Here is a 54,906-nt window from a genome sequence, read left to right as displayed (position 1 = left end):
AGATTTCAAACGCGGGCGAGGACGACTCGTCAAACAACGAATTAGAGGTGGAACTACTCAAGATAATTCTAGAACAATACTTTTGGTATATATATGTAACGATACTGTTCTGAAGCTATTTTCTTGTGACATTTTAAATTAATTACTATTTAAATGCGAATAAGCTACAATTAAAGGTTAAAATACGTTTATTGACGTTTCAATTTCCACTTCGGAAATCGTTCTCAAAATAAAAACATTAGTATTTATATAACATATAACGATTTGCGAAGTGGAAATTGAAACGTCAATAAACGTATTTTAACCTTTAATTGTGGCTTATTCCCATTTAAATAGTAATTAATTATATGTAACGATGTTAGGAGTAGAAGTTAGTTGTAAAGATACCATCGAACTGTAAACTTATAAATAAATATATGTATTTATATAAATTCGAACCGCTCGTTTTATTTAATCTCGCTACAATATGATATTAAATAACTGGAAAACATGTAGTTTATTTTAAAATCTATAAAGTGATTATGAAGCATATTAATGTTTTTTCAAGCACTTTGTTTTAAAAAGATTTGCGCTAAAATGGCTTGAAGATGGTGCTAAACCATGCTAAACGCACGCGAATGCAATTTTTAAACAATCATATCTCGTTTAATTTTTAGTCTATAGAAATAAAAAATTAATCAAAATCTTAGCGGAGTAAGTTTGTTACTTTCTGCGTCACAAAAAATAAAAGCGGATTTTATTTTAGTTATAACTTACCGTAATTTCCATGCAAATCACTTTTCCAGTGGTCATTTAAGAGGTTTTTTAAGATCTTTAAAATTTTGTCTAAAAGTTTTCCAAGAAAATTTTACCATTTTTCGGGTATTCAACATTATATGTTTGGATTTTTGTATTCGCCGAATAAAAGTCTACTTTTCGAATAACTATTTTAATATTAAGTTTACGGTAATAATAAAAAACAAATCTCTTTGTTTTATAAGCTTTATTTTATATCCAAACAGTTTTTCCGATAAAATTTAAATTTTTGGAATTATTCGCGAAAAACCGTTTAAAAATATGCTTTTTGTCCAATAACTCCGAAAATATTGATTTTTCGAAAAAACTCAAGAGAAAATTTTGTCCTAAAATTCACTATTCTAGTTACTACCATGATTTTTTTTATATCCTTATCCTACCTCGGAGTTGGGGTTGTAACCACCACCCAGAGGAAAACCATTATTATAAACCAAATTACCATATTGCAGATTTTGATCTTTGAGCTATTTTTAACTACTGTCAAAATTTCAAGCAAATCGATGCATATAAAAAAATTTAAAGGTTTTTCACTATATTTGCCGTCTTATCCTGGACTAATAAATAAGTAAAGTCCACGAGTGGTGAAATATATACCTGTCTTTGGAAACTCAGTTAATATTGAAGTTTTAAATGGAATGTGTTAATTCTAAGGAAATATATGTGACACATAAGTTTAACACCCACTTTTTGTAGTCTATTTCTAGCATAGCATGAAGGATTGTTTGAGATACATTGGATAATATTAATCATTCAGTAGGAGTAATCTTCTTCCTTGACTCGATTGATTATTCACTATGATTTTTTCTTGATGGTTTTTAATAATTTTGTCTCCTTTAAACAAATAAATACATATCTGATTATTAGCAATTCGCGAATAGAATAATATATCTGTTGAAAGGATACTTGGTCCAAGAGATATAAGATAATCGTCTAATTTGACATTTTCTAATACAATCGCAATGCTTCCTGGATGTAAAACTAAAAGTACTGATAACTATTGAGTATATTTTATTTAAGTGTAAGTTGGTTAAGTGTAAGATTGCAAAAAAGAAAAGAGTTGTTAACTACAATAAAAACAGCCAAAATTGAATACCTCGGTCACATCATGAGGAACAGCGAAAGATATGGGTTGCTGCAATTAATTCTTCAAGGAAAAGTAGAAGGAAAACGAGGACAAGGAAGGCGAAGAATTTCCTGGCTAAAAAATTTACGTCCGTGGTTTCAACACAACAACCACAAACTTTTTAAGGGCCGCAGTTTGCAAAATACAGATTGCCATGTGAATTAAATAAATTTGGAAAACAAGCATTTCTACTGAGTGCAGTCCACAACTATAAAAAGCCAATTAAGCCGGTAATAGTTGAGATAGATGGAAAGACTTATTATTCAAGGAAATGTAGAAGGACGAAGATTACGAGGAAGATCCCAACAAAATCGATCGACCAAATTACAGGAATATGCAAAAGAACTTTTGTATAAGTTAAAAGAAATGACCAGAAACAGAGATCTATGGAGAACGGCCAATACACGACATCACGATGACCACTACACTCCTTCAGGGGAGTCAGGACTGAAGAGAGTTAATCTGGTTTTTAGTAAATATAAAAGCAGGTTATAAGAAGTATAACACGCAATAGGTTAGATTAAACGCGTCGATATGTACACACGAAAGTTATTTCGACTGAACTGAAATTCTGAGTTGCTTGCACCGGTTGCGCGGTCGGTACTTATTAGCAAACGTTAAATCCGGTCCTGATAAATTTGGGAACGCCTTATTGTTTTGGATTTCTTCTCGTTGGATATACTTTACCTAAAAATGCACTTAAGAGTACATGTTTTCCCTCTTTATTATTTAACTGCCAAGTCAGTATTCTTTTTATACCAAATCTATTTCGCATTGGTGTATTGTTTTATTTTAATCAAAAAAGTTATCTTCATCGTGTCGATTTTCTTATTTTGATCAGATTCTATATCGGAACTGGTGTCAGGATCGTACTCTTGAATCTTCTTCTTCCTCTTGATAAGTACTTCTCCTTGACATTGCTGGATTGATAACTCTATGGAAGGTTGTCACTCCATCTTTTGTGTGGTCGCCTGATACTTCTACCGATTGGTGATTTATCTCCTGCTATTTTCACCACGCGGGTCTCCCTCATTCTGCTTATTCCATTATTTTTTCTGTTTAGTGTCCATTCGCTTATACACTGTACGTTACATTTGCTTCTAATGTATTCACTACTCTTTCGATCTCTCAGCGTATTTCATGTAATTCTTCCCAGTAATTTCATCTCAGCGGTTTCCAATAGTCTTGCGGCTGTGTCTGGTCTTGTTTCTGATGTCTATGTCATTATTGGTCTTAGATTGGCTTAAGCTCTTGACTTCATCTCAGTATTAATATGTCGGTTTAGCCATTTAGGTTATTAAGGCATCCTGCCAGTCTAGTCTCCATAGCTGGACAGTGTAATTTCAAGGTATTTTATTTTCATTACTTGTTTAACACTGATGCTATCGATTTCTATTTTACATCTGATTGGTTCTTTGATGATTACTATCGTTTTAGTTTTCCGAGTCCGTCTATTCCGCCTGAATATGTTTGACTGAATTATCGCTGTCTGAAAAGAAGCCAAAATGATCTATTTCGGGAAAAAAGCTCTTATAATATTTTACCCCCCTCTTGTATAGTTTACCTTTTCTTTTCAGTGAAAATGTTAATAACATTTAAGAATGGTATACAATGATAGTACACAGGAGTAACGCACCGAATATAATCTCAAAAATAATCATCAAAACTTTATTTCTATTTCTCTTGTATTCTAGACCGAAAAGATGAGACCATACTACCAGGATACAAAAGTTTCGAGTTCTAACATAACCGAATGAGTGTAAATTACTATTGCCCACATGAAAATGTGAGCGAGATTTTGTGACAGAAAAAAACAATATAAAAGAAACGAAGATATATTTCAACAAAAAAAAAGTAAACAAAAAGTAACAAACATATTATGTCACATGTTTTATTACAATATTTGCAGTAAAGTATTTGATTGTTTATTGGATTTCTTGAATACACATTACCTAAAAACAGTAACATATTGGTAACCAGTATAAATCTTCCTTTATCCCATTTTTAACACAATAAAAACAAACCATCTATAGTATATCTACATTAAATTACATTCTGAGTTAGCCTGACCCGGATTGGGGAAATTCATAGGATTTCCTTGGGGATCAAAACTAAATGGGGCTTCTAAATCTCCTACTAATTCAGAAGGAGGTTGTCCATAATCTTGAAGCTGTAATATAATTAAACTTATATTAAATCGACATTTTATAGAACCGATTATTAAAGAAAATCTTTTGGTCTATACTCCAAATATATGCTATGATTTTTACATTTATCGAAACACTATAACGGTGAGGACGACGTTTACTTTATATAATTTCATTATCATGGAAGCATCATCGCCACAAGATCCCATCAAAGGTGGATCTTGTGGCGACAAAGCTAAAACAACGTCTATGTGGTTATACTTCTTGGCATAAGTTACAATTTTAATTATACGGCTCTTAATATTCGAAATGATACTATATGAATCTACAACTAGGAAGAAAATTTTTACGATTTCGATAATGACACATAATGACACTTTTTAGATTGACTTAGATTTCAAAATACCACAAAATTCGTAGTGATATATTTTGGGAATAGATCACAAAATTTATAATTAAATTCTTGTTTTAAGGTTGCAAGTTAAATTAAAAAGTGCTTCAGATAAAGAATTCAAAACAAATTATTTTATTATTTTGGTATATTCCCATTCATGGTGCTTTTGAATTAAACATAGATACCTAAAGAAATAGCTTCAAAATAATGTTTCGAGTCATTTTTAAGCCGGTATTTGCCTATATTTCTGATAAATATGCTGACTATCTTGCTCTTCATTTAAAGAATTAACAAATATGAGCGGTACAGGCAAAAAAACGTAACCAAATAAAAATTAAGACATACTCGTACGCACGCTTTCTTCTCAAGTATTAGTGGTTTTAAATGCAAACATATTGACAAATGAGAAAAAATTCGATAGCTGAGTTTTTATACAGATTTATTATTTTGCACATATTTGGCTTCTTAATGTACCATACCCAATTTCGGGCGTAGACAGCTCGTCTGCATATTATATCTATGTGGTACCCTTAAGTGTACACCAAAGCTGAAACATACATATTTATGGAAGTTATGTACGGAACCTACAGTTTAACCTCGACTACGAACGACTAAGTGTAGAGAAGCTGTAGATGCGAAGCGGCGAACTATGCAATGTTTTTGATTTTGTAGTGGGAGTTTTATTTATGTTTAATAATTAAATATAAATAATATTCGGGGCAATATAATAAGCAAGCGGTAGGATGCTTGAATCGCATGCCGGTGGTCCGGAGTTCGAATCCTACCGCCGGCAAGAACAACTAGACATTTTTAAAAAAATGTCTATAGGCCTCAGGTCGACTCAGCCCGAATAAAATGAGTACCTTAGGTAAAACCAGGGGTAATAATGGGCGGTTGAAGCGTAGCACTGGCCATGTTACCTTCCTTGTATACCGTAGGCCCTAGATATAGCAGACTACCCTGCTATACTCCCAAAGCCGCGAAGCGGTATAAAACGGGAGACTATTATTATTAAATATTATTTTATTTATGTTTAATATTTTGCTAATAAACAACCAAATTTCGACTATAGTTTTTATAGCATAAGCTTAAGGTGTCGTCGCAGCAAGAGTGGACCTATGAAATTATCCATTTTGCTGTACGCTCTATTTGGGGCTTCATGTATAATGTACGAAGTACCCCTAAGCATTTATCCATATTAACTTTTGGATATTGTGGATTTTTTTTCCAAGTCTTGATAAAGACTCCTTAGATGAGTAATTAGGTAAACCATCGTTGGAAATAAAACAACTTCTGATGTGTAAAGAAGACTATCTACAGAGTCTTAAGGTTTTTGCGGTAGCAAAGGGAGCAGAGCCCCGACCGGCGACCTCCTAGAGCGTACGTGCTCTAGGTAAGGCCGTGGCCTATCGACTGATCCGAGAGCTGAAAAATGTCGCATATTTATACACTTATTTGTATTTATATGGCATTTTCAGATCTCTCGACCAATAGAAATATAAAAGGATGTTTAAAGGCGGGGCGATGTGCATCAGGGTGCGTTTTAGTCCACGACTCAGGCACCAGGATGACAAAGGTTTCAAATGTCAAATAATTTAAAGTGAACTTAATAAAATGAATAGTGCACTTTCCAATAGAATTATTAAATAAGTATGATGAAGAAGTTTGGTAGGGACTGAAGAAAAAATTTCTACTTTAAGAAATTAATACATCAATATAATAAAGCATCATTTATCAACATTATCATTTTGATAATGTTTTGTTTATCTTTTCATTTCAAATGGCGCATTTTTCGGAAAGAAAAAATATTGTGTGCCACTCATACTGAGTAATCTTAAAAAAAAACTATAAAAACTAGATGTAGCTAACTACCAACCAAAAAGAAAGCATAGTACAGAAAATGAATTTAATGGAAATCTGCCTAATCCAAAATACGAATTTAATGAAAATCCAAATGTTTCTGCCATGTCTGGAACTAAACAACACACATTTTGCTAAGTATTGAGTTACGCAAATAGGAAATACAATCTAGTAAATACTTGCAGAAAGCTTGATTAAATCTTCAAATAACATTAAAGTTGAAGTTATACTTGGAAAATGTGCCAACTTTAACTTTGAAAATTATTATTAAATATTATTAAAACTCTTCGGAAAGATAAAAGATTGTAACTTTAAGGGAAAGGGCAAAATAAGTGGAATGTATAAAATTAATTTTTGAACAGACCGCCGAAAAATAATATAAACAAATATCTTTCTAAAAAAGCTAAGCTGAGAAGCGTTAAACATGACTTAAGTGGAAACAAAAACAAAACAAATATCTTTCTAAAAAAGCTAAGCTGAGAAGCGTTAAACATTACTTAAATGGAAACAAAAACAAAAAAGATAGGTTATAACTATTTTTAATACTCACAGACATTAACTTACCTTTTGCATAAGACCCAAAACTTTAGTAAATCTCTCTGACTTAATCTGAGTACTATCTTCTTCTGTTTCTTTATTCAACTCTACTATTACTTCCTCCATGAGTTTCTTTTGGTTCTCATATCGCTCGATATCTTTTTTATCTAGAGTATCTTTATTTTTTTCGATATATTCTGGTAATCTCTGCACAAAATCTTCTAGGCTCGGACCTAATACTTCTTTGGACAATAGGCCTTGCATCATACCTAAAAAACAAATGATAAATATTTGGAGTTAATAATACCTAATATTGTGCGGCATATACTATATTTATTAAAAAAAAATCCAGATTTTAATCTGTGCTCTAGACTAACTGCAGTCATGGGAAGACATAAATTTATCTTCCTTCTTAATTGGAGTTACAACATTTTAAAAGTCACCGGTTAAAAAAAATTATTGACACTCAAGAAATTTGTTAAAAACTGTTTTATCTATAGTTTTTACATGGTTGGAAATATTACATGCTTATAAGGTTTGACATGTGAGAAAAACGTTTAGTGCAATAAAATTGATAAGTAAAAATCCTTAATGCAGAAATATGTGTATAATTCAATAAAACTCTAATAAATACTTGGAACGGTTTCCATTCTGGTCTAAGCAAATATTGCTTCTTTTCAAATTGTGATAAGATACGATTATTTAATAGCTCAGCATTTCACATATTGATAGAATAGTTATGAAAGAGTTAAATTGGGTCTTTTACAAAAGAATGTGATAATGTGGAAGAAAAAATGTTGAATTATCAAATGAGTTTTGAGGTTATGTGCAAATAAATGAGTAAAAAAACGGTTTTTTTTATTTTTCGATGCTTTCCGCTCAGAAATTTAAAATTCTGCCTTAGCCATTTAAAAGAACGAAAAAAAAAAATACATAAAAAATTGCTATTTAAAAGTTAGCCAAAAATTATTAACATAACCTAAGAAATTATTGAAAATTTCAATGATTTTTCCTGAGCTCAATTTTCAATATAAAAATTTGAAAAAAATCAGAATTTGAAAGAAATCAAAAATCTATTTTATATTCAAAAGATACATCTTCATGAATTTTCTCAGATTTTTTAAAGCAAAATTGCGTCCAGAAAAAAATAAAGTCGAAAAAAGCTTCTTTTTTGGATTTAAAAGGTTCTATGGGCTCTGGGAAGCTAAAAATTTGCATGAAGTCATGTACCATGTATATGCTTTATTGAAAGCACAAGTCGCGGTGCTGATCGGTGCGGGGGCACTTTTGACCATCTTATCCCGCTATAGCCTTTAATTTAACAACATTTAACGGATTTTTACCTAAGTATTTAGCTCAAAACATGTACATCCAGATAGCACTGATGATGAAATATTAATTCCGAAAACGTTCTCTGATGTACCCCGATAGGGTGTTTTAATATATACCTTTTATAAAGGAACTTTTTATAAATTTTTTTGTGATACATGGTATAGAAACAGCTACAGGAATTTAGTTTCCTTGTGGACATCATATTTATCTTGTTGAATTGGCACGTCCCTGAGTAGCCCACTGCTAAAAATCCAAAAATTGCCACGGTAACAATGGGACATCGTAAAATTCCAGTAAATATAGTTGTATCATACACTATTGTAACAAAGCAAGTACACTTGTTTCTACAATTAGAGCACTTCAAAAAGTGATTGTGAAATAAATTAGGCCTAAATGATTTCAATTTAAGTTTGCTCTGCATCCTTCGTAGGATTAATTTTGTTATTGTATATATATATATATATATATATATATATATATATATATATATATATATATATATATATATACTACACAATAGATATCTTGTTCTTCTTCATGTATCATGTCCTTTCAGAACGTTGGTTAAAATCAAAGCTCTTAATTGTATTCACTGCCACCCTAAATAGCATGCTTGTATTAATACCATACCAATTTTTAAGTTCTTCAGCTATGAAATCTTTCTTCGTCCTGGACTGAGTTTGCCTGCTATTTTCCCTTGCATACTTTGTAGCAATCGATGATTGCTACACATACACGTTTGGATTGGCTTGGACAGAGCACATGACCAACAACGAGGTGCTGAGAAGAATGGGGACTGAGAGAGAACTCCTAAATATTGTAAAAACCAGAAAAACGAGTTATCTAGGACATATTTACAGAGGAGAAAAATACAAGTTCCTACGACTGATAATGGAAGGGAAAGTGGAAGAAAGAAGAGGTCCTGGAAGAAGATGTTCCTGGCTGAAAAGTGTAAGAGAGTGGACAGGCATGGACACACATTCGATACTAATAACAGCTCAAGATAGCAATTTGCTGCAGTTATACCCAACCTTCAGTAATGGAGAGGGCAGCTTAAGAAGAAGCAATCAATATTTGAGACTTCCCATTACATGTCCGAAGTACCCGAACCTTTCTCTTCTTGATGCTTTTTATAATTTCGGTAGTCTTGCTGAGACGTTGTAGTATTGGGGAGTTTCGAATCTTCTCCACCCAAGAAACTTTTAAAATTCCTCTATAGCACCACATTTCAAAAGCCTGGAAGCGATTTAGATCAATTTTATTCACACTCGACACCATAAAGTAAGAACGAGAACACGTAGCAGCCAAGTAGGCGGATCCACAATAACAATTTTACGTCTCTGCTACATAATACATTGGACATCCTTCTAGAAGCGGCTCTGGCCTACTTAATTCTGGATCTAATTTCCCCGTGACTCTCTGCATTAGAGTTTAACTGATATCCAAGGTAAACAATTTGATCAAGTTTGATACTATTTAAGTACATATACAGACACTTTTATATTCTGTTGTTGCCTTATTACAAGTATTTTGGTTTTATGTTCAGATTAAGACTGTAAGCTGCTTCCTTACAGCTCTCAACTACAATGTCAAGTAATGTTTGCAGATCTTCTTGAGTAGATGCTAGGAGCTGTGTCGTCTGCATATCGCCGACGATATGCAGACGATCTGACTTCACCGTTCAAAATTATTCCTTCTTGGTTTTCAGAGAGTGCATTTCTAAAAATTGTTTCGGAGTAAACGTTAAAAAGCAGGGGCGACAAGAGGCATTCCTTACTCATCTTTTAATATTAAGAGCCTGTGATTCCAAACCGTCTACTAAAACTGATGTTTGATTTCAATACAAATTTGCAATTATGCGAATGTCTCTGCCATCCAAACATTGGAACTTCTATCAATATAGAGTGCTTAATACGATCAAATGCCTTTTGGAGGTCAATAAAATAACAGTACACGTCTACATATATATTCACGACATCTTTGAGCAAGTACATTCATCCCAAACAATGTCTGCCTCGTTCCAAATCCGTTACGGAAACCAAATTGTGTGTCACTTTATTATTTATTTATTATAGGTATTTTTCGCATTTATTATAGAAACGGCCATGTATTACCTTTAGAAAAATTTTCAGTAAATGGCTTTTAAAAAACTGATGGTTCGGTAATCAGCACAGGTTTTGCTGTTGTCTTCTTAAGTAGAGCTATGAACAATGAATTGGACCAACCATTAGGTAGGTGTCCGCTGGTATAAATTGTATTAAGAAACGAAGTTATGCCTCTAAAACATTGTTATTATTTATAAGCTTGTATATTTCATTTTGAATTTCATCAGGACCTGCCACTTTGCCATTTTTTGATGATTGTATGGCTTGTGTTAGCTCAGAGTGTGTTATTAGGAGTCCGTCGAAGTTAGTAATATCCGGAGGTGAACTAATTCTATCGCCTTCGAATAGGTACGTAATGTAATTATCTCATTCTTTACGTGTGTCCTCTACTTCAAATATTAATTTACCATGTAGCAGTGCAGTTTGTCTCATATTGAAGATACCAGCCGCTTCTTTCACTTTTTTTATACATGTTAAACGTATCGTATATATTTTCGAGTTCTTCAATTTCATGACAATGTTTGGCTAGATGTTGACTCTTTGATTCTCGTATTTTACGTCGAATTTCTTTTTGTATACTTTTATAATAAAGTTTTTCGTTGGTTTTTTGTATTCGCAGTTGTCCCATTAAATCCAGTATGTTTTCTGTCATCCAAGCCATCTTTTTTATCTTTGAGCTGCATTTTAAACTCCGTTCACAGATTTCCTCAAATGTCGTTATAATTTTATTCAATTCGTCATCGACATTCTCACCAATATTTTTCCAAACTAAATTTTCGTTCAGTTATCTTTGAACCGTTTCCTCAACTTTCTCGTCTTGTATTTGGCTTATATCAATATTATTGCGAGACTTCTTTTAAACCACCTTTTTTAATTTTAATTGGGTTACAGCTACTATGGGATTGTGATCAGACCCAATGTCAGCACCTGGATAAATTTTAGCTGATTTACTGCAGTTTCTAAATCAATTTTTTTATTAGAATGAACTCAATTTGGTTCCTAATAATTTTATTCTCTGATTCGGCATTTGACTTCCAGGTATAGAGTCTTCTCCGTGGTAATTTGAAGTGAGTATTCGATATAATGAAATTATGTTCTTGTACAATTTCTTTCTTTAATCCAGAATTTACTAGATTACTAATGAGAAACTCAACATTAAAATATTTCCTATCAAACACAATATTAAAAAAAACTTTAGGCCCATTATTGTTACATTACAACATATTAAGTCTTTTTAAAAAAGGAAAACTTTTATGTCTACAATATTTTTATCATTAATAACATTATTACCCTATTATTTTTAACGTTACATTATAAGTGGAATAACAGGATTAAAAAATAGCCTTATACTTTTACAAGTTTGGAACTGATGGAATTAGTCAACACCAATTTGGCTTTACAACCCTGTGTGGGCCTCCCCAAGAATTTTTTTCCATTCGTCCCTATTCATCGCCTTCCTCCGCCAATCACGTATTTCCATATTTCTCATATCTTGATCTATGTTATCTAGGAATCTTGTTCTGGGTCTTCCTCTTCTCCTTTGGCCAATAGGTCTATCAAGGAGAGTTTTTCTAGCTGGGTCGGTTTGCTCCATCCACATTACATGGCCTACCCACCTCAGACGTCATATCTTAATGTGTTTTGCGGTATCTGGTTCCTGGTATATTCTATAGAGTTCGAAGTTGTATCGTCTTCTCCAGACACCAGTTTCATTTACCGCTCCATAGATTCGCCTTAGTATTTTTCTTTCAAAAATCCTAAAATGTTTTCATTGCTTTTTGTTAAAGTCCAGGTTTCTGAACCATATGTTAGGACTGGGCGTATTATTGTTTTGTAGAGTTTTACTTTTGTATTTCTTGATATAACTGTGGATTTAAAAAGGAGATTAAGCCCAAAATAGAATCTATTAGCCGTGCAAATTCTGCGGTTTATCTCTGCGGTAGTGTCATTTTCGAATAATTGAACTGAATAATAAATGAACTGCTTCGAATAATTATGCAAGGGAAAATAGCAGGAAAAAGGTCCATAGGAAGAAGACGAAACTCCTGGCTAAAGACTCTACGGGAATGGTATAGCTGTAGCAGCAACGAATTGTTTCGGTCAGCAGTTTCGAAAATACGTATAGCCCTGATGATCGCCAACCTTCGGAACGAAGATGGCACTTGAAGAAGAAGTGTCATTTTCAGTATTGACGAGCGTTCTCAGGTATACAAATTCGTAAACTGCTTCGATGACGTCGTTTTCTATAACAAGTGGCCGTAGTATTTGTGGTTGCGTACCTATTTTCATGTATTTCGATGGAATTAGTACTGAGAGAATATTGATTTCATTTTTTTTTTATTTTTAGAAGAAAACTATTTATGGTAGATTAGGCTGAAGATCTGAAAGCTGAAGATAACACTGGCGATCTTTTGCATGCCGCAAAAGACAGACGTCTGGCCTTAAGATAATTCGCCAACGCACTATAGGTGCACAGCACTATAAGAAGAAGAAGGCTGAAGATTATTGACTGGTAAGAAATTTGAATTCAAATTATTTAATAGTTTCTATTCACATGATAGTTTCTATTTTAGCAATTTATTTTTATTGCCTAATATATTACAAAATATCTCAAAGATCAGGAATCATAAAACTTTATCCTCATGAGTGATATTTACAATTTTTATTTCAATATACAATATTGTTGGATGACGCTAAATTCTAAAACTACTTAATAAAATTGTAAACTGAGTATGGTAATAGTCAAAAAATCCCAAAAGTCAAAATTTACAATTAAACAGATTGTTAGTAACCTTGGAAAAATATTAGTCTAGGTTATTTTAAATAAATATACAACTGCCTATCCCGTCCATTATTAATTATATATTGATATATAAATTTCACCTTTTGGCAACATTGAAGATTAAGTGATTAATGGTCAGAATAACAGGTACAGTAGAAATTTTTTCTACCAAATTGTTTTTGAGAATTTATGCAAGAATACTTATAAAGGTATTTCTATTTTAATTAAGGGAATTATTACATCAACCGAAATCGGCAACAGTGGACTAAGCAGATAAAAGTAAATTTGTTTCTCTCTTACTAAAACCCCAAATATCGCGATAAGTAGTGAAAAATAATTTACGGTTTGTTTACATATGTGAATTTAAAAAGGCTTCGTAATAGCGCAGTGAAATATTTCTGAAAAAAAAACTCCAGTAGCAGTAGTAGTCCAGTACTCCACTTCCAGTAAAAACTAGTGTTTAAAGTGATGAGAGTAAGGTTAATTACAATTTGAAACCAGAGATATGGAAGTTCGAAACCCAAGCAAAAGAAAACCAAGGGAAGAAAATTCAAAGGATGAGAGACGACGTTATGAGTATGTTCAAGAATATGATGGGAGAACTGAAAGAAATCAAGAATAAAAATAAGGAATATAGAGAAGAGATGATAGTGCTGAAAAACGAAAAGTAAAGCAAGAATTAGAAGAAACAAAAAACAAATTAACCCAGGTTGAAAACGAAGTAGAAAGAATTGAAAAAGAGAAAATAAATAACATAGTAATTACGGGTCTACCAATAGTCGCAACAGATGGAACGTTCTTAAAAAATAACGTAAAAGATTTTATACAAAAACACCTAAAAGAAGATGTCGAAATCAAATCTGAAATGAAGCTAAGAAACAATATATGTAAAAAAAAACTAACTGTGGATGGCATGAAATGGGAATAGGCCGGAAATGATACCTTCAAACGACAAAATTCTAGAAATATGAACTCAAAAAACGGCATATACTAGAGGAAAAAAAAAGACGACTTATTATGAGGACGGAGGAACAGGAAAATAAGTTTGAACATAAATAGCGAAACAAAAAATAAGAATACCTACCCAAATATTGCGACATGGAATGTACGAGGAGGGAGCATTAATTAACCTGATAAAAGAACTTGAGAAATATAAAATACACATCATAGCAATACAAGAAAGACATTTGACTGGAAACAACATTGAAAAAATTAGTCCATACACGTTTTATACAAATGAAGGCGATAATAGGAATTTTGGAGTGGGTTTTCTGGTACATGAAGACGTGGAGCAGGTAAAACGATTTGTAACAAAATCGTTGTAATAAAACTAAAGGAAACGAGAACATGATATCGCTGATAAATATACACGCTCCAACGGAAGAAAAAGGAGAACAAGTGAAAGATAAATTTTGATGAAATCTAAAATGAAGAATTAGAGTCATTGTCTGAAGAAACGTCCAGACAAGATATTAAAATTATTATAGGCGACACCAATGCAAAGCTTGTTGGAATAGAAGATACATATATATATATATATATATATATATATATATATATATATATATAACTTAACAGGAGGCGAAAGTAAACATATGCATACAAATGATAATTGCCAAAGATTGATTACATCCGAAATCGAAAACAGGAAAATAATAAATGATATATTAATTGATATGTATAATAATAAAAATGAAAATATAATGAGTACGCATGTACGCAGGAGAAAAAATATATATAAAGAAACGTTTAACATTCCGAGATAAAATGAAACTAATCAAATAGACCACATCTTAATACAGTTTTAATAACAAATGTGAAAACGTGCAGAGGGGCTGACGTGACTTTTATCATTTTGGTTATAATTAATATGAGATTCAATTCTATACAGGAAGCAACGTCGAAGAACATACTAAGAACAAAAAGATTTACAAAAAACCACTGGTTCTATGACGAATGTAGAACAGAGTTAAAAAAAGATCGATTTGAGATTAAAAAGTTTGCGATCGCAAAAACGAGACTGCCTAGAAAGGTATACCGAACAACGAAAAAAAAAAGTAAAGAAAATCCTAAGGGCGCGGGAAAGAACGTATATGGATGATAAAGTAAAGCGCTTTGAAGAAAATTACAAGAAAAACGAAATAAAAAATTTCTAAAAAGAGGTAAAATACATTAAAACTGGGTACCAGGAAAGAACGATGAATGTAAAAGACAAGCAAGTAAACCTGATAGTGGACGAAGACCAAATATGTGAAAGATGGAAAGAATATTTCGAAGAGCTGCTAAATAACGGAGTGACTACTAAAGAAAATTATAAATCAAAATCCCTGGGGAGAGCAGCATTGTGACAGAGAACTTAAAATATGGAGAGGCATTAAGAAACTAACTTCGTGAAGGTAGTAGTAGAAGTGAGGGATGTAGAAAAAATGCCCCAAGAATGGAACAAGTCCATTATAGTTCCTATACACAAAATGGGAGATAAAACTAAATGCGCAAACTATAGAGGAATATCCTTGTTAGTAGAGGGAGGATTAACCAATTGTATACTAACCATACAATAACAAAAGTAGTGAAAAAATGTAGACTCGAATAGCTGGGACATCTAGAAAGAATGCAAGGTAATAGACAAGTCAAGAATATTGGTTAGACAGTACTTAAGGACAAAAAAAGGAAGACCAAGAAAGAAATGGAAAGATGTGATGGAAGGTGTCAGGGAGATGAGAAGCTGACAGCTAAGAACGGAAAACGATGGAAATTATTCATCCAGCAATGGACCTAAAAGGCCTGTTAACGCTATAAATACATACAATACATCAACCAGGTAAGATAACAATCATATTGTGTTTGTATTGTTATGATAGATATTTGAGGTGATATTCCCATTAAAATAGAAATACATTTATACACAATCTTAGATTATCTAAAATAATTTGGTATCTGCTGTAGTACCTAATATTGACCTAGAAAAATACAGAGTAACATAAATAATATGGATTAATAGTCTTAAAAATTATAAGTAGAATTAACAAATGAGCATATAGTAACAAAATATTTTAATTGTAACTATTTCAGATATAATACATTTTTCGTACCTTGCATAAAAGGTAGAAGATCATTTTCTTGACCAGTTTTATCCCCAGTAAACATCTTCATTAGTTCTTCCTCATTCAAAGGAGCCTGAAGTCCTTCAGCTCCAGCATTTAAAGACTGTATGGCTTGGGTTATAGATGATGCAAAATCCACGGAATTATCAGCTGCCTGAGTAGGGTTTTCAAGAACTTGTTGAGCTGCATCTGAAATAAATATTATTTGCATCATACTGCACTGTCTAAAAATATGCAAAAAAATTTCATTTTTTAAAATATTTTTAGGTAGCTGCATTGTAACCAATAAAATTGCTGCAGGTAGATAAATTGCTAGTCAGTGTCCTTCTAAATCAATGTGATTAAGAATATGGATCCATATTTTCAAAATACAAAACTACTGTTCTGAAGCTGTTTTTTCATCCCATTGTCATTGTCAACAAATACAAGACTTAATGAATGGAGAAACAAAGGCATGCTCATAATCTTAAAGAAGGATATATTGTAATGCATAATATATATGCATCTAGAACATGTGTTCAATGAGTCAGCGACAGTCGATATGTTTCTATAAATTGGTAGAAGTTTGTCGTATGTTTTATGTGCGTCTAAGCAGTATTTTATAGAACCTAATAACGCAATTGTACAGTAGTAAATGGAACCGTAAATTGAATTCCTGTTATAGTCGATTCACTGAGATTGGAATATTTTGACAGTAAGTGTTGGAAAAATTCAACATAACAATTCATATCACTCCTTATTAATAGCTGAAATAAACTTACTGTTGCATGCTGCTTTAATTGCCTAAAAGGAGCGTGGTCATGATTAATGATAAATGTATATTCATTAATTTTGATTAAAAACTTTATTTCTGTATACATATATATATATATATATATATATATATATATATATATATATATATATATATATATATATATATGTATATATATATATATATATATATATACATACATATATGTATATGTATGTATATATATTAGGAGAATATAACATAGAGGGGGTAAAAAACTTTATATACTTGGGATCCCTAGTCACGTCTGATAATAAAGTTACGGAGGAAGTGAAGAGGCGAATATTTATTGCAAATAAATGTTACCATGGCTTAATTAGACACCTAAGATCAGATAACGTCGCAAGAAAGACAAAATGCCAAATATATAAAACCCTAATAAGACCGGTACTCACATATGGCTCTGGAAACGTTGTTAGCCACCTTCGAAAGAAAAATCTTGCGACACATATATAAGGGCACAAAAGAAAACGGAATATGGCGAAGACGATACAACTCTGAACTATACAAAATATACCAGTATCCGGATATTATAACATTCATTAAAATAGGACGGCTGCGTTGGATAGGACATGTAGAAAGAATGGAAGAAGGCGAAATGCCAAACAAAATATTCAAACAGATGCCAGTAGGAAAAAGAACAAGAGGAAGACCGAAACTGAGATACTTAGAACAAATAGAAAATGATATAACAACCTTAAAAATAAAAAACTGAAGAAAAAAAGCACGAAACAGATCAGAATGGAGAAGAATCCTGGAACAGGCCAAGACCCAAAAAGGGTTGTCGTGCCAGTGATGATGATGATGTATATATATTAGATTAGATTAAGAGAGGTGGCCTTTCGGCCTATTCACTGCGACCTTTTCAGATCTATTGTGGTCCTCTAGTCCTAGATAACATTCTCTAGCCTGATCCTTTTTATAAAGTCTAGTAGCTTCGAGACTGTACCTTCCATGTAGCTATTTGCCGGTGGATTTTCTTCTCCTAATGCAAAGAACCGCACATTTGGCAGACTGTCACACTGACATAAAATGTGCTCTGCTGTTTCTTCTTCGAGGTGACAGAATCTGCACAGGTCATCATCTGATAATCCCATCAGCTTCAAGTGCCTATTCAGCTTACAGTGCCCTGTTAGAAGACCTACTATGACCTTGACTGTTTTCCTGTCTCTGCTTATTAGGTCTGCCGTAAATTTTGGCGAATGTTCTATAATGAACTGTTTCGCCTGTCTTTGTCCTGGTGAATTCCTCCACCATTCCAGAGATTTGCGAGCTACCCACTTCCTTGTAGCCGTTCTTGTTACTGATTTAGCAACTCCGCAAAAGGGTTCCGGTCCAATGAATGGCAATGATGAGCCTTGTTTGGCCATTTCATCTGCTTTTTCATTGCCCTTATGACCCTCGTGCCCCGGTACCCAGGCTACCGTAACCTTGCTACGGTCTCCTAGTTTATTTAGGGCACACACGCAATCCCATACTAGCTTAGAATTGACCTCTACAGAATTGAGTGCCTTAAGCGCTGCCTGACTATCTGTGAAGATGGCAACTGAACAGAACGTTCTTTCCTGCCTTTCTATTTCTTCCATGCAGTGATGAATTGCAGTTATTTCCGCCTGGAAAACTGTCACATCCTTAGATAGACTTACCGGGAAATCTATCCCTTGATTTGTCCCTACTATGCCGGCTCCCACACCCTCCGATGTTTTTGAGCCATCCGTGTACCAGGTAGCAGCAGCTTGTATGGGTACACCTTTATTCCAGTCTTCCCTGCCTGGTATCTTAATTGTGAACTTATTGTTAAAGCTATATCTCGTAACTGTTGCATCGATAGGTTTCCCCATCACAATATCGGCTTTTAGCTCCTCGATTAGCTTTCTGTTGTCAGTACCATGCATCTGGCTTATATGTCGCTGACTATGGATTAATCTGTGCATCACGGATCTGGCTTCGCCCTGTATAAAGATATGAAGTGGTGGTAGATTCAACAGGACTTCTAGCGATGCAGTAGAAGTTGTTTTTAAGGCCCCCGTAATACACAAGCATGCTAACCTTTGTGTATTACCTAGCAGCCTTATTGATCCCACTTGCTGCGTCTTTGTCCACCACGTCACCGAGCCATAGGTTATCATGGGTCTAATAACCCTTGTATATAACCATAGAGTCATTTTGGGGTTAAGTCCCCAATTCTTACCGCATATTCTTCAACATCTGCCCAAGGACATAGTAGCTTTCTGTGTGGTTTTTAGAATGTAAGTATTCCATGTAAGCCTATGATCAAAATATACCCCAAGGTATTTTGTTTCTTTGGCAAATGAAATCTCTGTTCTTCCCAGCACCGGTGGTTTTAGGCCTTGTAGTGCTGTTTTTTTGGTGAAGTTGACAATTTGTGTTTTCTGAGCATTGACTATCAGTCTCTCTTGTTTACACCAGTCGTCAACTATATTTAGGGCTGCTTGCATTCTCTCAGACACTACCTGAGCAAACCTGCCCCTGACAACGATTGCTATATCGTCAGCATATCCTAGACAATAAAAGCCTTCTGTGGACAGATTTCTGAGGAGATCATCTACCAAGGTTGCCCAAAGTAGAGGGGACAGAACTCCTCCTTGTGGACATCCTCCACCTACTTTTGCTTTGATGGTTGCTTTACCCAGAGTGGACATTACTGTCCTATTCTCCAGGGATGCCCTTATCCATCTGCATATTACCGCAGGTGCGCCTCGTCTACTCATAGCCCCTATCAAAGAGCTGGTGGTAACATTATTAAATGCCCCTTCTATATCTAAAAAAGCGGCCATTGCTATCTCTTTGTCTTCCATTGACTTTGAGATAAGCCTATTTAGATCATCCAACGCAGAGTCCGTAGATTTACCAGGTTGGTATGCATATTGACGATGTATATATATATATATATATATATATATATATATATATATATATATATATATATATATATATATATACCTATGTATACAGGGTGGTCCTTAAGTAATTGTACAAACAGAAACCGTAGATTCTACACTTTAAAATATTACGATCTAAGCCAACTTGTTTTAATAAAATGTTGATATTAAGAAAGATACAGGGTGTTAAACGGGAAATTAAAAATTTTATTTTTCACTATAACTTTTACGTTTGTAAATATTTTTGGACAAAAATTTACAGTTGGATGCTTTTGAGTAGGATAAATTATAATTTTATACATACTTTAATGTAACTAATACGAGGGCGCCACATATGCCACATGTGTGGCATAAATTTGCGCTTAACTTTTTTGCTCTTTAAGTTAGCTCTATTTGTGTTAAAATATATTAAAGATACATTATTTTTACAAAGAAAAGGTATTCTTGTTAGTAACCAGCAAATTCAGCCGTTTTCAAGATAATCGCATTTTATAAGTCAGCTGCATAATAATTCTTAGTTTGATATTTGTGCGGTAAATCACTGAATACCTGTAGATAAGCATAATTCATAGTTTCTTCTTATTAAAACAACTCAAAGATGATAATGTAACATTACAAAATGCTTTGTTATTGGTGCTAAATGTCTTATTGGTGAAAAGATTCTTCATCTTCTTCTTTAGGTGCCGTGTCCATATTCAGACGTTGGCCGTCATCATGTTTACAATTTTCCTTTTCTATCGCTTCTTAAGTTTCTATAATAGCGTTGTATTACTTTTTCTCTATTGTAAAATCCTGAAAACCCAAAATATGTGGTATGTGCAAGATGGTACACCACCACATTCTAGAGAGAAGGCAGTTAGAACATACTTAAATATAACTTTTCTTAACGTTCGATTGGTCGTGGTAGTTATATTCCTTGGCAGGGTGGTGAGATATTGATATAATTATTTATTTCATAAAAAAATCAAAAAGAATACTTATTATTCATTACGTAAATTGTTTACCCATTTTTATTAGGACAAATAGAAACTAGAGCACAGGTATTGAATAAAACTTATGTGTCTTGTTTCATAATACTTTTGCTACAAATCTAACCTTAAAGTCTCAGCATTTTTACAAATACATCATCATTGGCCTAATAACCGATATTGTTATAAATATAGTAAACACACAAGCAATTTAGTTCAGCATAATATTAGTTCGTTAGTAAATCATAATAGTCCATTTGTTCGAGATGTAATTATAGTTACTCGTAAGCTGTAACGTAATCATATAAATAAGTATTGTCATCGATAGGTTATTCCGTGTGTATATAAGTAACCAATGGACGAGATACATCACAGTTTAATACCTTATTTAACCTCTGCGACAAATAAGATGTAGTTCCATAATATACCATAAGATTTGGATATGTATCCAAAAGAATATATTCATACATTATAGCCACCATGTAGCCCAAAATTTAATCCGCTTGATTTTGGTGTATGGGGAGCATTAAAACAACGTGTCTACAAGAATCCCATAAACATTCGCAACCAACAATGGGAAGAAATAAATACTGCAGTAGTTTCTTTAGAACTAATGATGTTATTTAATATGAGACGATCTTTTATGAAATATATTGACAAATAAATTAAAGAAAATGGTGGACATATCGAACACTTACTTTGACAAAAAGTTATGTTATTTAGTTTAACTATTTCTTAATTTGGTTTGTAAATAAAATGTTTTAATTATGACTTTAATTTAACATAAAACGTAAACTGTTTGATGTAAAATCATATTATTATATTATTTTGTCAAATCCTATTATTAATTATCCTGCTGATATATTTATTTTATTTAATATTTCGTTAACTATTAACTTTAGTTAAAGGTATTATATCAAAATTCAGAAGTATTAATGTTTTTGTCTATTTTTTCTTCGTAATTGGAGTAATTGCCTTAAATCAGAATTATGCAGCCGATTTTTAAAATGCGATTATCTCGAAAACTGTTGAGTTTTGAAGTTATTAACAGGTATATCTTTTTTTTTGTTAAAATAATGTATCTTTAATATTTTTTGTCCCAATTACAGATAACTAAAGAGCAAAAAAGTTAGGTGCAAATTTATACCACATATGTGGCATATGTGGCGCCCTCTATCAGTTACATCAAAGTTTGCATCAAATTATAAATTCTCGTATTTAAAAGTACCCAGTTGTAAATTTTTGTACATAAATGTTTACAACCATGAAAGTTATAGCGAAAAATAAAATTCTAAATTTGCACTTTTAACACCCTGTATCTTTCTTAGTATCAACATTTTATTAAAGCAATTTGGCTTAAATCGTAATATTTTAAAGTGTAGAATCTACAGTTTCTTTTTGTACAATTACTTAAGGACCACCCTGTATATGTATGTATATACACACAACCAAACTTCATGGAATCGCCATTTATTTTAAACCAATATTTATTTTTTTTTGAAAAAACTTATTATTGTTGTGAAGAATAAAGGTTTTTATTAAAAATTAACAAACCAATAAAACAGTCAGATAACACAGCTCGGTACATTACAGATTATTTGCTTTAGTAAAGTGTAAATTAAACGAAAACGATATCCAGGCAGTTCGAGACTAATCGCCTAAAAATTCGCAATTTTTAGATGAAACCAGGATTTGCGAAAAATCAGATGACCAACGAATTCTTGTACTTAATGGGCGAGGAAGAAAGACAAGCAAAAACGGAAATTGCCAGATCTGTTCACGGATATTAAGGAGGAAGTGTCGTGTCCTGAGGAGGCATTATGATCTGTAAAAAAACTCCTTTAATTTCCATCCAACCAACTTCAACAGCTCGTAGGTATGTTGATTTCGTTCTAGAACTTGTAGTTAGGCACTCTAGAGGTGCTATGGGAGAAAATTTAATTTTCATGCATGATAATGCGTCTCCACATACCAGCAGAGTGATTGAAGACTTCCTTGAAGCACAAGATATCAGTGTTATCACAAGTGGCCTGCTTGCTCAACCTGACCTTAACCCTATAGAGTAGTTGTGGGATATGCTTAAAAGAAGAATTAGAACTCACAGGGAGAATCCACAAAACATTGCACAGCTATGACAAGCTGCTCTTAAAGAATGGAACAACCTACCACAACAAAATATTGACAATTTGGTTAGGAGCATGACCACGCGAATTGAAGTTTGCATAAGGGATAGGGGTGGTTACACTGACTACTAAAAAAAAACAAATAAATAAAAACAATTTAAACATTAGTGATTTTACAATGAAAATTTTTATGTTATTGACTTTAAAACAAGTGGTTTCATTTTATTATTATTTTAAGAGTTTACCGTGTTCTTTAATTTTTATGTATTGGTAATTAAACTGTGTTAAAATAAATATTCTTCGACATCGCATGATGTTTTTTTTTTTTAAATTTGCGTGAAAAAATAAGAAATATCAGATGGTTCCATATAAGTTTGGTTGTATATATACTCAGTGACATTAGAAGTGTTACACCCAGACGGAATAATTTCTTGAACTTATTTTTTTGGCAACATGGTAGATTTACATCAAGAATAAAACGATAACGTTGTCAAAAATTATTATTAAGAATTAATAAAAGAAAATTAATGTGTTTGGCGACCCTGTAGCTAAATACACTCCTGTATACGTCTAGGCATTGACAAAATGAGATGATCGATGTCTGCTTGTGGCACCTCGTTCCAAGTAACTTGAACTTCATGTATTAACTGTGGCAGAGTCTGTGGAGGATGGTGCAAACTGGACAGTTTCCTTCCCATCATATCCTATACATGTTCGATAGGATTTAAATACCGAGCATGGGGCGGCCACGGCAAAACATTAACGTCAGCTTCTTGGAGGAAGTCCATAGTTTGACGAGCATTATGGGGACGCGCGTCGTCTTGCGGAAAAAGATTGTTCGACGGCCGTCGAGATAAGGCGGTAAAGTGGTTTGTAAGATGTCATCAACATAACGCGCAGCTGTCATATTGCCTCGAATAAACACAAACGGTGATCGGCTACCATAGGCAATAGCCCCCCAAACCATTACACCAACTGTCCTGTGATCATGCCCCTCAACAGCAAACCCGATATCTCTTCGCTCTCCACGAAGGCGTCCTACCATCCTACGATCATCATGCATTCCTAAACAGAATCGTGATTCATCGCTGAACGCTACATTAAGCCATTCTGCCACCCAATGCTGCCGTTCTCTGCACCAATTCAAACGTTGATGACAGTGGTCCGCAGTCAAAGGAAGCACTAGTCGTGGAAGGAATGAAACCAGTCCATAGGCTCGAATGTGACGGTATAGTGTACGCATACTAACATGTCTACCTACTACTCTAAACCATTGGTCAGCAATTTGACGCGTGGTAAAAAACGGTCTCGCAGAGCCAATAATCTAAAGCGCCTATCTTGACGCTTTGTGGTACGACTCGATTGATCAGTTGGTCTTCTTCGTGTTTCTCTATCTTTCGTTTGTCCACACACGACAAACACGCATAACCGTCATTGCCGTACAATGAACACGGCAGCCAATTTCGCGATATGACAAACCCATATATCTGTATATGCAATAATCCTACCCGTGTCAAAATCGCTAACATGGTGGTAATTTTGATGTCTTCGAACTCGAGACATTTTCGTACACTGAATACAATTAGACTGAGGAATAATAACTAAAAATTTCTATACGAACCGGTTTTCACAAATCGGTCTCTTCACAAAAAAATTTGAAGATAAAACTTTATTTTTATAAAAAATAGAAAAGATAAAACATTGGTATTGTTATCATAGCGTGTTTTAAATATAGTCACTCCGTTGCCAAAAAATTTCAAGTTCAAGAAATTATTCCTTCTGGGTGTAACACTTCTAATGTCACTGGATATATATATATATATATATATATATATATATATATATATATATATATATATATATATATATATATATATATATATATATATATATATCGAGAAAAGGAGTACGACCGTCAATCCAATATAAATTAAGGAACACTCGAAGAGGTGTGGGTTTTTCGGTCAAAGTGGAGAAATAAAAGACAAAGAAGGTGACTACTACATCTATTTATTGAAGACGTTTCGCTTTCTAATCAGAAAGCATCATCAGTTCATCTAAAAAGAACAATACAGTTCACTGTTGAACTTGAGGACTCCACCACAAATAGTATTCCCTTCTTAGACATGTGTGTCATTAGAACGGGAGATAACACCTTAACCACAAGTTGGTATAGGAAACCAATGGCCTCTAATAGGTTTCCCAACTACCATTCTTGTCATCCTTTCAAATATAAATTAAACCTAATTAAAGCTTTAAGCTGTAGGTTAAATAGACTGACACATCCGGTTAATCGAAGGAAATCCCTTCAATTACTTAGAAATATTCTAATTGATAATTCCTATCCATCCTCCCTCATTAATAAATACCTTTATTTATAAAGGTATGGTTCCTCTTTAAATGACATACCCAACGGTGACCAACTTAGAATAATATCAAATAATTCCATTAATAACACTGTTCTGCCTAATACTATACTTGGGACTCAAACCACCCATTACTCATCTCTACCTTATTTTCCTCAAGTTACTGAAAAACTTACTAAACTGTACAAACAGAATAACATACCGGATAAAATTGCGGTTAAGAATGCTAAGACTGTCAGGAATTTGTTTTCTAAAACAAAAACACCCTTGTCCCTTCTGGAACAAGTAAATGTCATCTATCACATACCTCGTGCTGAGTGCGACTCATGCTACATCAGGCAGACAGGGAGATCACTAAGAGTGCGTCTTACGACACTCCACAGTAATATTAACTTATCTAAGCATACTTGTGCTCTTGCTTAGCATGCTATTAACACTAACCACAAAGTGGACTTTAATGAAGTTAAGATTCTTGGCAATGAACGTAATCTCGTTAAAAGGCAGTTTTTGGAAATGTGTTCAATACTTAACACCCTAACGCTCTTAATAAGAGAACGGACATTAGTAACTTGAGCCAAATTTATCATGCATTAATATTGCAGAATTAGGCTTAATATGTTGTTTACTTTAAAAAATTGTCCCCTAAGGTGTATGTTCTATCATATTTTCATATTAAATAATTTCAAATTAAAATTAAAATATTTTCTTACTTTAAGTATTTAACTTAGATTTATTCAACTTACATTTTATTGATTTTCTATAATTATTATTTTCATAAGAATCTTTATTAGTCTCAGTTCCAAATGTTATGAACCTTGGACTGTTAGAAGTTGAATCAATGTTCACCTGTTGGCTGACTTTTCTGCCACAACGTAGACTATTTAAATATGCCTTGCTGTTCTGTCACATTTTGACCTCATGGTCACTGTCTTTTCTCGTAGTTGACGTGGTTCCTACCTGCTGGTCGCATTTCACTGACAGAAACTGAGAAGCTTAAGAATGGTAACTTCATTATATATTTTTTAAATATCACTATAATTCAATTTTAATAATGTTACCTAAAGTTAAAATTAAATTTAACTAATAATATACTGTTGGAAGTGCATCTGATGATCTTTTTGGTTCTCTGTAAATTAATGTTGTTTACTTAAGTTTTTTACATATTTTTATATATATGTACAATTACCACATGTCTTTCGATGTGCTAAGTTTGAGTTAATTTGTAAACTGTATTCAGTTCCAATTAATTGTTTATACAACATAATCTTATAATGTCCATTGTCATAAGCTTCTTTACACATTTAATATCATTGACTGCTACATATCTTTTTGAGGTAACACACTTATAATAACTTTTCTATGAATGTTTGGTTTTTCTATTGTTCTTTTTAGATGAAATGATGATGCTTTCTGATTAGAAAGCGAAACATCTTCAATAAATAGATGAAGTAGCCACCTTCTTTGTCTTTTATTTCTCCACTTTGACAGAAAAACCCACCACTCTCCGAGTGTTATAATATATATATATATATATATATATATATATATATATATATATATATATATATATATATATAAAGGCGTAATTGGTCTAAATAGCAGATTCACTTGGAATTTTTAACTACTACATTAGCCTTTTTGTTTTTCTGGTCAGGGCCTGAACCATCGTCTGCTAAACCTTTCAAATTGAAGTAAATGCGATTCGACCGCCTATCCTGTTTGGCAATCTGAATGACTCCATTTGTAGATACTGATCAATAAGCGATTATACAATTTCAAAATAAACATTTAAACATTTGTTTTAATTATTTTCAACCTTAAAATTAATATTGGCTATGAGCACATGCTTGGTTGTATGGTAATTTCTAACCACTTTGAATTAAAATCAAAATTTGACCAACATACAACAACATTAATTACTAAATTTACTAGACAGTTGGAACTAAGATCAGTGAATAGAGTATAGAATATCTTGGAAGTAAAGAAGAAACTTACGGTATAAGAAGCAGCACATATATAAAAATATTATTTCTGGTTTTCACTAAATAAAATTTATTTTATGTCATACTAGTTTATTATTGTGTTTTTATTGCTTAGTTACCAACTACGTAATAGTGTACTTTACGACCGTGCGGGCATACAGTGTACTTTATGGCCCGCACGGGCATAAAGATACAAACAAAAAGATAATAAGATTTCCGTAGCATACCAACATAACACAGATGATAGAATGTCTACTAGTAAATATATTGTCAAAATGAAATCGAATGTTCGGATTTTTTAGAACATATTTATTTGTAGATGCAAGAACGAACTAGTATGACATATAAGTTTGTATGCACCGCGGATATTAATAGATGTATATGCCCTTGGGTGACTTACAAACTCTCAGGCCGGAGGCCCTCGGGTTTGTAACATTGTCGCCCTCTGGGCATAAACATCTATTTAATACCCTTGGTATAGTCGCCTCGTATTTCGGTGAGACTGTGTAAAAATATATTTATCTGTAATAAAAGCAGGCAATAAAAATTAAAATAAAAGTACTCTACCAGGAGTAGTTATTAACTGCAAAATTATCAATGACTGAGATGTATAATAATACAAAGTTTTAATATTCTCATCGATATTTACATTTAGATGAGCCTGGTAAAATATGTACAGTCGCTCAGATAAAGTTATCATCGATGCATTCTTTGCGTAAGATAACAATTTTTACCTGAGCAACCGAAACCATAAAGTAGTTTATCCCAATAAATTTCGTTTCGACCGTCCAGTGGTTTACAATTGGGTAGGTAGGTATAATATTTTATATTATTTTAAACTTTATTTTTAAACGAAGGCCCAACACCGAAAGGTACAAATGGGTCTACTGATTAAGTAAAGTAAAGTTTAAACGAAATATTGTTTATTTGGATGAAACCTGGTATGGTATTCATGACACCGTGAAAAAAGTTGAACGAATAATAACAAAAAGTGTTCTAATTCATTACCACCCAATAAAGGTGTAATCAAACATGTAATCGCAGTGGAAAATGACTATGTTAAATATATACCAGCATTAACCAAATGAACTATAAATATAGAAGATACAACTGATACTAGTGATAACAGTGATTATGAGTAGATTAGTAAGTTCTTATTTCCAACTAGGTGTTAGTTGAAACCTTTATTTTTATTGTAATTGTACAAATTCTCGTTTTGCTTATATATCTTTGAAAATAGAGTACAAATACACTTTATGATAGAACAAAAACATACAACATAATTTAATTTAAAATAATCAAAGTACAGGTTAGGTTATTATAAAATACCTGCTAGATATATAAAAACGATGTTCATAAAAGTTTTAGACCTATTACCCATTTTTAAATTATTGAGATACTAAGTCTTCTCTCACACGGTGTCAAACCGAAGTTGTTAATAGAATACGCTGTATACAATTTAAAAAATGAATTCTCTATTTTTTTTATTACAATAACTAAGTTATCAGGGATAAAATGTGATCATAAGTTTTAAAACTTATGAGCAGTTGTGTTATTAAAACGTTTGTATACTAAAATACTTGTACATAAAAAATTTATTTAATTGTATGTGATAATTACTTTTATTAACAATTTTTTATAGGTATTGTTATTTTACAATAAGTTCTATTTAGCCGAGTCGATTAGTGTTATCACTTCCTAGATATGTCACACCAATATTTTTTATTTAAACTTTATAGAAAACGAAACTTTTTCTTAAATAAAATTAAATAAAAATAAAAACTTTTATTTAATTAAAAATTAGATATCTACGCTACTGTTCAATAAAGTAGTGGTAAGTCTAACAGTGTTGCCATTTTAGTAGTATTTTACTCCTCTGATTCCTATAAATTTTCTCACGAAATTACGTGTCGACTATACATAAATAACTTTATGTCATACTAGTTCATTATTGTGTTTTTATTGATTAGTCACCAACTATACAATAGTATACTTTGTGCGAACATAAAGTGAATTTTATGTGAATGAGTAAGTTTTAAGAAAATATTCAACAAAAGGTTAGCCTAAAGAGAATTTGGCAAAAGTATTGTCATTCAGTCCATAAAAATAGTTATTGAGCCAAAGAAAAAACCATATAAATATTAAAGAAGCGAAAATCTTTATCAGTGCAAAAAATCACTTTTCTGTGAAAATTTTTATTTTGCAAGCAAAGTTGTGGATTGAAATCAAAACAATTGTTTGTTGCAAGGTAAGGCTTTCACCTTACAGAAAAAGGCGAGAAAAAGTTAGCCATGCAAAAATATGTTTTTAAGACATATTTTTGCATGCTGATCACAAATCTGTTGTCAAAATAAGTGTATCTATCGTCATTTAGAAACGGATTTAATAAAGTGATTTTAAACAGATATAATAAATAAAATGCACAACACGCAAGCTAGAAGAAATGTATACCACCTTGTCACACGCCTCAAAAAATATGGGCCTGCAAGTAAATGAAAATAAAACTAAGATCATGGCATCAACACCCAACAATAGAGCCAGAAACATCGGCCACCAATTCACGGTTGATAATTCTACCTTTGAAGTGGTGGACAAATTCACATACTTAGGCTCCCTGATCACCAAGGAGAATGTCATGACGGAAGAAATCAAGTGAAGAATAATCCTAGCAAACAAATGCTATTTTGGACCGAGTAGACATATGAGAAGCAGAAACTTAAGCCAAAAAACAAAAATAACCATATGTTGCGTTCTGCACATACGATGACCTCAATATAACAATTGGGGTCATCCTGAAGGGGGAGAGAAGATATTTTGTTCAATCTAGAACTCGCTGGTTTCCCCCTTTCGGATTGGGTATGTATATTCAAATAAAGAAAAGAAATGAAACCAGTGGACTGTATAAAACTCTATTTTTAAAAAGAGGTGAAATAAACCATAAATATACATAACCCAATATACCTACAATTATAAATAAAGAAGAATATAAACTTAAAAGAAGAAGAATATATGTAGTACAAACTTACACACAAAAAGAGAACCATAAACAAAACAAAACTGTCGATTGTATATATACCACGTTATAGATAGAAATAATATACAAAAAATAAAAAATATGAATATATATGTCATATAAAAACAAATTATTAAACTCAATGCAAAAGTATACTCATAATACACATTATGAGTTAATATTAGGTAATAAAATACACAACACTGTGATATATATACAAAAAGAATAGTGAAATTATTATAATATGAAAAATATACAAATCTACATAAAGGTAATGAAATGTTCTCAATCAAGTTCAATCGCGATCGCGGCACAACAGATAAAAAGTTCGAAGCAAATATGACATCTATATACCAAGTAAACGTACTTGATATATGCAGCAACAAAATTATGGTGTATTGTAGCTTACCCCATAAATCACAGCACCAACCGCTGTCCAACGACGTCTTCATCGACGTACACCAGAAACCACAAAATTTCTAATTTCAACTTTTCTGCATCAAACCGACTTCCTCGGTCAAAGGACCGCTGGCAAGTGTCAAGGTACTCTTCTTAACCCAAACGCACACACATGTGTGTGGTTTGAGAGATAAAACTCGACTCTGATTGTGTAGATGCATCGCTTATCTCCAATACACATCTGTGTCATTTTGCAGATTGTCCGTCTCGTAGCATGTAGTTTTTAACCCAGATGCACCCTTATACATGAAATCTTGATATACGGGGAGAATCAAAACTACCATAAAGTCTTAATATTTAATAAATGTTTATTAACAGTTGCGAAACTGCAACATTCTCCCCGCGTTGGCATACGTGCCAATAAAACATAACTGTACTTTGTACTCCCGACGCACTGTACAAATTAGGAAACCGTAAACACTTCTTCGGTTACGAAACGAACGCCACACTTACAATCCTACAAAGCTATACATTTACAAAAGAGCACAAAGAACAATAACTTATACATACAACAATAAACTTATACAACAAACGATAATAGGTTACAAATACATAACTACATACTAAATATACATCACTACAATTATACAATTCTCAGTACTATACATAACACGGATTTCCTCTCTTATAGGAAGTGCATTCCTCTATTATCCTAAGATACAATACATGAACTTGACGCCATCGAGATGTGACTATTCAAGCGAATCCTCAGGATATCATGGACGGACCAGTTAACCAACGGGACCGTATGAAAAAGAACGAGGAAAGAAAGAAAAGTGATGTATATCGTTAGAAGGCAACAATCAGGATGTCTCGGACACCTATGAGAGACGGCACTCAATATAAATACTACAAATAACCTTCTAATAGTTTCCGAATACCAAAGAATTGGGAGAAGACAAATATCCTGGTTAACAAACCCAAGGAAATGGTTCTCCGCAACAACAACTAAGTTAAGGACAAATAAACAAAATAATTGTAGCCCGAATGGCCACTACTATATTCGAAACGAATAAGCAGCAAAGGCAAAAGAAATATCGTATGAATTATAACACTATCCCTAGATATTAGCGATCTACCTGGACAGACATAATCATGACGAAAATGTAAAATGAAGAAACTCTATTCTTCCATAAGCTTTATCCATAAAAGATAATTATGATAATTTGAAAAACAATTAGCAAATTATATCTCAGGTTGAGTAGAGTGGAGTAGTAGACTTAGTCAATTAGAATAAATCAAAATTGCGATAAAGAAATAAAGAGAATAGATAAAATACGAACATTTATGCTATTCAATAAACATGCTTTTTTTACATAAAAAGGCAATTTTGAAACGAACGAAAAACAAAAGTGGTGCGACTTCTAAGAATTCTTTGTACTTTAAAGAATTCGTACAATGTCAAAAGAAAATGTCTTAACTCTCCAAACATTAAAACCGTTATTTTTATAACGTGGCGCAATATATAATCAGATAAAGCTATGTAAGCTTTAAGCAAAAAATATATTCCATAATCTATGGCAATAAAAAGAAATCTCGAACAGGTAACACAATGATAGATGGGACTCTCAACATTATAAAATGTGCAACAACTAAGTCCGAAATGATGTCTACAATTGGACGTACCTTGGGGCCTTACTTGTCCCAACCATACGTGTGTTTCGAACATCTTTAAAACAACTAGATTGTTCGAAGAAAGAAGAAAATGATGCTTTTGAGCATAAGGAATGGTAGCATTCCTCAACATACCGCTAACTTTTGTAAGGTGAATAATTTTCTCTGGAAATAAATTCGGAATATCAAACTGATTATCCGGATTGGCAATACCGGATGGCAACGATTCCAATATACGAGGAAACGAGAGACTTTTGAAGTCTTGAACAATAAGCAATTCGGCTTGCTTTTTACGAACGTTTCTAATATAACAAAACACAAATGCCTTTACTCGGCGTAAACGAGAAAGATAGGAGTACATTTTAAACATATGTACCCCGAATGCTAAATCTAGAGATGGGTGTAGTACCACTCTAGGAACTTTTGACCCAATTATGGTCGCAATATCTAAGTTATTAGATTCTTTAAAATTGTCTCTGTCACGAGACGTTAAGAATTTTGGCTCACAATGCCAAGATTTCGATCGAGCAAGTGTATCGGGGTTAGCTCCCCGCGAAGCTGTATCGGCAGCGTCATCATCAGACACCCCATCATGTAAGTCGTGCAAAGAAAAATCCTTTGGCAAGGATTGAATATTAGAATGGACCTGAGGTCCAGAGAGATGTACATTAGTAAAGGATAGCCCCGTAGAAGAACTCGCGTTGGTTTGAGCGTCACGAGTCTTGTAGGACTCTCTATAATTTACCATTGTAATAGGTGGAAGGGAATATGCAATACTGCTAAGGCCCGTAGGTAACGCCTTAGGGACAGTATCTACATGAGCTGAAGTCGATGATAACTGACCTGACGAACTAGGCGCCATCACACGAGGTATTTGAGACGTAGATGTCTCGAAAGAAGGTTGAGGTTTTGAAATAGATGAGTTTTTTGACATATTACTTTGGGAAGAATTCACTACATTGAGTAGATGGCATAAATCTGAAATAAGTGTGGGAGGTCTTTCCCCCACATGTAACCTAGAAGAACAATGGGATGCACTACCTACTTTATAATACGTAAAGGATGAGAGGACGGGCTCCCATATTATAAGTCCCATTGCCTTACAAAACAAATCATCTACAATGTTTCGATCTTCGCTATCTTCAGCGGAATCTACCAATAAGTTCTCGATTGCATCCTGTACGCATTCATATTTATCATACTCAACCTGTAAATACTCACGACGAACTTTCAAAAGATAATCAATATCGACCAATGAAACATTTTCTGCAATCCAATTACAGTGACGAATAATTGCATTCTTTGCAGACCGTCTCTTGAATTTGAGGGTATCCATTGTTTAGACAAAAATGGAGCAGCTACTATTTAAAACTGATAAGACAAAAAGAAAAAGATTGTGAACGAGTAAAAGTAATTGTAAATCCCTGGATTTGTTACAGAAACAAACCAAAGAGATACTTGTATTAGTCGAAAGCAGGTCTCTATAATAAGACAACTACAAACAAAATAAAAAAGGACAGTCTCCGCAGACCAGGTATCTTATCAAGGAAAAGAAATATCCGAACATAAAACGATTACAATCTGTTACTAATGTCCAAACAATCAGGAAAAATTAAACAAAAAAAAATGGTTGCAATAACCGAAAATACTTTTTCCACCCTCACAAAAACTAACGAACACAAAAGAAGAAATGTCTCTACAGACTGGGTATCTTTTTTTCACAAAATAAATACCCCAATGTAATAGGTTATACTAACCGCAAAAACCGCAAAAAGGTCTCTAGCATAAGAAAACCTTGAAAAAGTAAAAGTAAGAATGTCTTTCGGCAGACTGAGTATATGCTTAGACAAAAGAAATACTTCACTGTAAGCACTATGAAACAATCAGCAAGAAATGGGTATAAAAACACCGGAAAAGGTCTCTGTCATAAGAGCACCTTGAATAAAGGATATGAAAAAGAAGTAGTCTTTCGGCAGACTAGTTATCTTTCAGTATAAAAGAAGTCTCAATATAAGATGGTTATAAAAACCTTAAAAAGGTCTCTGTAAAAAGAGCACCTTGAAAATTAATTAATGTAAAGTACAAAATCGTCTTTTTGCAGACAACTGGATATCTTTTAGTATAAAAGATATACCGTAATGTAAAATGGGTATAACAACCGCAAAAAAGGCCTCTGTCAGAAGAGAACCTCGAAAAAGCAATGTAAAAAAAGAAATAGTCTTTCGGCAGACTAGGTATCTTTTCGTAGAAAAGAAATATACAATAAATGGTTATAACAACCACGAAAAGAAGGTCTCTGTCAGAAGAGCACCTGGAACAAAGAATGTAAAGAAGAAATAGTCTTTCGGCAGACTAAGTATCGTCTTTCGGCAGACGAGTAGGTATCTTTTTACATAAAAGAAATACCTGACTATATAGTTATGATAACCGCAAAAAGGTATACAGAAAATAAACCTTGTACAATGTAAAAAGTAAAATGTCTTTCGGCAGACTGGGTATCTTTTCAGATAAAAGAAATACCCGACTATACTATGGTTGTGATAACCGCAATAAGGTCTCTAGCATAAGAGAACCTTGACAAAGAAATAGTCTTTCAGCAGACTAGGTATCGTCTTTCGGCAGACGACTGGGTATCTTTTCAGATAAAAGAAATACCCCAACAAATAGCTATCACAACCGACTAGGCTCCTACCAGAAGGAACCCGTGAGCAAGACACATAAAATGGTTATCATAATTGATAAGGTCCCTACCATAAGGAAACCGTAAGCAACGACATATTAGCTGGTTATCATAACCGACAAGGCTCCTACCACAAGGAAACCACAACTACACATGAAAAAGAACATGGAAAAAAGGTATCTACTATCAGAGAACCCTAAACAAACAAAAAAACAGAAAAAGAAGAAGAAGATCCGGCTCGAAGGACCATTATGTTGCGTTCTGCACATACGATGACCTCAATATAACAATTGGGGTCATCCTGAAGGGGGAGAGAAGATATTTTGTTCAATCTAGAACTCGCTGGTTTCCCCCTTTCGGATTGGGTATGTATATTCAAATAAAGAAAAGAAATGAAACCAGTGGACTGTATAAAACTCTATTTTTAAAAAGAGGTGAAATAAACCATAAATATACATAACCCAATATACCTACAATTATAAATAAAGAAGAATATAAACTTAAAAGAAGAAGAATATATGTAGTACAAACTTACACACAAAAAGAGAACCATAAACAAAACAAAACTGTCGATTGTATATATACCACGTTATAGATAGAAATAATATACAAAAAATAAAAAATATGAATATATATGTCATATAAAAACAAATTATTAAACTCAATGCAAAAGTATACTCATAATACACATTATGAGTTAATATTAGGTAATAAAATACACAACACTGTGATATATATACAAAAAGAATAGTGAAATTATTATAATATGAAAAATATACAAATCTACATAAAGGTAATGAAATGTTCTCAATCAAGTTCAATCGCGATCGCGGCACAACAGATAAAAAGTTCGAAGCAAATATGACATCTATATACCAAGTAAACGTACTTGATATATGCAGCAACAAAATTATGGTGTATTGTAGCTTACCCCATAAATCACAGCACCAACCGCTGTCCAATGACGTCTTCATCGACGTACACCAGAAACCACAAAATTTCTAATTTCAACTTTTCTGCATCAAACCGACTTCCTCGGTCAAAGGACCGCTGGCAAGTGTCAAGGTACTCTTCTTAACCCAAACGCACACACATGTGTGTGGTTTGAGAGATAAAACTCGACTCTGATTGTGTAGATGCATCGCTTATCTCCAATACACATCTGTGTCATTTTGCAGATTGTCCGTCTCGTAGCATGTAGTTTTTAACCCAGATGCACCCTTATACATGAAATCTTGATATACGGGGAGAATCAAAACTACCATAAAGTCTTAATATTTAATAAATGTTTATTAACAGTTGCGAAACTGCAACACCATATACAAAACCCTTATACAACCAGTGTTGACATATGGGTCGGAGGCATGGACCATTTCCAAGACAGATGAAAATCTCCTGCTTATATTTGAACGAAGGATCCTGAGAAGAATATTTGGTGGCATCTGTGAAAATGGTGTTTGGAGAAGGAGGTACAACTACGAGATATATCACAGATATAAACATATATTTGGTGGTAAAGACGTAGTATCCTTTATAAAAATAGGAAGACTAAGATGGGCAGGACATCTGGCAAGATCACAGCAGAACAACCCTCCTAGAAGAATCCTTATGTCACAACCTGTGGGAAGTAGAAAAAGGGGTAGACCAAAACTCAGATGGAGGGATTGTGCAGATGAGGATGGTAGACAAATAGGCGCAGCAAACTGGCAACAGTTGGCAATGGATAGAACTGACTGGCGTAATAGACTTGGGAAGGTCGAGGCTCTTTTATAGGGCTGTAGCACCAATGATGATGATAATAAATAAAATAAAGAATAAAAAGATATGAAAATTACACTCGATTAAATGGAGCGACGATATTAAAAGCAAATCTAAACAACAAATCTTTATGACAATAGTGGAAAACTACTCACTGTATCTCTCAGAGACGTGGGTGACAAATAAAATAAAGGAACACATAATAAATGCAATGAAAATAATGTTTTGTAGAAGATGCAGATTAACATAAGTGAGAAATGAATGAATTACAGAATTAACAAATGTAAGGAGAAAACCAAATAGGATGAAAAGAGGATGTCCTAGATTACATTGGAACAGACAAAAAATAACAACAGCAATGGAAAAAGAGATCTTATAAAAGAAGATATATATGATAAGAAGAAATGGCGATTGCAACGTAAAAGGCAAACAGAATCTACTATGTAAAGCCCTGGATAACGAAATAAATATTGCTGTTTGCATATTTTACCATTTTTATTAATTTTCCCAAAACTGGATGTGAGTATTTCAGTTTTCACAATTTTTGCTGGAATATCTTAAAGTGCTGAATTCAAAATTCTCTATCTATTACAGTTTTGTCTATCTAAGACTGGACAGATGGACAAACAGACAGACAGATAAACATAATCTATAGGATCGAAATTTTATTTCCATATGACTATTTCGAGCGAATAAATAATAAATTAAAACTAGTATATTTAGGTGACAGGATTAAGTACTCTTGTTAAATTAATTCTTTCAGTTAAATTTAAAACTGCTGACTATTATGACACCATAAATACAAAACTGCCATGATACCAAAACTAAAGAAAAAACTTTTGCCCAATATTCTTGAATCATTTCTTATTATTATTGACAATTCCCTAAACAACTCAGAAGAAATGCAGAATGAAAAAAAAAGTTTAACATTAATTGGTAAATCTAGTTGTTTTAAAATGTAAGTTAGTATTTTATGTAAAAAATTACCAATAAAAACAATACAGTTGAACCCTTGTTACTTAAAATAAAGAGGGGTAATTGTTTTAACTTCAAAGTAAGTAGAGGGAGGTTAAGTTATAGTATAAAGATTGCAAAATAAGATATCATTGAAATTTTTTACTCATTTGAAAGGCCTCTCAATGCCATTATGTATGGAATATAACAATTCACAATATATAAGTTCTATTCAAACTTCTGCATATTTGTATGTACTCCATGTTTTGTTTTATTAAATTTAAGGTGGCAGTCACAACACAATAGCTGTGTTTACATTATTAGTTATTACCACAACGATGCAGGTGCATGTGCATCTTTATCTGTGATATAATTTATATATCTCTGACTTACTTGTAAAATATAGTATGTCAGATACAACTGTCAAAACATGATCTGTATTCTTATTGGCATTGTTTTCATACCTTACTAATTTTTCTTTGGAAGTGGCTTTTCTTTGTTTCTATAGGTAAGTTATCTATTTTCTAATGTTTGCATAAATTCCAATGTAAATAATTAACATTCTATAATTTAGAGTCTGTCAAATGGTTTGTACTAGAGATATGTTACATATGTTATATGGTGGTTCCTCAAGGTAGAAATTGAAGGAATGATAACCCTTAAATTTCATGAGGACAGGAAGAAGTAATATACCTATTGTTAATAGAGAGAAGATAAAATAGTATTGTACTTACCAGCCATTTGTTGTAACTTCTGTTGAATAAATTCAGGTGTGACCTGTGCATTTGGATCAGCACCAGCTAGGAAATTAGCAAAATTTTCTTCAAACTGATTTGCTGCCTGCTGTATGAAATCATTAGACCATTCTTGACCCTCAATATTGGCACTATTTGAAGTACTAACCTCTGTACTGGGGTTGTCAGTCTTGCCATCCTTTTGATTAGATTCGATCTTTGTGAAGTCTTCTAATGCACCTGAATAAAAATATATTAGTAAGGTATAATTTTGATTATGTAATCAACTGTACTGTCTAAGAGATTCGATAATTCTTCGTCTACATTAGTTTTTGGTATATCTTCCTTTTTGTCGGTCATTGCTATTACGTAGGAAATGGTGCAACACTACTGTGATATATATTAATAATTTATATCCTATCAATTAATGTGATATTAATAAAGTGATTTTTCTAAACCCTATAATTTTAAACAGCCACGTATATTGCTGTGTGTAGTGAATAATCAATTTGTACTTATAAAATGCAATTAACTAGTTACAAAAATATAATTGGGATATTAAAAAACATTAATGTCCCTCAGAATCACATTTCCACCTGATTTGGAGTGTCACTGTCTGTCACTTCACTGTCATCATATCAACGTCAAGCAAGTGGTTTATATACGAGAAGCTAATTAACCCAAGCGATGCCGACGTTGTCAGATTTTCTTTACCTAGATTTTAGCGCGATTTTTAAATAATGGAGGCGTATTACGCGTATATCCTCTTTCGGGAAACACATCTTAACCATCAAAATGAAAATTTTTTATGAAGACTTTATTCAAAATATTGATATGTTTTGAATAAAGTCTTCATTGTTTTGAATGAAGTCTTCCCTGTTAATAAAAGAATGAAATATTTTTGTAGCTATTTTTTAAAAGAAATAAATACTTTGAGTATTTAATTCGTTAATAGCAAGGAATACATACTTTATTTAAAACAAAACTTCACTTGTAAAATTTTTATATTGATGGTTACGATGTTATTATTTGTTATTATAAGGAAAAGGTCAATATTTTCCTAACGTTTCTGTTTGACTCTAGAATTAATTGTACATTTTTTTATTATTTCAAAGCAACTGTTGCAAAATTTAATTAGTATATTAAATTACAACATTCGTACATAAAAACTACACAACAATTCTATTTAAGAAATTTTAATTTGCAAGTTGCAACACAATAAAAATTCCACATTTTAGAAAATGTATATATATTTAATATTGATATACTCATGTCGTGATGGCTATATAGATTTACATATAAAAAAATGATTCTTCATTGGAATGTTATACATTTTCAATAATATCGCTGAGTTCTTGTTTAATAGATCTCATAAGACTGGAATTTACTTGCACTCTCTTCTTTTTTATGGAAAAAATCTGATTTGTGAATCAATATGTCTTTTTAGTTTCTAGAATTCTAAAACGACCAGAAATAAATGTTTAATACACTCGGAGAGAATTTTGTAAGTCAGAAAAAAAAAGAAAGGCATTTTTTTACCTTCGCTGTGGGACTCCGATTATTAGCTTTGAACCTATTATGTTCTTATCTTTCTTTTCTAAATTAATATGTTGTGAATCAAAAGTATGACTAAAGAAATTCTCTGGTATGACCATAATGATGTTTTTGCCATTCTACAAGAATTGTGTTGTTTCCTATAATTACTTTAATTGTACTTGTACATGAATTGCTATCTTACGTGATCTTTGACCCTTTTGTAATCTAGATCTTTGTTGTATTTTTTGGGACATAACCTATAAAGAATCAATCTATGAATATTTAATTATTCAGTTAAATATTTTAACATATTTGATTTACTTCTATTACAATTAAAATAAAGTATTTCTACAGTGGTACTGTTACATTTACTTTTTAAAATGTCAGAGCAATTGTTTGCAAGTTCGATTTCTCATTTCCAGTTTTCAAAGTCTGTTTTTTTTTTTCAAATTAAATCACATACCTTCACATTTCACAGCCTTGTGGTTGTGACTGACAGAAGACCAACACATCACCATTTGGCAACGTCGGCATCACTTGGGCGAATTAGCCTCTCGTGGTTTATATCAATAAAAGTTCTTCTTCTTCCATTCACTTATTTGGCCTTAGTTACCAAAGCTATCCGGCCAGTATCTGTGTATTTATTCTGATTGTTGAAGAGCACGTGCCCAAGGTACATCTGGGCTCATAGAGCATGAACAGAACATGATAAGAATAAAAAATTAAAAATTAATTGTTTAAAAGTTCTTTCAGATAAGTTCCATTATTATAGTCCAGTACTACCGCACCAAATCGCACTAAGCACATGTAATTCAAGCTGATAAAATCTTATAAACTACATTAACAAACTACACATGTGCCCTTGTTGACGCTAAAAATTGTTGCACTTCGTGTAATGTCTTCGGATTTAAATTTTTGAACAGCAAATCAATAAATGTTATATAAGCTTGAAATTTACTTGTAAGCAACTGGAACTCTCTTTGGTATCTAGTACATTCCAAAAAATATGCTGTAATGTGCCCAAACCGTCACATGATAACTGATTTGTATTGATCACTTTCAATCTAAATAAATGAACAGGAACGTCCTCCCCAGGTTTGCCGGTTTTTTTTACATCTCAAAGTGCGAAGGTTCTGACTGCATTGGTCTATGTCTCAAGTGCGGGAAGGAAGATTGTAATGAGAAGGACACATGCACAAACGAAGAGTGGTGTGTTCTCTGCAAAGAGAAGCACCACATTGGAACCGCGCGGTGCCGAGAATTCAGTGGCGCCCTCCAAACGACGCCACTAGCCGACAAGACGCGCGTAAAAAAGTCACAGAGAGCGTGCCTACTAAACCACCATCAACACTATTTCCCCAACCGACAATTGAACATACTGTACGGAAAGAAAATGATGTACCCTCGATATCTCGGCCAAGCCTGAGGCAATAACTACAGACGACGTTTTTCATGAGGCAAAGTTCCCATCATTAATGGCGGAATTCGAGGGTATGTGTGCCGAAACCGTGGAAACGGCTAGCAACAGAGCGGAAAACAAAAACAACCATCCCGTCCCCGACACTGAAGGACCTCAGATATTGTCTGGACTATCTCCGGACAACACTATGCGAAAATACTCAATTAATCCCGGATAACTCTCATCCTAGTGACTTAGAAGAGCTAATTGTAACGACTTAAAATGGCTTCAATCCAGACGAAAGGACGTAAGATACTGCAGGTGAACATCGGAAGAGCAAAGGTGGCACATGATCTGATTTACTCACAAGCCCTGCAAATTGACGCAGATATTATCATAGTCTCAGAATCGAATAAGAATATCTCAAAAAAGATCGGTTATATCTCCGATAACAGAGCAGACATTGCTGTATTTTTGGGAAACAACAAAGTGTGCATAAACAAAATTACCATGAAAAAGGGATTTTTAAAGATAAAATAAATGAAGTAGCAATTATAGCCTGTTATATCTCACCTACTATAAACATGTCACAATATGCTGAGCGGGTTGAAAACATCATAGAGGCGTCACAGGGAGAAATAACCTACATATAGGTACAATCGCTGGTGTATAAACGCCAAATCCATTCTTTGGAGGTCCCCAAAAAATAACAAAAGAGGGGAAACTTGGAACGAATGGATTTCCTCCGCAAACCTGACTGTATTAAACAACGATAAACCCACATTAGAAAGAGGTGAGTCGCGAAGTCATATAGACATTATACTAGTAACCAACAACTGTGCCAAGAAGATCTCGGGAAGGGATAACAACTTGACGATAACGTCTTCACGTTCCATAAGTACATCTTATACGAAGTCGGCATCAAAGTCACAACCAGGCACGGTAGAAACTAGAGTTCGATAAGAACAAATTCATGAATTAGATACGGAACCTATAAGGAGAAACTACCAACTTTATTAACTTTAGAGACAACATAATAAAAGCACACAAAGCGAGCAGCAAAAACAAACATGTTATATACACAATACCATACGGGTGAAATCAAAACATTTACCAAAAGCGGACAAAATGCCTTAGAATCAGGCGTACAGCACAGAGAAATAGGACTCAGCAAGTCAAACAAGAGTATAAGAAAGCCAAAGAAGAACTCAATAAATTGATTAAATAGGCTAAACGCACATGCTGGCAGAACTTATGCGAGGCGTTGGAGAAGATTAGCTTAAGATATTAGACATTAAATGAATGAATTAGACATGAATTAAATCGCTACCTGTGGCTGGCTAACCAGCTAGAACTTAGTCAGTTTTTAACGTTTAGCGTTTTTTTTTAAATAGGTTTTTATAACGAGTATATGACCCGACTCATTCTACTATATATTTTAGACAAATATTTTGATTATAGTAATTGGTATTTAGTTGCTATTCGGACACATAGTGGTCCTATCGGTGAGTACCTCACCCCTTTACGTCTGCTAGATAAGGTATCCATTTATTGTAACCATAGTTGTTTTTTTCTTACCTTTAATACCTTACGTTGTCTAGGTTTACTTTGTATTCTAATACTAACCTTTAGTGTTAAGTTATTTCGCTTTTCTCCCGGACTTTAGATTATTGTTTTTACTAATACCCTTGTTACTTGGCACAGTAGTGGTGGTATTTTTATTTGTTCGTGGCTATTTGGCCCTATCTTAATTTTACACTCTCACCACTACTGTTACTTCAGCATTTCTTTTACATGTAAGTAAATTATTTAAACTGTGTTTAACAAAATTTATAAATATACTTGTCATTAGTAGTTATCTTTTTATTTCAGTTTCTACTAACCAGTATATTATAGCAATACAAGGTAAATAGTGGTTTTTTAAAAGTAATTCCAGATTATTGTATTAGGTATATCTGTTTCTTGTTTTTTCCTTATTTCCAAATTCTCAAACTAATCTTGAATGGCGCCTACATTCAGTACTTTAGGCAACTTCGTATATTTACTTATAGTGCCTTCAATACAAGATTCAATTCCAAGTTGTCCTATCTAAATTCATTGTTTGTGTTACAAGGTCTCATTTTCTCCCTTGTTTAAATAATTCTATCATCCCATATATTGGTCTTTTTAAAATTTACCGTTACACTGCGATAATATATCTTTAAATTACTTTTTGTAAGCATTTCTGGATCAGTTTTGGTGTTTCATTAATTTAATATTGTGGAATTTCGTGTTTATAAATGACGATGGATTATCATTTTTTGTTAAAATCTTTTTTATAGTCCATTCGCTTAGCTTGGGAATATTTTGACAGATTCTTTGTCGGAAGCATACAACATAAAAATTCCTACCTCTCAGTATTAATAGCTCAAATAAACTTAGTGTTGCAGACTTTTCTCATTGAAAAAAGAAGAAAGATGTGAGTGTATGTTCATTCATTTTCGATTCAAAACTTTCTATTTGTAAATATCTTAGAGTAGGGAATTTTACACGTCAAATGACGTGTAAAATTCCCTACTCTAAGGTAAATATTAATCTATAAAAGACTATAAAATTTAAAAAATAATTTTTATTTTAATTTATGCAGTTGTATTTTCTTAACAAACTGCATTTGAATATTTTTTTTGTTTAAATATTGACTATCAGCACGTATGCCTGGTTGTATAGTAACCTTTCACCCACTGCTAGTCGGTCAAAATTTAACCAACGTAGCAAAAATGTGTTACTAAATTTACTAGATAGTTGAAATTGGGATCAAGGCTATTTTACGGTAAATTTACTAGATAAGGAACGTACTGAATAAAATGAAAAGAAATAAACCGCTGGGAGAAGATACTATTTTTATAGAAGCCATAAACGCAGGAGACAGACTTTTAGGTAAAATAAAAATATTGTCCAACTTATCTCTGGACCAAAGTGAAACACCTACAAGATGGCACAGTGTACTTACCATTTTATTACACGATCTTTACACAGAGCGATCCAACAGACCTCAAGAATTACCGAACCATAAGCCTGTTAAACAAGAATAATAACAAGCCTACAAGTTATTCACAAAAATAATAACAAATAGACTGGAAACAAAATTAGATTTTTACCAAACAGGCATGTTTTAGAAATACCTTTGGCACCAACGACCACCTCCACTGCATAAAAGGGATTATAGAAAAATCCATCAAATACAACTGACCATTGGCCCTAGCTTTCGTAGACTTCCGCAAAGCATTCGATACGATAGAAATTCACAGCGTAATGAGAGCGTTGGAAAGTTGCATAGATTATCGGTACTCCAAACTGATCGCGATATATACAATATTGCAACCATTACCGTAAGACTACACAAAGATACAAACTGTATAGAAATCAATAAAGGAAGTAGATAAGGAGACACTTTAAGTGTATTCCAAACTCCTTACGGCAGTTCTGGAAAATGCTTTCAAATAATTGGAGTGGGAAGTTAAAGGAATCAATGTCGACGGCGACGATTTGCGGATAACATTGTTCTGATAACAGACGACTTAAAAGAGATTGGAAATATGCCTACTGAGTTAGATGCTGCCTGTAAAGAAGTTGTTTTGAATATAAATTTTGGAAAGATACAATACATGACAAATCTGGTACCAAGCGAAAATCCAAAAGTCGACTGCAACTAAATAGGATTAGTTCATAAATATAAATACTTAGGTAATGAAATCCAAATTGCTATTGACAACCAAACCGCTGAACTGCAAAGAAGAATCACTTTAGCCTGGGCCACATATGGATCTCTATCAGACAGCTTCAAAAGCAACATGCCAAATTATTTAAAAAACAAGACGTTCGACAAATGTGTGCTTCCAGTCGTGACTTACGGCGCTGAAACACTTTCTTTAACCCAGGCTACAGCAACCAAACTCAGAGTAGCCCAAAGACGAATGAAACGCTACTTGGACTGTCTCTTAGAGACAGAGTTAGAAACGAAGAAATAAGAAGAAGGACAGGCGTCACACATGTCATAGAGCATATAGCATGGTTGAAGTGAAACTGGGCGGGCCATGTGGCTAGAATGGCGATGGACCCAAAAAATTACAGTTTGGAGACCACGAGCTGCCATAAGAATCAGATGTAGACCACAAGATTAGCTGCAACACTTGGCTGCAAGAACCTTAAGACCAACAGAGCTGGAAGAAATAAGGGGAGACCTATGTCCAACTTTGAACGCAGAAGGCTGTATAATGATGATGATGCTGACTTATAAACTTTATTAGGTTTATTATATACATTAAATACAAATAATTTTATATTATATGCAACTAGCTGACCCAGCGAACGTCGTGCCTTCGTGTCTAAAAACTAATAAATGTTCTGTTAGATTATTAGCTGAATTCTATTTCCTTTTTTTATCTTAAGATTAAATTAATTAAGTTCAATAAAAATTCAAAAAACAGCTAATTCACGTGGCGACAAAGTAACCAATAATTAATAATAATAATAATAATAAATTGCCTTTATTTAGTCTGTAAAAATTTACAAACAAGAGATACATGAGGCGAAGTCTAGCTAGAGCTACTCCACTTAACCTCAAGTTTACAAAGTCAGTTTGAAATAAGTAGAACATGAAAAAAAAAAAAAATGATTTATAAATTGACATAAATAATAATATAATATTGAAATGGTAGAAATAGTCATGTGGCTACTAGAAAAATAAGATAAAGAAAATAATTTGTGATGTTATGTGATAAATAATATTAATGATAATTAAAAACACAAAAAAAAAATTCAAAAAATTCTAATGGTAACAATTACGACAACAATATCATAATATACTATATAATAATAATAACGTTACTGCGATTGTAGTAAAAATTTCTTATAATGCCGCTTCATGAAATCAAGAGATTTACCTCTTAAATTTTTTGTTAAACTATTAAACACTAAAACAGCATTGTAAGTAAACGATCGCTGGAAAATAGCTAGTCTATATCTTGGCAGCATAAGACTATGAGGATATCTCAGATCCAGATTATGAGCGTCTTCACGAAATACTAATTTGTTCCTTAAATAAATAGGATTTGACGACGAAATAATTCGATATATCAATGAGACGAGGTGATATTTGTATAAATTATCTATTGTTAACCATTGAAGTTCTTTAATTTTGCATGATACACGATCATATTTTCTTATGCCAAAAACAAATCTGCAACAATTATTTTGAATTTTTTTGCAACCTCAATTTCGTAACTTGATCTAAGCAAGGGTAAAATACCAAGAGCCCATAATTAAGAATTGACATAACCATAGTTTCACAAAGTAACTTACGCAATTTAAAGTTTAAAATGCCTTTACTTCTATACAGTTGACGCATAACTAAATAGCACTTTTTTACTAAAAGGGTGACATGCTCTTGAAAACGTAGCGTACAGTCATATATGACTCCTAAGTTTCTGCAACTATTAACATTTTTTAGAGGTTCATTTTTTATAATTAGTTTTAAGTTATCCTGAACAGTGGCTTTATAATTTTTTGAACAATATAACAAAGAATTACATTTTTTAGCATTAAGTTTAAGATTATGTCTAGTGGAATAAGTACAAATAGATTCCAAATCCTGATTTATTTTTTGTGACGCTTGATTTACAGAGTTAGGTTCAAAAGAGAAATACAGTTGTGTGTCATCTGCAAAAGAGTGCAATTTCAGATTATTTAAAGATTTATACAGGTCGGAAATATATATTGAAAAAAGAAGAGGACCAAGAACCGAACCTTGAGGCACCCCTGAACTGACAGATGCAAATTCTGATGAACTATTATCGATTATGGCCTTTTGATAACGATTTACCAAATAAAATTTAAAAAACTGTAAGGAGGTATCATCAAATCCAAAATATTTCAATTTAGCACACAGAAGAGCGTGATCAATAGTGTCGAAGGCTTTAGAAAAATCAAGCAAGATGACTGAGGTTGCTTTTCCTTCATCAAATGATCGAAGTATATTATCGGTTAAGTCAAGAAGCAGGGTCGTTGTACTAAACTCTTTTCTAAAGCCTGATTGTATACACGTAACTACATTATTTCTAAAAATATAATCGTATATCTGTTTATAGATAACCTTTTCTAAAATTTTTGACAGTCCCGGTAGGATGCTTATTGGGCGAAGATCATTAAGGGATTCAGGTTTATTTGATTTGGGCAGTGCTTTTACCAAAGCGTATTTCCAAGTATCCGGAAAATAACCTACCTCCAAACAACAATTTATAATGTGCGTAATATAAGGAGCAGTAATAGAAAGGGAGAGTTGTAGCATCTTTGCAGAAATATTATCACACCCAACAGCTTTCGATTTTAACCCTAATATAAGTGATTTAATTTCATCAATAGTGGCCATTTTAAACGAGAAAATAATATCTGGGTTGAAAATATTTGACTGGTACCATTGGGTTGTCTCAGGACAACAATTTACAGGACTAAAGACAGATGTAAAGTAATTATTTATAGATATAGGATCTTTAAGCTCCTGAGGGATCTCTATAACTGGTTTATTTACAATTTTGAATAACCTCACAGCTTTCCAAAGATCTTTTTTATTCAAAGAAGCAGACCGATAATTTAAGTAACCATTCTTCTCCAAACGGACTGCTTTAGTAACTGCGTTTCGAAGATCTTTATCGTAACTACAGTCTAAGACGTTTTAAGTTTTCTTATATTTGGCTAAAGCAGCATTACGAGTTTTCATCATATTCTGTATTGTGGGTATTAGCCACAGAGCAGGTGGCTTTGTAATTCTTGATTCAACATAGGGAGCATGTTTATCAAACAGCGAAACTAACATATCATTGAAAATTCGAATTTTATTATCTATAAAATTTTCGTACAGTATATTATCCCATGACATTTTTTTTAGATCTGCGTTAAAAGAAGATATTGAAAAGTTTTTGTAATTTCTATATATCTTTAAAAAATTTGTTTTGTAATTAATATCTAAATCAAATTCACAGTACATTGCTCTATGGTCAGATAGTTCATGATCTAAAACGCCTGAATGTTTAATGAGTTCACTTTTATTTGTATAAATAACATCGAGCAGTGTTTGTGAACTGTTAGTTATGCGCGTAGGTTCCTCTACTAATTGAACAAAATTATAAGACTGAAAACAATAATTTATTTGATTATCTACTAGCTGATCAACATTGATATCACCAGTTACAATAATATTATTAAATTGAGGTATTATGTGAGAAAGAGTATCATCATAATACTGTATGAAATTTAGCATCCTGCACGCCTCAGTTCTATATACCGACTAACAATGTTGTTTTCTGTATTTTCACAGAAATCCACATTTGTTCGATACCTAATGGACAGGGAAGGTCAGCAAGTTCTGACTTTGAAATGATTGAATCACGTACAAAAACAGCGATTCCACCACCTCTTGAACCACGGTCTTTACAAATTATTTTAAAACCCGGAATGTATACACTCTGATCTGAGATATCCGACGTCAACCAAGTTTCGGAAAGGCAAACAATATCAAAGCTGTGATCATTTACCAGATCTAAGAAAACGTTAAATTTTGGAAACAAAGAACGTGTATTAAAATGAGCTAATTTTAGCTTTTTGTTAGACATACTGAATTCTAGTTTTAAGTTGCTCAAATTTACCTAATAAATAACCACAAACTGAACTGTTTGCAAGATGAACTGTATCTAAATTTAGTTTGTATCTTAAGTTTAACGTTTTACAATTATTACAGCACATAGTCTGACTGGTACAATCTTTTATTTCATGAGATTCAAAACATTTCGGACATATTAAATTACTAAGACAATCTTTTTTCTGGTGACCAGCTTTGCAACATTTAAAACATTTTACAATATTAATGTGTTCACTAACATAACATTTATAGCCAACCTATATACAGAAAACCTCTTTCTATTACCACTTTGTATAAAGCTGGTGAAACCTCCATCACGACGTTGAAACGCTCCTTAAACTTAACTTTTGTTACCATTTTTATATCATCTTCATTTACGTTAAGATCATTTAAAGTAATAAGGTCTTGCAAAAAACTTGTTTTTTCCAGAGAGGCAGCATTTACGCCACGAATAATTAATCTCGGATTTAACTTTTTTGGTTTAGTAACAGAATAAGTATTTCCTAATTGTTTGGTAAGGCACTCTTTTAATTTTTCTAAAGACATTTCGTTGCTACAGTTAATTAAAACTCCATTTTTTATCAACTTAGTACTATCAACAGTAGCTTTTGTAGAAGAAAGATTAATTTTCGATTTAATATCGCTATCTACCTGAACGCTAGCAATATTTTGGTTCGTTGACCTTACAAGCAAAACAGAATCACAGCCAGTTTTATTTACTTTCAAGGCACCCGAGTAACTTTTTGCTGGCCTATCACTAATTGGCAAAAATGAGCTGGTAGAATTAGAAGGTTGTGCTTGAAAATCGTCACTTACCGTCGGTTTTGATTTAAGCAGAATTAATTAGCCGAATGGGTTCCACTCGTGTCGATCACTTTCATTGAAGGACCTTGCGTTGTCCTATTTTTTTCTTTGTGTTGCTAAGTGTGAGAATGAACAAAGTGGTTGGTTTGATTACACGTCAGCATCCTACATACAATTGGTCATGATAGAAACAATTATTTTCTGTATTATTTAGTCCACAAACATTCAAGAACAGTCCAAGCTGTAGAGATAAAAATGAATGATTTTGAGCATTAATTAGTGTGAGTTTTTAAAACCTGCACAGCGTTATAAAGGGCAATGCCTGGAGTAACTTCCAAGTGCTTGCAACTCCAAATAGTTGGTTATAATTCTTTTTATAGCACATTTACTGTTCGTTGCAAGATATTTCGGATTTAATCTTCTAGGTATAGTTGCATACAGGGTCGGACATATATACTGATACATTTTATCAAAATTACGGCACTTTCACAAAGTAAAAGAAAAGTACAAATAAGTAATACTTTTATATTAAAATATATATTTAATATAGTGAAAAAATACAAAAAAAAATTAAACTTAACTATCGTCTACATTTAGTCGGTATCACTATCATCGCTATCGTTTAAATCTATAACTACTCTATTTATAATGTTTTGGAACTGTAAGTATTTTTCTTCTAGTTTTTTGACATGCTCTAACATTAAATCTACAACAGTCGAAAATGATTTAGGAGAATTATTATTTGTCCTCACATTACTTTTTAATTGAGACCACAACAATTCTATTGGATTCAGTACACAATAGTAAGGAGGTAATCTTAATACTTTATGGCCACAATTCTCAGCTAGCCTGTCGATAACATAATTTTTTTCACACTTAACTAATTTTAATAGTTCTACAAGTTGTTTTTTTGTGTAAGAATCCATAAAATAAATTCAGCTTTGTTTGAGTTAGTGTTTGGAATTTTACTCTTTAGTCTACGATGATACGGAACATTATCCAAAATAATAACGCTATTTCTTTTTAATTTAGGTAGTAATTGCTGCTCAACCACTTTTCAAACAAAGTAATGTCCATATCTTGATATTAATCTAAGCGACAATCACTTACACTCTTAGCAAAGAGTAATAAAGCATCTTCTACCCATCCTGATTCTCCCCTATAATGTAAAATACAAATTCTCTTCTCTCTAGAGGGAGGACCATTGGTGACACAATTTTTACTACCATCTGTCCAATATTTTTTAACTATATCGTGGGTGTCGAACCAAGTTTCATCCAAATAATACAAGTTCTTCCCTTCACTCCCTTCACTCCTAAAAGACCTTAGACTCTCCAAATAATCGAACCTCCACTTTATTAAACGGCTGGATTCCATAATTGCCTGCCGTTTATTTACTGGTTTAAACATAAAACCATTAGATTTTAAAAACCTCCAAAAAGTAGTTTTATGACATTCGGTCACTGGTCACGGTGTTTATGACACTACTTTCTTAATTCACTCAAGAGTTTATTTAAAGTTGGTAAGTTATTCACTGAATACATATGATACAATGTTTCCCGTATAGCTGATAAATGAAAATTCGGCAATACTCGATGGGCATCAGAATCCTTTCTTTCTTTTTTTCGCAATACTGGACCATCTTTTATAAGTTCGTACACAGTGTATCGTGGCACTTGTGTCAAAAAACCGTCTTTTTGATCGCTTCTGATTTAACCATCGTCGAAAGAAGGCATAAGAAAAAATATGTAATTTTAGTTTTTAAGGAATTATGCTTGGAATTCTGTGTTTTTTATGAATCAATTAATCGGTAGATATGTATAAAATTTTAGTTTTAAGTTTTGACAACTGTAGCAGTTACCACGCTGCTCCCTTAAAAATCTCCTCAGATACACACATGGCCCAAATTAACACGTAAGAGGTATAATTTATTGTATTAGGTATACCTGTTTCTTGTTTTTACCTAATTTCTAAATTCTCAAGCTAGTCTTGAGTGGCACCCCCATTCAATACCTTAGGAAACTTCGTATATTTACTTATATTGCCTTCAATCCAAGATTAAATTCCAAGTTGCCCTATCTAATTTCATTGTTTTTGTTACAAGATCTCATTTTCTCCCTTGTTTATATAATTTTATTAGCCAATATAATGGTTTTCCCAAAGCCAATCCTAAGTGTAGAAAAGCTAGCCCGAATTCTCCCTTAAGTTGATGTCTCTCTGGCCCTTTAAATTGATTCGTCTGAGCTAGGCCATTCTTTATTAGTACATTCAATAACTTCACTCCAAATTCTCCTTCTTGTAAATTCTTATGCCTAAATTACAATACCCCAGAGTATTGGGGTTTCACAATAAATGTGAGGTGTTTGAAATATGCTTAAAAAATGCTGGATTTAAACTTTCACATAACAAACAAGCTAAAACGTTTAAAACTTCTGCGTTTTTTATTCATATTTCAAATGCCTCATATTTGTTGCCACAACTCAAAATTGAAATTTCATGTCATAGGGTTTAAAGACTGATGTCTAAAAATGTAAATTTTACTACGACTGGTCCATGAAAGTGATGAATTTTATTGATATCACGAAAATCGTAAAAAATGGCAGAAATCGCGCCACGTTTATTTAACACTTTTATAAAAACTGCGGCAAAATACAAAAACTTCATACGAAAGCTGCACTCTTTACCTTTAAAACGCATCTTGATTTTTGTCGATGGAACAATTGGATCAAAAGAGATCAAATTTTTACCGTCGAGCTGATACAAATTTTATTGAACATTGATTTAGCGTACGTAACTGACATACAAAATCTACGGTCGCTTCAAGCGTTATTTCGAGGACAATTCATTCTATATAAAAAGTGCTAATAAACATTTAAAATTATCTCAGCTACATATTTTATTTGAAACATTTTTTTCTAAGGCGTACAGATTTTTGGTAAATCGATTTTTTTGCGTCCCCCCCCCCTAGGAGTGGGATTTTAAAGGGACACCCGGAGATAAAAGCGATAAAAGCATCTTTTTAAGGGACCCAAAATTAATATTCTTGACCAAATTTAGCTTGTTCGTACGATTTTTAGAGCTCAACTCTCTGATGACCGGACTAACTTATCACATCTGGAAAATTTTGTAAACATTGGCGATGTTTTTTTTAGCTGCGATATACACTTTAGTGACTATTAATATTTCTTTTTAAATTGCACTTAATTGAGTTTATTTTACATAGGTATATGATATTGTAATTATTTGCTTGTAAAATAATAAATGTAAAATACACTCAAAAGTTTATTTATTAATTTATTATTAATATTATAATTAATATTAATATTATTCAGTAATTTTTCGTTTTTTATTTACATTATTTATAATTTGACTATTGTCATCGTTTAATATTACCAAAATGTTGCCCAAAATATCAATGTTGCCACTCTCATTTAGATCGTTATTTTCATCATGATTAACAATCGGATAATTATCGCAGCTATCTCTGTTACAATTTTCGCATATTTGTGTCCATTTTAGACCATGTTTTTAACAACCACACTGTTTGTTGCACATAGATTCTAATGTACATTTACATAGTATACTCTCTGACACCTCAGGAGGAACCATTTTTCAATTTAACCATTTAACAAAAAAATAATTTTTACAAAACTTATTTCGAAAATTTAAAAAGGCGAAAAATTCACATTTTTGGACTTTCAATCGTCAATTTTGCATAAACTATTGGGTCAAACATTATGTAGCACAGCACAAATTAAAGTTTTTTATGTTCATTCAATCAATATTTTACTCATTTTACTCTAACATATTAATTTGATACAATAAAAATAAAATAATTAAGAAACATCGTTTTTTGTACCTAAGTACACCGTAAGTGCCATAAACAAACAGTTTGGAGTTGCAAACACTTGGGGGTTACTCTTTGGGCATTACCCTTTATAACGCTGTGCTGTTTTAAAAAATTTATTAAGTACGTTTTTTTCTCTACTGCTTCGACTAGAGTTAAAATTGTCATTTGTTTATCGTCACGGCAAATGCAAATCGGATGCTTAATTCGTTTAAATTCGAATAGCATGTCGGTCGGTATCATCAGAATTCTCGGAATAAGAACTTCCTCATCCTTAAAATTTAGGTCCCTTAAGCCAGCGGGGACACATGAGCTGAATCCAATTTAACCTACGTAATATTTTTTCACCAATTTTTCACTAATTTATTACCACCCTAATAATTTTTCACCACCAAACCAACCTTAAGGGGAGCGATTCTGCTGGCTTAAGGTTCAAGCTAGCAGAATTCAAAAAAAAAACTTTTTGTTCATGGCATATTTTTTCACCAATTTTTCACTAATTTATTACCACCCTAATAATTTTTCACCACCAAACCCCCCTTAATGGGAGCGATTCTGCTGGCTTAAGGTTCAAGCTAGCAGAATTCAAAAAACAAACTTTTTGTTGATGGCATATTTTTTCACCAATTTTTCACTAATTTATTACCACCCTAATATTTTTTCACCTCCAAACCACCCTTAATGGGAACGATTCTGCTGGCTTAAGGTTCAAGCTAGCAGAATTCAGAAAAAAAACTTTTTGTTGGTGGCATATTTTTTCACTAATTTTTCACTAATTTATTACCACCCTAATAATTTTTCACCACCAAACCACCCTTAATGGGAGCGATTCTGCTGGCTTAAGGTTTAAGCTAGCAGAATTAAAAAAAAAACTTTTTGTTGATGGCATATTTTTTCACCCATTTTTCACTAATTTATTACCACCCTAATATTTTTTCACCATCAAACCACCCTTAAGGGGAGCGATTCTGCTGGCTTACGGTTCAAGCTAGCAGAATTAAAAAAAATATTTATGATCTACCACAGTGTTCTGCTAGGTTTTTACGAATTTATTACAACTTTAGTAATTTTTCACCCCTTACTACCCCTTTAATAAAAATTAAATAAATTTGTTTTTTCAAA

The 54,906-nt window shown here is 32.8% G+C and overlaps 1 protein-coding gene and 1 long non-coding RNA gene across 2 annotated transcripts; both read right to left on the bottom strand.

Annotated features, from left to right (window-relative positions):
- Positions 1 to 3,737: 3,737 nt before the first annotated feature.
- Positions 3,738 to 39,162, bottom strand: Pex19 (peroxisomal biogenesis factor 19). The gene is made up of 5 exons (XM_072526024.1): positions 38,820 to 39,162; positions 38,527 to 38,766; positions 16,168 to 16,368; positions 6,884 to 7,125; positions 3,738 to 4,088 (listed from the first exon to the last, which is right to left on the bottom strand). Exons 1-5 carry the CDS (start codon positions 38,884 to 38,886, stop codon positions 3,957 to 3,959), a joined length of 882 nt encoding a protein of 293 aa, XP_072382125.1. The 5' UTR covers positions 38,887 to 39,162; the 3' UTR covers positions 3,738 to 3,956.
- Positions 39,163 to 39,886: 724 nt separating this feature from the next.
- Positions 39,887 to 40,513, bottom strand: LOC140435627 (uncharacterized). The gene is made up of 3 exons (XR_011950200.1): positions 40,435 to 40,513; positions 40,066 to 40,319; positions 39,887 to 39,984 (listed from the first exon to the last, which is right to left on the bottom strand). It is a non-coding gene; the product is annotated as an uncharacterized lncRNA (long non-coding RNA).
- Positions 40,514 to 54,906: the final 14,393 nt, after the last annotated feature.

This window comes from Diabrotica undecimpunctata, chromosome 3 (genome assembly GCF_040954645.1).
Source record: "Diabrotica undecimpunctata isolate CICGRU chromosome 3, icDiaUnde3, whole genome shotgun sequence".
Taxonomy (NCBI): domain Eukaryota; kingdom Metazoa; phylum Arthropoda; class Insecta; order Coleoptera; family Chrysomelidae; genus Diabrotica; species Diabrotica undecimpunctata.
Note: the sequence above shows the minus strand (reverse complement) of the source record. Positions and strands in the feature narration are given on the sequence as shown.

What these genes read in the sequence shown, in the direction of transcription:
- Pex19 (XM_072526024.1), bottom strand. Translation starts at nt 38,886, where the DNA reads ATGACCGACAAAAAGGAAGATATACCAAAAACTAATGTAGACGAAGAA. An exon ending in GAAGTTACAACAAATGGCTG is followed by an intron (nt 16,369 to 38,526) that starts GTAAGTACAATA and finishes TATTTATTTCAG; the next exon opens with ATGCAGCTCAACAAGTTCTT. An exon ending in TTTTGGGTCTTATGCAAAAG is followed by an intron (nt 4,089 to 6,883) that starts GTAAGTTAATGT and finishes ATTATATTACAG; the next exon opens with CTTCAAGATTATGGACAACC.